Raw genomic sequence first — 63840 nt, forward strand, 5'->3', positions numbered from 1 at the left:
TATGACACAACTGCACTCTTAAGCTGACAAAGGCATTACATGTCTATCCACATGTAATAAATGCAGCACTGTAAACCATATGAGAGGTAACAAATTATTTTTATCAACTTGAGGTGAAATTTATTTAGGTGCTGTAACTATAAAGAATTTGTCCAGTCACCCATGAGCCAGACACAGCTTGAACATGGTTCTCAACAAACCTTACCTTTTGAGCTCAACAACTCCTAAGAGAAGTATGATTTCCATTTTAGGATCCATTTAACCATATGCTTGAATATGGCTGTTACAAACTATATTATTTTCTAAAACTGATTATGAAAACTAAACAAACAAACAAACAAACAAACAAACAGATAAATAAGGGGAGGGAATTCAGCACTTAACCTAATGTCACCCAATTATTCACTAACAATGTCAGTATGGCTCCAGCACCTGATTATTTTAAAGTGTGGCTATGATGCTAAAAATAAACTCACAATATATGGGACGGACAGAGTAAGACTTAAAAATAAACAAGAAACATTTAACTGCTACCAGTTTTATACATATTCTCCATGAAGCTAGACCAAAAATGCAAATTAGTGACATTTTATGGTGGAGGACATTGTTCTGCCATGTTGTGCTCCAAGATCAAGCACCTGCTTTGAAAAATTTCCAAGTACCTGGGGAAATCGGTGTTAATATTCAAACAATCTAAATAGCTTACATGTACTCCTGGCCAAGAACAAACACTGCCTTCTCTTGGGGCAGAACATGATTTGCTACATTCAGTGGCACTTGTATACAGTATTATGCAGTAAATACTGAAAATAAAAGAGTTCTATATTATCACCAAACTTACTGACAGCATCCTGCATACCATCAATTTAATTAACCTGTTTCAACATATATCAGTGCCTACACAACATGAACAATTTCCTTAAGAAATTAATAGAATGCTTTGGTTCTCCAGTTTTCAGTCTGACCAGTCATTTTCATCACATTCCGAATCATCTTCTGAATCGCTGTACTCCACAGCAATGCGTCTGGAAAGAATTGTGGCCACATCATTTCCAACAGGTTCACGCTTAGCTTCTTGTTCACGCTGCTCTTGTACTTTTTTCAACTGGATTCCTGAAGAAAGCAATGAGACAAATTATCACACTGTTATTTTCATGGGTAAAGTTTTTCTTTTTCTTTTTAAAGCAAGAGTAAGCTTACAAGTACAGTACACAGGACTTAAAAATTAACGAAAATAGGGTTTAAAACACAATGAGAATTCACAGAAATAAGGAATTCCAAGAGTTCATATGCTCTTGGTGATTGTTTTGGCTTTTCCACAGGCCTCTGTACTTTTCAATAGAAATGACAACTTCATCTATCATGTAAAACAGTCATTCTTCCCCAAGAGAAAAGGAGGCAATTCAAATACCTCTCATGTTACCAGAGGCTATTAATTTACTTTGATCTGCTGTTTTTTTATTTAGTTTTCAGGTTTTAAAATTTTACAATCAATTATCCAGCCACCAACATAAAAAGAGAATTCCAAAGAATCTCCTGAATTTCCCTCCTCCCCTTTGTGAGTCCTTTTATTAACCTTTTCCTCCTGCATCTTTTTCATTAATCCAAATCTTTTCCATCTCTATTTTATCCAAAGTTCAACATTGAATTACAAGTGTTATTCCAATCCTACTAATGATTTTAGTTGTTTACAACAGTTTTTAAGGTAAATTATGTATTTCCCCATTCCTTATTGAAATTTTGGTCTTCCTGGTTTCTGATTCTTCCAGTCACTTTTGCCAATTCGACATAGTTTATCAACTTAATCTGCCATTCTTCTCTGCTAGGGAGCCAACTAGTTTTTTTCTCTATAGGTATGTATATACACATGAACACACACATAAATTGTATAGATGTATGTAAGTGTGTGTATCCACCTGTTTGCCCAAGAACAAAATTAAATCTTTGTGGCAGATTACTGTATATCAGGAGAATAGAAAGCACTGGACCCAACAGCAAGAATTTGAATGCTATTACTTAGCTTTCAAGATGCAACACTGTACACTGGTACCTCTGGATGCGAACGGGATCCGTTCCGGAGCCCCGTTCGCATCCTGAAGCGAACGTAACACGCGACTACACAACTGTGGGTCACATTTCGCCACTTCCGCGCATGTGCGTGACATAATTTTGAGCATCTGCGCATGCAGCGAAACACGTTCCGTTATTTCCGGGTTGCCGCAGAGCGCAACCTGAAAATATTCATCCTGAAGCTGCTTCAACCCGAGGTATGACTGTACTTATAAATTAAAAGCACGGCTTATGCAAAGTTATGGAAAACCCAAACACTGGTCTGTTTAAGCCTGACCATTCTTAATGTACCCTTACCCATCCGAATAGCAGCCAGAAGATCACTTCGAGCATCACTGATGGGTGATTGTGTGGGCTCATGCCGCTTTGCTTCAGCCAGTGCAGGCGCATGCATCGGAGAGGATGAGAGAGAGGATCCTGCAGCAGGAGGGCCTGGAGGGGGAGGAGGCGGGCCTGGAGGAGGGGGAGCTGTAACAACAAGCCCAGTAGAAGGAGGATGAAGAGCAGCAGAATATATAGATCCAGTCACTAGTCCAGGATGGGAAGGTAGCACAGGGATTTGGAGAGGACTAACAAAAGCGGTCTGTGCAGAAGGAATCATGGGTGGAGGGGGAGGCGGCGGGGGTCCTGAAGGATTGTAATAATCCACCATCTGAGCTGCAAGCATCCTATATATAAAATAGAACACAATATTTATTAACTGGCATATGAGCTAGCAGATTTGCAGTGTGCACCCAGTAGCATATGCTTCATTTGGTAATGAATATGATTGCATAATAAATACTGGGTTACATTGCATTGATTTTCTTCACTTTTTCTGGCAACTCAAACTTTTCCAGTTGCCTCTTACTAAACACACAACACGCATAGCACACATCTCTCTGTTTCAATATCAACATCAAGTTTTCCCACATCCATTTTTACCTTGGTTTAAATATAGCACTGGGAAGCGGTAAAGGGTCCTTACCTAGTTTGCTGGAGTATTTTCTCTAAGCATGTGAGCCTCAAGTACTGTAGCAACCTAGTCATACAACAATACAGCTCAAGTATATCCCCCACTGAACAGTAACCATAGTTAAGACCTCTTATTTCCACTCTTTTTGTCTATGTGTCCCATCCCTCCCCCCGCCCCCGTCGTTGCTGATCGTAAGCCTGAGGACAGGGACAGTCTTGTTAACTGATCTCATGTAAGCTGCTTTGGAGCCTTTCAGCTGAAAAGCAAGGTAAACACATTTTAAATAAATAACAAAAGGAATTTTTTACCCATAATCAGCTGGTACCAATGACACAGTCCCTAGGGATCCATCTACGGCTTGGGGTGGGGGTGGAGGTGGTTGTTGAGGTCTGTTTAAGGTAGCATGCCGCACTGTTGTAGAAGGTGGCCTAAATTCATGCTCAAGGCCCTGGTTTGCAAGCATGTACTGAGCTCCATCTCCTGCTCCATATGAAGGCATCATTGGCTGTTGATGGAGGGAATGATTTGGAGTAGCAGGATATGAATAGCTGGTAACATCTGAGGCATGAGATCTAAAATACAAGTGGAAAAAATACAGAAATTAGGAGGAAATGTATTAGTTTCACTGTCTTTGCAAAGAACTTTCTACAGCCACAAAGTGCAGCTTATATTTACAAAATCTGAATTTTCAAATTCATCAATTTTCCTAATACACAGAAACCGTAAACTTGCAGGGTATGCATTCTCTCACATACAAGGCGATATTAGTTCTATGAGAGAAGTGATAGAGAAGTACTATTACCAAGAAAAGCAAAATATGAAAGCAAAACTAGAAGCTGAGACCAAGAGAATATTTTGATTTATCAAAAACAACCCAACTCCAAGACCTTAATATTTTATGTTACCTTTTTTTTTTTTGCACAAATAATTACAACTGGATTAAAGAGGCAGAGAAAAAAGCATTATTAGTGGAACACACAATTTATAAAGATACTAACTCTGCAGAGCTTATCAGTTAGGGCCAACAGACAATTTATTTGCATGCCAGAGCTGCAAAAAGCTGCATTAGTAAAGACAAATTGTGTCATATAGTAATTTGGTTTAAAATGGTATCAGTAAAATAGATGCTCATCATCTTTTTCAGACAGGAAGCTAGGCAAGCAACAAAGCACCAGAGGTTTGAGTAAAACAAAAAGACAAACCCTTTGGGCATCTTGGCCTCTTTTGTGCTTCCTGTCTGCTCCTGTCTCTTTGTATCACTTATGAACTCAATGCCCATTTTCCTTCTCTCCCACTCTTCTCTTCTTGTCCTTACTTTCCTCACATTAATTTGCTGGTGCCGGCTTGGATTCAGCTTGTGTCTCTCTTTCTGAATCACAATGGGCATAGCATAAATGCATTGTAAATAGGACTCGCCAATTCGGAAACATCAGAATTTCAAATTCCAATAGTTACATAAAATTGCTATGTTTGCTTATCATTTTTATGCATATATAAGCAGTGCATCAAAATTATAACAAGAAGCGCATTTGTGTAGGCTTGTTTTGAATGTAACACTTGCGTTTACAATACTATTACAATTCATTCACAAGGCAATTTTTCATGCTACAAAAAAGGAGTAAAAAAAAAGTACATGTCAGTCAAGGAAACAAAATGACTGGAGTAAGTGAATTAATCCAGTTAACGGAGTTGACAAGAATATGATTCCCATGGTTCAAGAGGAGTAGAATTTCAACAAGTGACTGGGAATCACAGAAATGCTTTCCTCTCTATTAAGTTGGAGAACAGTTTTGCTCAGGAAAGAAGTTAAGTAGCATGAAAGAAGAATATTTTCCTAGTGCAGACAAAACATCCTAAATAACATCATAGAAATATTATACAGAAGTAATTCTCTTTAAAACATGGCTTTCTATGGAAGTCAGCTTCTGGGCTCTTCTTGCAATCCTCTTATGCTTTAACAGCCTGGACTTTAAAAATAACTACAAGATGACATAAACAAGCCATAATAGATGTTAGTGGAATTGTGAAATGTTGTTAGGCAGTCTGGATTATTTGCTGTGGGTTGTTCCTTCCTTCCAATTAAATTAATTTGGAGAACAAATATGAAAACAAAAATGTCTCTAGAGACCGCTTGGCCAATCAACTTGAATGTTCCACTTTGCTTGAACACAGACCTCCCACTTAGCACAAAGAAGTACAACACAGAGAGAATACCGGTGGTAAATACCGTTGTACACACTAGGGATATGTTTCTGTTCTAAACCATTTTAAAAAATATTGCTTCTGGTTCTGCAGCTCCTCTCTGAATATCAACTGTATGAACAGTGAACTTTATTCAATTAGCAAAATCTACTAATATGAAGCTGGTATATTGCCTTGCATGTGAAGAACCATTGCTTTCTAAGTACTACACAAAAGTTTAGAATATGTTTTTCTTAAAATCAGTAAAATCATTAAATTGAAAAAAAATCCATGTACTAAGTTGCCTATAGCAGTACAATATGGCAATCTAGAACAGAAATACAAACATACGTGTAATGTGGTTGTATAGTAACAAGTATCAGATTTAAGTCACACTGGCCTTTCAAATAATTTTGAAAATGCCTGTTGTAACATTAATTGAATGTTTCATTGCAATTCTACAGTTAAGCTTATTAAGAATATAAGGATACTAAGCATATCTGAATGTATAATACAACAAAAAGGGTTGTTGTAAACAGACCTAGTATCAGGGGACAGAGATCCCTCGGATGATGCTCCATGGTATATATTTTGAGACAACCTGTTGTCTGGTCTAAGCTCTTTGTCATATGCCATCATATTCCATTCCTGGCGCCTGTTCCTTGCTTTTCTAACCTTTTTCACCTCACGAGTTGTGCCATCTATACGCTTTTGCTCCTAATGTTACAGAACAAGAAAGCAAGGCATGCGAAAGGAAAAGACAAGGAAGGAAAGAGCAAGTTAAATGCTGTTAAGAGAATGAAAATAAGTAGATATATAGGTGAGGCAAGCAAATTATAGTGAAGCCATATTCTAAAGAGCTCATAGGTTATCCATCTGACAAGGTATCAGCTGTGCAGTAATATATATAGCAAACACACACATTAAGTTTACATATTAGTGTTTTTTCACAATTGTAAAATTGTATGGTTTGCAAAGCCTGCTTTAAACAATACCATGCTAAATTGTAGTTCTACAGAGCTACTGTAATCTTAGTGTTCAGACAAGCAAATAAAAAGGTTCACAGTGCATCACAGCAAGTGGCATGGAAATATTTTCCCATCAGGGCCCAGGGGTATGTGAAGATACACCTACAAACAAGAGTTGGTGTGTTTTTTCTGGCACTGGAATAAACTTGGCTTCCCTTCAACACCACATGTACCTTTTCTGAAATCAACTGATTTCCTCTTTTAAGCAGTTACCTTACAGCAGAGAGCTGCATGGTATTCATCCTTGTAAATGGAAAAAGCTCAGTACTTATACTGTCCTGCCAAACAAATACCAAATCAGGTTTCATGCACATGGAAGGATAATGGATCACAACACAAATGTCTCATTAGAGTATATTAAAATCACTGATAAAAATACAGTCGTACCTTGGATTTCAAACACCTTGGCTCCCAAACAAATCGGCTCCCGAATGATCAAACCCAGAAGTGAGTGTTCTGGTTTTTGAATGTTCTTTTGGAAGCCGAATGTCTGACGGGGCTTCTACGGTTTCCGATTGGCTGCAGGAGCTTCCTGCAGCCAATCAGAAGCCGTGCTTTCGTTTCCAAATGTTTTGGAAGTCAACCGGACTTCCAGAATGGATACCGTTCGACTACCAAGGTGCGACTGTAAATGCATTTGGGGAGAATGGTTAGATTAATTGATTTTCAATTATGAAAGAAAAATTGCAATGAAATCATAAAAACATATTCTTTAGTCACACAGTTACTAAGAAGCATAAAGCATGTCTCTTCACCTTTTCTTTTCCTGTATAGTTGTAGGCACCTAGGACAGCAAAGGCTATCTATTCCTGATATACCCATTTTCTAGGCTGATTTCAGATCCAAAACTGCCTTGGTCACCTTGTCAATGACCTAAGCTAGATGAAGACTGAGGAAGGATGATTTATTTGCCCTGGGTCTCCTAGCAATCTTTGATACCAGTGACCAATACATTCTGCCTGGGGTTTTTTTGGAGGGAGCTTTTTGCAGTGCTTTTGCTTATAACTCAAACATTTATTCTGTTGCAAACTCTTAAATTACAGTCATCATATTTTATGCAGATGGGAAGACAGCCAAGGTTAGTGATAACAGCAACAGGCAAGCCCATTTAAGACCATCTGTTCACAGAGAAAGGATAAAGTATGCTACAGTAACCATTTCATTGGAATTAAAACCTCAACATTCTTAGGCAAAGTCAAACTAAAAACGGGCATTTTACATACAGAAAAACTCAACCTTGTTAGCACACATGTTATATTGCCCTCCCATCCCCACTTCACAAGCAAGCTTTCCCTCACCAAGCAAATAATCATCCAGGTCTTCTGGTCACAGAATGTGGTGCTTTGCTTTATTTCAGAAGTAGTAGTAAACAAAAAAGCCTTCTTCTCTTAGTGATGTTCTTATTTACTTTTGTACATTGCCTAGGTCAGACAGGTGGTCTGGGAGTTCCAGTATGACCATAGCCACACAGAAATGCCAGTACATTTTCTATTTAAAAATAGATGATTTATTGCTTAGTGACATTCTTCAGGGATTTAATTTGTATGTACTCACACTGACAGCAATGAACATCATTCCTAAAACTGCTCCATTATATACTCTTCCATGACATACCTTAGGTGATTCTTTATTCAGACTCACCCATAAAAAGCAGATGGACATATTCTCAGAAGAAGAAGAATAAAGTCAATTTGCATTTTAGAGTGGAAACAATCTAATGAAAACCATCAAAAGCTCAAAGAACTTTATGAAATAAGTTTATAATCATATAATCTATTTTTCAAAAATATGTTTTCTGAAACTAGTGGGCTATTTTTGCTAGAATTCTTTAAAAGAAGAAATTAAGACACACATTTAAGATTGAAATATAAAAGTATGAAATAATCTTGCTAGTTTTCCAGTCATATGTATGTCAAGAAAAACATTTAAACAATGAACCATTTTTATTCCAAAATATGGCTGGTAAACCACGTGCATACATTTTTAAATGTGCCTTTTTACCTTTTGGCGTCTCTTCTCTTTTCGTTTGTCTTCTGTATCTTGTAACATTTTTTCTTTCCATAGGTCAAAGAAATAAGAGGGATCAGTATAGAACTTCAGCCCATCCTTTTTATCATCTCTGTGAACAAAATTAGCAGATATTGAGAAAACAGGAGGATTATTGTTTAAAGCATACTTAGAGACCCAAGCAAGTATTCTAGCGTAATCATGACTCTGCAGATAACCTAGTGGGAAAGGCTCCAGTGGTGCCAATGTACTGCATAGGATGCCATTTCCAGACAGAAGACCTACCTCCCAAAGAAATGGAACAGTTCTGTCTGTTTCAAGTAGCAAGCCAGCTACTTTGCCAACTGAACTGTCATGAATAAGCACCCAGGTTCTGCTGACTCAAATGATACAATGAGGTGCTTACTTAAGAATAGGCCCAATACTTATTACATTTGTTTGGATAAAACAGTTTAGGAAGTAAACCTACACAGGATAAAACATAGGAAGTAGACCTACACTTTAATGAGAAGCTGGCTTTCCTGCAACCAAACCCATAAGTGCAGCACCTATTGGCCACTTCACTCAGGGCCTAGTGCAAACTGCATCTGGTTGTGCCAAGGTATCAATTGGGAAAACCCAGCATGAATGGGTGTTTGAGGTAAGTTGAAAATGACAAGAAGCAATGTTCAAACAATTATTTAAAACTTAGAAGTATATTGTGTTCAAATCAGCAAGCTAAACCACCCCCCACGTAGATAGATTTTGAGATTCTAGCATATTTACTCTGAGAGGTGCCTTAGCTCAGCATCTTTGCACGTAAAAATATTTTTTATTTTTTAAAAAAACTCTCAAGCACTAGAGAGATACTTTAACTTGAAGATATGCTGCCTGTCAGCATACTGTGGGCTAAATTGACTCTTTCTGACTTTCTTAGGCAGCCTTATAGAAGTCAACTGAACTATCTTTGGGTTACTGATATGGAGCCTTAGAATCATAGAAGAGTTGAAAGGGACCACAAGGATCATCTAGTCCAAGCCTCTGCAATGCAGGAATCTATTGCCCAATGTGGGGCTGAACCCAGAACCCTGAGATTAAGCACCTCATGCTCTTCCAACTGAGCTATGCCTCAGGGCTGTTGTCTGTATCAGACTCCAAAGAAAAGCTAACTGGGCAATATTCAGTAGCTTGAATCTAGTATTGATTACATCATTACTTGTGCAGACCTATTTATTCATTTGTAATTACTGTACCTATATGAAGTAAGGATATTCAACGGAGGCGGTTTGTCACTCCGATTATAAATATCAGCTACAGGATTGGGGATGCTGTTCTTCGAAACCACCTGTTGGTCCTGTACTGTAGAACTTTTGAATGCTTTTTTCATGTTGATATCCTGTAATGATACTGTTGATAAAAAGAACAAAATTAGTAGACAGAACTAAATTGAGAAAAAGCAAACCACAATATTCAGGAGTAAAGCAAATCAAAATATTGAACACATTTGATAAGAGGAAGAAGTGAGGAGCAAAACTGATTAAATTATTGTTCCTATATAGAATACAAAACATGCTCTTCACACAATTTGTGGGTGCAAGATTCTTAACAAGTCAGAGATGGTAATATTTCCCCAACAAGATTGTGTAAGTAAAAATATTTGGGGCCCAAATCCACAAGATTATGTATGACATAACAAGTTATATAGAGAGTAACTTAGTATGCACATTATGTGCTATGTTAAACAGCATAAACATGTGCACTGCATATCATGAAGAAAAACTGATCTGTCCAGTGACAACCTGCTCTTGTTTTCGAACTAAGTTCTGAAAAATTAGTCTTCAGGTAAGTGACCTTTGCCTAGCATCCATACAAGTGAGGAGAAAGCCAAGCAGAAACCCTTAATTTCACAGTTGCTTCCCTAACGGATATAAATACATACTGCAAAATGCATTTGAGCTGCACAACTAGTGTTTTGGATTATTTGGTTGCAAACAGATGTATTTTATTTATCATAGAAACCAATTAAAATTGTGTATCCATAGGACATAAGTACCGTTGACCTCAACTGTAAGTTGTTGTTATAACACCAACCTGACGTCAAACTTTTGGAGCAGATTTGGAAATATAAAAACTGTTTTGGGCCACAAAATACCCTTTTCACAGAAAAACTGGTCTTGTTCAGAACAGCTCCTAACCCGGCTGAAAATAAAGCAGGCAACATACGTATGCCACTCCAAAAAAGAGACAAAAAAGCAATGCAACACTGTCCACAAAATAGGCAACCTCTCCCCAAAAAAACCCTCAATTCTTTTACAAATTTGGGAGGGGCAGAAACCCTGGAAGGTGTCACATTAGGGACCCCATGGACACCACATTTGGGGACCCATATTGTAACATAATATGCTACCTGGCTTAAAATGCAAGACACACCTGCTTTTAATTACAAAATATATCAATGAAAGCAGCTTTAAATAAATGCATTATACTTCTGCATATTTGATTAGAATATGTATTCAACACTAGATTTACAAATTATGCAATCTATTATTTAAGCTTTTTAAAGGGTTATATCGACTATGAATCAATTTTCAGAAGCAGAATGTGAAAGTGAGAAATTTCATTTCTATGCAGCTTCTGCCAACAATCCAAAGAAAATATGGAGCTTCTGTAACTGCCATCCTAGACAAATGACAAAACTTCTGCTCCTGTAAGTGTCTTCAGTTGCCTAGAATGGCATCCTCAATGAACACAACTAGGCATTCCTTTTGTAAGTATACACAAGCAAGCAAAGATATAAGCAGTCATTCTGTATTCAGTGAAGTATTAGAACTTCAGATGTTGCATTAAGACTGAAGACCGTGATGCAAACAGGAACATAGGAAGTTGCCTTATACAGTGGTGCCCCGTAAGACGAATGCCTCGCAAGACGGAAAACCCGCTAGACGAAAGGGTTTTCTGTTTTTGAGCTGCTTCGCAAGACAAATTTCCCTATGGGCTTGCTTCGCAAGATGAAAACGTCTTGCGAGTGTTCCAATTTTTTCCGCTCCCCCCCTTTTCTAAGCCGCTAAGCCGCTAATAGCTTTTCAGCCGCTAAGCCGCTAAGCCTTTAATAGCCGCTAATCCGCTAATAGTGCTAATCCGCTAATAGGGTTGCTTTGCAAGACGAAAAACCCGCTAGACGAAGAGACTCGTGGAACGGATTATTTTCGTCTTGCGAGGCACCACTGTACCAAGTCAGACCATTGGTCCTCAAGCTTAGTATTTTCTATACTGACTGGCAGCGGTTCTCTGGGAATTTAGCCAGGTGTCACTTTCAGACCTACCTAGACATGCTGAGGATTGAACTTGAGACCTGCATGCAAAGCTGATGCTCTACCACTGAGCTACAGTCCTTCTCAAAATATAATGTAGGCATAAACTAGCTACAATTATGGTCATAAATTAGTGCTCTGTTACATAGGTAGTAGTGCTGCTACTCTAACCCCTTTCATATCTCATCCTCAGCACATTCATTTTATGCGAGAAGGGAATAGTATTATGCTGGTGGCCCCACACTCAACAATCACTACCATGCCCCATTGACCTTGGCTCCAACCTCCATGTGTAAGCGCTCCTTGAGCATTTTGTGTGGAAGTTGTAGGCACTGTTAGTGGTGGAATCCCATTCCCTCCAACATACAAAGAGCCAACACATAGAAATAAGTTATGAAAGGGGTTACCAAAGGTACCTGAAATTACAATTATGGGGCAGTGGCTCTACATGACAAGTTTAAGAAGAGTCTGCTGGATCATGCCAATGGCCCATCTTGTCCAGCATCCTGTTCTCACAGCAGCCAACCAAATGCTTGTATGAAACCCACAAGCAGGACCTGAGCATGAGAGTACTCTCCCCTTCTGTGGTCTCCAGCAACTGGTATTCAGAGGCATGCTGACTCTGACCATGGAGACTCTAGCAATTGATACTGATACACAATTTATCTCCATGACGCAGCCACTGAATCCTGAGAAGTAACCTAGGCCCAATAAAATCAATGGGCTGTATCAGCACACAGCAGTGTAGACTGCATCCAGTGTTCTAACAATCTGGTTATAAAATACCAAAAGATCAGTTTTCTTGGACAACAGTTTGTCCTACAGTGGTGATATGTATCTATTACTCTTCTGGAATAAGAGGTTTGATATGGGCATTGCTCATGTTCATCTATCTACTGCAAATTAATAATACATGAAATATACCCAAGCAATAGATCCAATTAAAAGTAGGACTCCTGCAAAGAGAGATAAGGGCATGGACTTCTAGTGGCAAATATTAAGTGGTTCTAAAATATTTTCCTCTTCCTCCCCTTTTTTCCTGCAAACCGCCACAGATTGCCCCCTCCCAAAGCTGCTACCTTAAAAAAAAACAAAAAACCAAGATGAAATATCACTCAGTACCGACTCCAAAGGAAAAAGTAGTGGTTGCTGAGCAATTAATTACTGTGCTCTTGTCAATATCACTTCTGGCTCAATGCTCAAATACAATTACCTACCTTCTTCCACAGTTGAATCCAGCTGGGTGACTTTGACAGCAAGGCGGTCAATTCTGTCTTGAAGGGAATTTGCCCTGATGTAGAAGTTGTTGGCCTCATTAAACAACTCACCAAATATGTCTTCAGCATGTTTGCCTATAGAGAAAGAAGACAACATCTCCCCAGGTGTTTTAATCACCATGACACACACTATGCACATGTATTTGCACACAGAAACAGTACAAAGTTTCTTCAGAGAGTTTTCACTATGCTTCTGGTGCTTTATGCAAGTTGACAAGCACAGAATTCCCACATTTATCCAATGTGACTGAAAACTGCTCTTTTCAGACACAATCCTACACACAGGAATGCCACACACTGTCAGAGCACGTATAAGCAGGGCCAGCCCAACGACTTTTGCTGCCTATGGTAAAGGACAAGTTAGCATTTCCCCATTGAATTTTACTTCAGCACTGGCAACAGGATAGTGTCTTCCCCTTGCAGTGCACCTGAAAGCAGCAGACTAGTTTGGGGGTATATTACAGGTCTGTGATATCCCAAAGAGAGAAATGGCCCAGGAGGAATAGGCGGCTGCTACCCTCAGTAAATGAATATTATAAACGTAATTCCATATACTACATATGGCATTTGTGATGAATTAAAGGCTTCTCTTTGCCTAGTGGTTGGGCCAGTGCTGGTTCCAAATCTTTAGATACCCAAAGGGAAACAAGCATTTGGGAAGAGAGGCTGGATCCACACGGCCAAAGCTTAAAAAATCCATAAAAGACTGCTCTACACACCCTAGCCTTAGAAGAGTTTGGATCTGATATCCCGCTTTATCACTACCTGAAGGAGTCTCAAAGTGGCCAACATTCTCCTTTCCCTTCCTCCCCCACAACAAACACTCTGTGAGGTGAGTGGGGCTGAGAGACTTCAGAGAAGTGTGACTGGCCCAAGGTCACCCAGCAGCTGCATGTGGAGGAGCGGAGACTAGAACCCAGTTCATCAGATTACGAGTCTACCGCTCTTAACCACTACACCACACTGGCACAAAGGAAGGTAAAAGAAAGAGGGAAACACTGGACCCAAGGCCATACAGGATATGAAGTCAAGGTGGCAAGGCATTGATTTTACTTATTTTGATTATTCACATGCAAAGGTGCTGAGACTGCTAAACCCAAAGCTATCATGCCACTTAAGCCAGCTTCGAAACTGTGTATACTCTTCAAGTTTCCCTTAAAAAGGAAAAAACCACATTTTAAAAGCCATCCAGTTACTTACTTAGGCTGCTTAGCTGGCGTATGATAGCAGCAAGAGTACTATTGGTTACACATTCTAATTCACTAGTAATTCCCTCAGGCAGAGCTCCTCTGCAGAGGTGTCGAGGTTCAATGTTCCTTTTGACTAACGGCATGATTCAGTGTCTGCCAAAACAAAAGAATAAAACATTAGTCTCACCCCACCACAATACTCCCCAAAACTTTTTTTATAAAGGGCAGCAGCTGTCGTTGCAGTATGAGAATAATACAGCATGGCTTGAATACTCATGGTGTTTGAATACTATTACTAGGCAGGGAAGAAAAAGGGCTGGCTCAGTCCTGCCCCACAAGGCCTTGTTTTGGGGTCTTTCACTGAGTTCTGCTGGTGTCCAGCCCATTTGACAGGCGGAATGGATGCTTCTGCTCAATCTAACATAACCACCACCTAGGTGTTTGGGATTGCTGCGTATCACTAAATTCTCAGGAGAAATCCCAAGAAAAATATAAATCACTATCATTCCTCTGAAGACAAATATTAGACTAGAAATGAAGATTCTCATAGCAAATAAGTCCCTAAATATTTTTAAATATGTTTTGTAAATTAAGTATTGGATAGGACATAGGAGTTGTCCTACTTCCTTCTAAAGGTATTATTTACCTTTCATTTATTAAGAAAGCAACAGCAGAAAGTGTTAGAACAAAAGCCAATGGATTTTGTCATACCTAAACAGGACATGCAGATTTAGAGTCAGTTGCTGGGAGGTAGTAACAAGGCAGAACTATTGCTTTTATAAGCCCTCCTAGTGGGCTTCCCAGAAGCATCTGGCTGGTAACTGTGGAAAACAGATGTGGGACTAGATTGAATGCTTTTGAAGTTCTCTTCTGTTAGATATTAGACAGCTTTTGTATATTGTCTTTTTGGTGCCTACAGAAGACCTTCCTTTTCCAACAAGACTTTTAAGGAAAGATCTCTTAAGTCTGCATCTGTATTGGAATTGTTTAAGATTTATTAATTGTTTTATCTCCTTAGGTAGGAAAGTTGGGATATGAATAAATAGTGAACCTTTGGTCGGATCCAGTAGTGCTGTTCTTAAATGAATTCCTTAGGTAGACTATAATCTACACATTATCCAGATATAATGTACCCACATTCCCAGCATGTTTGCCCTCCTGTCCCAGCAACGTCTACGCTGGCTTGGTCATGTCCACAGAATGGAAGATGGCAGAATCACCAAGGATATACTCTACAGGGAGCTCGCTGCAGGTACTAGGCCAGTTGGCAGACCAACTCTGCATTATAATGGCATCTGCAAACATGACATGAAGGCTGACAACATTAACCCTGCCATGTAGAAATCCCTTGCAAGACCACCACAACATCTGGAGATAATCAGTCAGGTCAAGTACCCACAACAGTGACCAGAGAAGGAATGACCGCTGGAAGGAGTACAGAAAGAAGAAACACTATGGTACACCTGCATCAGCACCACCAGACACCTTCATCTGCTCCAGCTGCAACAAATCATGTCTTTACAGTCACAGCAGGCACTGTAACTCTCCAGTGGTTTGAATTTACCCCTGAAGGCAAATACTTCCATTATCTCCTGAAACTGTCAGATGCCAACCAGATATAATGTAAACACATTACAAAGTTCCTTTCATTTCAAGTGGAATTTATCTTTGTAACAAGCATAGGATCAAGATGAGCATCTGCTAGTGTCAGATTCAGCCAGGATTTGAACAACGGTTCTTAAATACCTACTCCAGGGACGCGGACTTAGAAAAAATATTGGGGGGGCCCGGGAAAGCTCATGAATAATAAATAAGCTCATGAATATGCAAATAAAGTGGCTCCGGCCCTAAATAGGGCAAGCCACGCCCCCCAGCCAGCCGATTGGCTGGCTGGGAGGTGTGGCCAGTCGGGATTCCCCTGTTCTCGCGGGATTTCCAGCCGGGGCTCTCCGATTACGGCGCGCGGCTGGCTGGCTGGCGAAGGAGGAGGCGGGGGACGGCGGCGGCGCTCTGCTGGAAGGGCGCCCGCCTGAGATTATTGGGGGGGCTGAGCCCCCCCAAAAATTTTTTTGAGGGGGCTCGAGCCCCCTCAAGCCCCATGGAGTCGGCGCCTATGACCTACTCCCTATATAATGAAACAATTTTACCAGTCAGCTTTGCATATAAAGCTAGTTCACAGTCACTGGGGCAGATCCTCTCTACAGCCTGTGTACATTAGAAAAGGTTACTGTGCCTCCAGCATGCCTGCAACATAATGTGCAACAAATGTGCACACAACCTTTCTGTGCTATCCTCTCTCCTTCGAAGGAAGAATGTACAAATAATTCACATATATAGTTCATCTCAGCTTTCAGCTGTAGAGCTAAACACTGAATAACGAGGGCATGTGTGTTTATTTTCACAGAGAACCAGTAGTATTATCTATCCTACTTTTCCCCAACCTAATGCCCTCCATATGTTTTGAACTACAACTCCCATTATCCCCAACTGGCATGGCTACCTGGATGAAATAAAATAATACCAAAGTAGCTTTAAACTAGCTATAAATTGAGGAGGGAAATCCCCTCTATTGAATCATCTGGACAAAGCCTGACTGCAAAGGAAAGCTAGTAGAGAAAATAAACAGTATTTTATCATTTTACAATTTCCCTCCCCTCCTATGTGGAATCTTGAATATGCAGGTAGCTAACTATTCAACTGCCCAGCCTCAATATACAAACATAGTTTTGTATTGTTGTTCTCTTACATGATCAGATTACAGAATTAACAAAAGGTGCTAACAAGTTAATCCAGTTCTTAACTGTAAGAGCTGCTCATCTGCATGTATTTATCTTCCAGATGGCTCTCAATGCATATGAGGGAAACGGCAGACAGGCAGAATATATCCTATGCCACTTGAAACTCTTAAATGATCTTTGGAATAAATGTTAGTTACCCAGATTGAATAAATAACACCTTCACAAGTTGTTGTGAATTCTATATAAAATAAATTGGGACAATCCTGTCAGTCACTTATGTACCATTGGTTTCAACAAGAAACACAGGTGAAACTCGAAAAATTAGAATATCATGGGAAAGTTCATTTATTTCAGTAATTCAACTTAAAAGGTGAAACTAATATATGAGATAGACTCATGACATGCAAAGCGAGATATGTCAAGCCTTTATTTGTTATAATTGTGATGATTATGGCGTACAGCTGATGAAAACCCCAAGGAAGGTTGAGACCCACTGGTCTAACCCAAAGCAGTGCATTTCTGATAGAGATGCCAAGCTAAGTGTACCAATCTTACTCATTTCAAGGTCATCAGTATGAAATACTGGGATGTAACCAAAATAATAATTTGTTCTATTCATGGATTAGGGCTTTCCTATCCCCATCCCACTACAACCCCACCAACCCAAAATCCATCTGTGGAATGAGGGAGCCTTGGAAACATTATGAGATGTGGCACAAGTGGCTGCTGATGGAAATTACTAGGGTCTTGTTCAATACAGTCTATGTGTAGTCAGTTTTGTTGCTCCTGGTTTGCTTAGGTTCCTTTATAATGGAGTGTGTGTGTGTTTCCTTTCTTGCACAGAATCTATGGCAGTGTATGTGGGGCTTCCAAACAAGCTCTCAGCCAGCACAAAGCTTAGTGTGTCACGTGCTTTCGGACCATGAGTGAGGACCAGGTATACAGATCTTCAGACTGCAACAAAATGTTGTATAGACTTCTTTTTCACAAATGATGGTACCAAAGTCAAACTTTCAAATCAAACTGTAGTTCACTCTGCTAATTTGGCAGGAGTGGGATGGAAAAGAGATACTGGGGTGACAGAGAAGTTGCACTTTTCAAGTCAAACACGCTCAGAATAGTTTGTCATCCTGACAAAACCATAAATCTTGTTGATATTCAGCATTTGGTAAGGTTCACTTACTGTTCTAGAAAATAATAGACCTCTTAATGCTATTTTCTCTTCAGTTCTGAAAGACTACTACACCATTTTTTCCATTATGTGCAACAAATCTAAATAATAAGATACGAAAACTGTAATTGGCCTAACTGTAAAAGAATGAGTACCCCCTCTTCCCAGAAAAACCACTTGGAATAGCAAATAATCACTGCTCTTGCCCAAGCTTGACAGGCAACAGAGGAAATAAGTAACAGACCCTTAAAAACATGGAGGAGGAATGGGGAACAAAACATTCATTTCGCTTTTTCCCCTGATGAAAATAATGACAAACTGTAAACAAGAGCTGTACAACTGTAATCAGTGTTTCATTATGGTACTCATGTTGCTTAATAGAAATGAGAATTTGTGTGTGCCCACATCAGCAACAAAGCAAATGAAACAAATGCACTATCCTCCTGCACCTACCCCATTCCTTAGAACTTGAATACAACAGCTTTTCTAGCAACGTTGAACAGAAATAATAAAACTAAAGATAACTAAGACAATACCTGAGAAAAAACTATAGAAGTAAAAGCGACCAAAGGGACTGTGACCTCCATTTTTATCTCCGTAAAATCGTCCAGGAGGACCTCCAGGAACCCACACATTCATGTACTGTCATCAAGCCGAGGTTTGGCTTAGCAAGTCATGTGAACTGAATCATTATTAAAGAACTTCAGACTGAGTACATAAATCTAGAACTTTCCTCACACATTCTGTATCATGAAGAGTTGCCTGTAGGTATGAAACTCAGATACTATACCATCCATGAACTCTGTCCAAAGACAGAATGGACTACCAACCAGAACTCCTGAATATTTTAAGCTGTTGAATTGAAACATACCTCAACTTGCATTAAATCATAAAAGTAATATAGAATACTCATATTTTACCTTCTGAGTCACTTATGCAAACTGCAGAGTACTGCAAATCATATTTATAATGTTAAACAGGTTTTTCCCGAACATTCGAACTTTATGCCACTATTAAAAGCCCTGAAAAACAAAACAGATAGTTATGACTCCTGCAGTGCACTTACTACATTTGGTGCCTGAAGGGAGTTTGAAAATGTTGTTCAAATAGTCATGTTAAACCTAATAACCTTTTAAGACAAAGTTCTATTAACAGTAGGATACTGCTGCTGACAATGCAAGTAAGCAGACATATGCCGTCCCATATGAAGAACAACTCATCACCAGTGGAATTCTGTCACCCACTAACTTACCATTCAACTCAATCCTAGCCCTGACACATTTTGACAGTGGCAGTGTGCAGGTGCTGCCTTTGAATGGGAGTGAAGCCTTTTTTTAAAAAAACAACAACCAAAAATAATAAACAATAACCTTCTAAAATGTTTTAAACCTTGGGTTAAGGAGAATCAAAAGATAACTGCAGTTAAAGTCACAAACGTTTCCCTTGATCACAAGTTAAGACACAAGTGGGAGCCTACAGCATTGAGATCTTAGGCTGGTTCCTATATTCCTAACACGATGGAGTAATGCTCTATCTCCAGTGGCTGCACACAGGGATGGGAGAAGAATTCTATTCAGTTCATATTTAAAGGCAAACTACAGCCATCCTTCAAATTTTGCAATGCTGGTCTCCAACCAAGTAATGTATGCAAAAATGCATATACTAGGGTAAAGTATGGATAGAAATGCATATATTGGTGAAAAGAACACAAAAATGCATATCATGGCAAACTGCTCCACAAAAATGTGTTTACTCTGCAAAAATACATAAAAAATTGAGTATATTAGGCATATTTTGCCCTAAAATGCTAATGAATTTTCATGAAAACTTTCCCTCCCAAAATTCAATGGACAATGTGGGAAACAGGATGTTTCACAAGATGGATGTTCAGTCTGATCCAGAACTGTTCTTCATATATATATGAAATGTTCAGAAAGATCATCAACTTAGAGGCCAAGTGGATAAAAATGCCAGAGATTAAGAAGAAAGCAACAAAAGCAAAAATGTAGTTGCTTAATCATCAAGGAATGTGGTTCTCAACTGGCATGAAACAATAAATATTGTAGCAGGTGCAGAGACAAGGGGGAAAAACACAGGGCAACAAAAACTGGACTGAAAGGACAGCTTGGTAGTGACTGTGGTGAGAGGCTACAAAAAGTTGGTGTGGAGAGGTCATTACATAAGCATAGCATGTCCTCTGGAGGTTTTTGTTATTAACAAAAAATGCCTTAAAATAATCAATATTATAACTGATTATTAACAACAGGCAATACCTGTCTGGAAGCATTTGCTTACAACTATAAAGAACAGAGGGCACAATACATTCCATCCTTCTATATACGGAAGGAAGACAGATAACACATCCCAGTCTCTGCATCCATCACCGCCAGTGGCAGAGAAATGTCGGAGTAGGGAGTTCTTAACTGCAATCCTTATGACATGGTCTGAGCAAGAAGGTGCTGGCTTAAGTCACGAAATTAGCAACAAAGTTCACCAACAAGGAGAGGAAATCAGCTAAGTTCTAGAACTATTCAGAAAGGCTAGCCTTTGGTCAACAAAGGCTCAAATCCATACGTGCAACTGCAAAGACCCCCAAAGAACAGTGTGTTACTGGTCCACTGGCAAAGTATGGACAGAAGTTTAGTCTTCTGGTATTTATATTCTATGTGGATATAAGCCTTTTATTGCTTTCCAGTCAAAGATGCTGACAATGGGAATTCTGAGCATCTACAGCTCCAAATACAAAGGTCACTGTTCCTGGATCCCCTGACACAGCAACAAAATGTTTCATGGTTTGATATATTCTCTCTAGAAGATAGACAAGGGGTATATTCTGTTTCTAAATTCAAGTTGTGCTTGCAAAACACTTAACACTTGGCTGCAACATGTTTTGAAGAGAAAATTTCTCACATGACAAAAATGCAATGGTTTTGGCAGACAATATTGATGCTCCCAACAACCACTGTTTTTAAAAGAAAATGCACACTGAACTTTGCTCCAAGAACAATAATTTGCAATTGCATGAAGTATGTATATTGCTGGCTGATGTCAAATGGAATGTATACATGTAACAGTAATGTTTTGAATTCTTTTCAGTTCAAGACCACATAAATTCATACAAAGAAGAAACAATTCTTTTTTAAAAAAATGCAACTTAAGAAACTAAAGATCTTTCAAACAGTCCATAACGAAAGGGAGGTCCTGTTGGTGCATAACTGCTTTTTGTATGGGAGAAGGTGGCTTGAAAGGGCAAAATAAATGGGGTGGGGGAGAAAACCACAATCAAAAAGAGAACAGACAACAGACAACTCAGCCACTAATGCATTGAAACTACACATCCTGATGCAGAATCAATACAATCTACTCTCAGAGGAGAGAGAAGGTACATTTTGGTTCCTGAAAGAAAGTAACAGGACTGCATAGTAAACATGCTCAGATTTCCCTCTTCCCCCACTACTAAGGAACAATTGGAAACAAAGCTCTTTTTTAACAGAGGTGCCTCTCTTTGTTACTTACATATTACCATAAACTACTGTAAAACTGAAGAGTAGAAACTAGGAAATTGAACATTATTGAACATATTATTTGTATTCTGTGTCCTCCTTACTCAACTGCCTGCAAAGAAACTGGATAGATCATTTTTTAATATTTTGAACATCAAATATTAAATCTACTTTGCAACTTAAAACTTTTTAAAAGAGCTTTTTTTAAAAAACAACAACCACAGAATCATTCATTTGTTTGGTCTTCACTGCTAGTATTCGTATTAGCCTAACTCCTAAGATCACGTTTCAAAGCTAATGCATAAGCATTTTTCAGGGCCAAATGTTTTGCAACTCAGTCTTTTCAAAGATTTCCAATATGGATGAAGGTGCACAAGTGTTAACTCAATTAAGAGCAATATAAGGATGCAAGATTAATCAATATTATCAAGGTTACAGAGAAATGTTAGCCATGATTGCCACCAACGCTCAAGACACAAATCAGTGGGGAGAGAGTTACAAAAGTGACTAAAGTACTTTTACATACACATTTTTCACTTTTGTTGCTATAGCACAGTATTTAATATTTGATGTTAATCAACAATATAGAACTAAATGATTGTCAGTTCTAGATTGATAAGAAGCCACAACCATGCACATATCATAAGCCATTATTAATGAGGTATCAGGCCACTGTGTAGATATTTACAGGTTTTATCCATCAGTTATAAAGAAAAACTGCCAGTTTAAGGGAAGCAACACTATGAGCACTGTAGCATAAGGTTACCAGACGTCCCCGTTTCCCGGGGACAGTCCCTGGATTTACAGATCAGCCCCCATGAAAAATCTATTGAAGTTGAAAGTATCCCCGGATTCAATGAAAAAAATCTGGTAACTGTACTGCAACACTATATTTTTATATTAGAGTACATTTGTTAAGTCTGTGGGTTCCTAAAGTCAGTGATATTTTCTACTGTTATTGGTAGAGTATTTCAAAAGTGTAGTGTCACTTCACACTTCCACAAAGCAGAACTTCCCAATCAATACAGAAGGCAGTATTCAAAAGGATCTATTTGTATGCAGGCCATGCTTAAGACAAATTGTGAAGCTAGCATGTAGCCAAATATGCACAAAGGCTATTCAGTAGTATGGGCATTTTGTCCAAGTTCTTTCAGTTAATTATGGAAAAGAACCAAGCACGAGAACCATAAGGACTTTGAATAGAGACTGTCCCACAAATGAATAGAAGCTGTATGTTTAATTATTATGATTATTTATCTACTGTACTACCAACAATGCACACAGAACTTTAGGGTCGCAATACTGAAAAAGAAAAAAAAAGACACAAAGAATACTCTGCCTCACATTCCCATCATACTTCATGAATATAGAAACAATATGAGGTTATACTGGATATATTTTAAAGGGCGAGAAGAGAATGAATGAGAACTGTGCATCTCTTTCCACAAAAATAAATGGGGACAAATCAATTTAACATAACAAATAATTTATTATTATGAATAGCTCCATTATTTTAATTCATATCCACTGAGATATGAAATCTATAAAGGCTTCAAAAAGTATTCCAACACCTCTGGAAAGTTGAAAGAGATGTCCTTGTATACAAAAGAGGGGAATTCAATAAAGGTATTATTATACTAGGACCTGAGAGACCAGGGTTTAAATCCCCACTAAGCCATGAAGCTCACTGGGTGACCTCAGGCCAGCCACTGCCTCTCAGCAAAACCTACCTCACAGGGTTGTTGTGGGGGATTAGATGAGAAAGGGGAGATTAGATTAGCTCATTGCAGAAAAAGGTGGGAAGGAGGTATAAAAATATAAATAAATAAATATTTTTTTAAAAATTCAGCATCATAAAAAAGTATTCCAACACCTGTTTAATTACCACTCACTGAAACAGATGTTACCAAATTCTAAAAACATAAGCCAAGAGAGGTAAGGCAAATCAATTTTCAGTGGAGTACCTATGTATGCTTGCTTTTGCTGCAACAAAGCACCATAAGACTTAAAAAAATTCTTATGGCACAATATTTTGTGGACTATAAGGCAGAGAAACAGTGTAATCTATTCAGAAGTAATTTCACTAAATTCAGTGGGACTTAATCCCAGGCAAGCATGTACAGAAGTGGTGGGAACCTCAGGCCTGGGGGCCAAATGTGATGATACTAGGCTCACCATACGTCAGAAAAATTCCTGACATGTCATGGTTTTCAGATATAAAAATGTATGAAAATGTGATGGGAAAAGCAACTGAAACAGCTCAAAAAATCTCAACCATTTTGATGGTTTCCTTAAAAAAACTCAACAATTTTTGGAGTCTTCCTAAAAAAAAGCAACCTTAGGTGATAGAGTCCTCATTATCTGGCCCACTGGATTCTCCTCAGGTCCCACCCTCTCCTCAGCCACATCCTCTTTCAAGGCCCCACCCCTGCTTCATTAAGTATTTTTGCCTGGCTGGAATGTGCACTTAACAAAGCACTGATAAGGACCAAAACTGTTTTGCTCCAGTACTGTTATTGCTTTGCATGCATTCTGACCATGCCCTGAAACATATTCCTTTTGCTATTTCATATTCCACTTTGTGTTCACGCTATCAGTGCTGCTGAACCTGCCATCCAAATCTGTTCTCGAGCAGGTTTGGGTATCTAAGCAGACAAAAGTTAAAACAATTACCCTTGCCACTGATGACTGCTCACATTCTTTCAAAGATGTCGTATTAGGTTGCCTTAGGAAAAGCTTTGTGATTCTTCTAACAACTTAACTACACATTAATGGTTTTTTAAAAAAAAACAACAACATCAGGCATGGGGGAGAGATAATTATCTGAACTTGAACAAATTGATGTTACTACTGTGGCTTACTAAAACAAACCAAGTTCAAATCATAGTTCCTGAACTTGCTTCCATAGTTAAAATTAATCACAGTTTGTCCACGTTTATAACTAATACTAAAATGTTGTTAACTGAGAACAGAAGGAAAAACTTCTGATCTCCTTCGCACAGCTGCATCTAAGGAAGGGGGGGGCACAAGTCAAAGACACATTCACATAACAATAAACCATTAATGCAGTTAAAACAGGAACACAATGCAAGTTGAACTGAACAACAGGAATAGATAAAATGCCAGACAGATCTAAAGCCAAACTCTTTTTGTTCAGGTGACTATTCCTAGGAAGCACATATATTTATGCATAAAGCTCTTTAGGCATGCTAAAATTAGTATGCTAAAAGTGTTGACCACTTTCTGAGGCTGAAGAATTAAGCACACTTACTAGGAACCAAATTCCACTGAGCTTGGAGGAGTGATGTAGGAGTGTACTGTATGGATATGTATATGTATATGTATATGTATATGTATATGTATATGTATGTGTGTGTGTGTGTGTATAATGTAAAGCAGAGGGAGCCAACATAGAGCCTTCCAAATGTTTTGGACTACAACTCCCAGCATCCCTGACAATTGGTATAACTGGCTGGGGCTGAAGGGAGTTGTAGCTCAAAACACCTTGAGGGCACAACATCAGTGACCCCAACGTAAAAAGTACATTCTATTCAGTTGGCATATAAATATATTTACTAGTATTCTAATAACACTTTGAATATTACATTTCATCCACACTCTTTCCCCTAACTTTCCCCCTAATGATATTTCAGTTGTTGTTTTTTGCAGTAACAAAAACTTTTCAGATAAACACAAGATTAACAAAACATCCTTTTTTAGTTTTGTTGACTACATACAGTGGACGCTTGGGTTGCGAACGTGATCCATGTGGGATGCATGTTCGCAACCCGCAATGGCGTGTCTGTGCATGCGCAGGTTGTGATTTGGCACTTCTGCGCATGCGCAAAGCACGATTTAGTGCTTCTGCACATGTGCGACCGCCAAAACCCGGAAGTAACCCGTTCCGGTAATTCCGGGTTTTGGCGGTCCGTAACCCGAAAAAACGCAACCTGAAGCATCTGTAACCTGAGGTATGACTGTATTCCAATTCAAAACTTTCCAGATAGCTTGTGTCACTGACCTTAAGACAAGTGGTGCACATTTATTATACTGCATGCCTATATATATCTACTCAGAAGTAAAACCCATTCAGTTCAATGGGAATTACTCCCTGGTAAATGGGTTTAGAACTGCAGCCTTAGACATTAGCTGGTTTACTTAGCATACGGCAACAGTCTAACAAATCTGACATCACAGTATAGAAACTAGTTTCTATGATATTCTGCATATTTTACCTTCTTACTACCACAGCCAAAGAATTAAGATCTCTTGAATCAGGGTTTGTTAAACAAACCAAGAACATATAACACTGATAACAGCCTTTATGATTCCCTACCTTTGTTCAAATAATTTGTACAGTACATGCGATTCTCAACTTAGGAAGTGGTTACGTTCCAGGATACAGCGTAAAGCCAAAATTGTGTATAGTCAAAACACATTGCATTCAGTGGCAGGTGGAATTGCCAAAGTATTTTTTCTGAGGCAGGAGACAACCAAGAATGCATAATGATTAACAAAGGATTATTCCTAATCATAGCAAGTAAAAAATAACTTTTACTATTTGCTCCCCAATTTTACTACTGTATTTAGAATTAATGCTCCAGGTTCTATCTGAGAGTAGGTCACATTGTTCCCCAAAACAAGGACTCCACCTAATAGCCAAGGCATCTATTCACACAGATCTATTAATCAAATCAAGGCAGCATCTCTATGACATTTTCCTGATTGGGGGGGGGGGGAATCAGAAGTATCAATACCTTCCTTACTTCATAGCTTTGTGTGTGGTTTTCCTCAAGCTTCCTAAAATGCTGACTAACCAACTTCAAACTACTTTTCTTTGAGCACACATGAGGAGAACAGTAAAATCTGCTGAAAGGAAATGTCTCACTATGTCAAAGCAGCCACAGATCATGTTGGCATATCTGTTACAGTGCCTTGGGAGATGCACTCATCCATCTACAGTGCTCATGCATTAGCTCTACCATCAATCTGTGCGGTCTGCTATTGATGTCACCAACAGCTACAACATACTGTTTTTTATACTAATGGGCAAGCACATACACTTAGCATTTATTTTTCTTATGTTTCTGAGTACTTCAGCATCAAATGTACACATCCCATGGGAGTCTAACTGCAACAGATGAGCACAAGAGAGAGCATACAAGGTATTAATATGTTAACTATTAAAAGTGTTAAAAGTTGTTTGCCACTTTTTAAATCGTTGAAGGGTGCATCTACTTTTGGTAGATTTGCACATACCCCATAGTAAACCATTCCCTTGGCTTCGGGTGTTTGAAATGATTGTAGAGAAGGCAATACAGATGTTGAGTGTTAAAGTCCCAGCGATCCAACACTGCCAAAAAAAAAAAAAAAATCCACTGGCTCAGTTCAAACATGATGACCAAACATGTTTTGCACTACCCAGTTTAGAAAGCAAACCATGGCTGAAAGCTACTGTCTTACTTTCACTGTCCATCTACCCAGCACTCACCATCATAGCTTCATAAACTCACTACCATCTCTATGGTTCAGCAGCCTTAGGAAATAGAGCAATCGTCATAATGGTTTTTGAATTCAGACATTGCATCAAACATCCATTAGCACAGATCTTGGATGGTGAACCACTCCAAACCATAGTTTCTGAAGGTGGCTGGCAAACAGCTGGCAAACCATGATTGTATTCAGACATGCTTAACCAATTAAGTTTACCTAACCATAGTTTGGCATCATGTCTGAATTGACCCAGAATGCTTTGTGCCTGCTAAATAGGTCTGTTTTTAATAGTACCTCCAAAAAAAGTGAACTACGGTTGTCCAGTCACACACTCAGATAACTGGGTATCTTAAACAAATTTGTTCTCTAGTGAATCAGGATTTTATCCTGATATAGCAAGTTATCTTAACATTCTGCATACTTTGACAGTTTTAGAGAACACTTTTCTTCACTTTTTGCTTCACCACTAGCTAGCCTTCACTTGCTCCATTTTCTCAGCACAAAGGCAGAATAGGCAACTAAAACCACCAACCCCTCACTTACCGAACAAAAGGAAGAACAGAGTAGTTTTAAAAACATAATTATGTGTAGTCTTCTTAGGGAGCTAAAGGGGGACCTAGATTTCAAAGCTTAGGGGATCTCTCTCTCTCTCTCTCTCTCTCTCTCTCTCTCTCTCACACACACACACACACACCCCGAAACTATTTCTTAAAAAATTAAAAACGTTATCTAGGATCCTAATCTCACACAAACCAAAACCCTAAGTAAATTTCTTTAGAGGTTGGTTGTATTAAAAGAAGAAAAGACAAACCCACAGAAAGCAACACTAAATATCTTAACGATTGTGGGTTTACCTGCTTTCAGGGCTAGAGATTTGCACACTTAAGCCAGATGGAGCGGTCGAGCCCTTTGCCCGGTTTAAAGCAAAATAAAGGAACTTCGATCTGGAGTGGGAGGAAGACAGCCTGAAGAATGATGCAAATCTCTCCCTTTAAACAACCGCCTGTTCCAGAATGGAGAAAGCAGCCAGCAAAGCGGGTCACGAATTCCCCGGGGGCGACTTAATGTATGTGTATATGGGGTGAGGGGAGGGGGGTGGGGCGCAGCCTCTCCCTCTCTCCCCTCCCAGCACTTTGTCTGGGAAGGAGGGGAGCGGGAGAAGGAGAGTCTCAACTCTTTCTGAGAGTTACGCCGTATATATCAAGCGGGCAGCCGTCCCGAAAGACAAGGCGACACAACTCGCTGGCCCCAAGAAACAGATACCGCTCATGTCAGTCTGACCCGGGTCGGCCAGCCTCGTCCCCCTCACACCGCATGAAGGGGCTCCGAGTGGCGCTAAACCCACGCGAGGCGGGGCGTGTGTGTGTGAAGGGGGCCTCGGGGGATTATGAAGGCGCTCTCTCGCTCACTCTCCGGGCGGGAAGCATCGAGTGACCATTTCGCTTTAAATCTCCCCAGTCGCAAAACTCTTCGGGATTATGAGATAGATAAGGAAGGTGGGCGGGGGAAGACGCCGGGCCGCCTCCGCTTCCAAGCCATGGAGCAACACGCTTCGAATTAAAACCACTTCTCCCGCCCCCCCACCCCCACCCCGCCGCCTTTCCTCTCTTCCCTACGATTTCCCTCAACCGCATCGCCAACGGGCGCTTCTTCTCAAAATAAGGGCTTTTGGGTGGGCGCGCGCTTCCCCTCTCGCGTTCTAATCCTCGCCCCCGCCCCCGCGGCATACCTCGCGCGCGCGCCACATTCCATCTGGCTCGACTACAGCAAGCGGGCGCGGGGCTCCCAGTCTACTCCCCACAGGCGGCAACGGCGGCCAGGCAGCGGGCTCAGCTCGGGAGCCATTCAATCCCCTCCCCCTCGGCGCCCTCGAGCGTGTCGAGGAGTAGTCCCCGCCCAACTCGGTCCTATCTAGGCTAAGGATGGAGGCGGGCAGAAAGCGAGCGCGGGATGGAGGGAGGATTTGTATCCGAGCAACAGAACTGATCGGCATTCTCAGTAGCCAGTGAGCGGGGCAGAAAAGAGAAGGGCTGCTTTCTGCCTCAGGGATTACTTTAAAACACACACACACACACAAACGGCGTTTGCGTTATCCCTTTTCCTCTTCGCTTTACGGTTCTGGCAGCTGAACCGATTTGGCTTCCCCTGGGCTCTCGCCCATCCCGACTTCTCACAAGCTTCGCTTCCTTTCCTTCCGCACATTATCGCTTCCCCACGGCCTCTAAAGTTTTGTCTTCCTCACACACACAACCTGTAGGACTCTTTCTCCTCACGACTCCCACCAGCCTCCGTTATTCACTCAGGACCGTCAGGAGCGCCCTCAGGGCAGGACCTCGGGGGAGAGAAGTCAGTCGAACAAGCCACGAAGGCCTCAAACGCAGCAGCCCTTTAGAATTAGGTGAAGTCAAATACAGTACCTGTGTCTAAAAGGGGTCAGGGGATTAGACCATGAAAGCCAGCATCTCAGATAGGGCTAGCAGAGGCGTAGGGTGGGTTGTCAGCACCCGGGGCAAGGCAAATAATTTGCGCCCCCTAGAGTAGGGGCAGAGAGCTGCCAGTGCGAGCGCGCCCCCCCCCCCAGATGTTGCGCCCGGTGCGGCCGGCCCCCCCTGCACCTCCCACCCTACGCCACTGGGGCTAGGGGATTCTCCTGCTGGGTGGGGAGCCACTGTAGTAGCCTCCCTGCTGGGGTGTGGTTTATATGTCACCTAATATTTCAAAAATCACTTCAGTAACCGTAGAATTGTAGTAGTAGTAGTAGTAGTAGTAGTAGTAGTAGTAGTAGTAATAATAATAATAATAATAATAATAATAATAATAAATTTTATTTATATCCCGCCCTCCCCAGCCAAAGCCAGGCTCAGGCTTAATAATAATAATAAATTAATAATTTATTATTTATTCCCCAGCCACTCTGGGCAGCTCCCAACAGAATATTAATAATTAAAACACGATAAAACATCAAACATTAAAAACTTTTGAAAGGGACATCGGTATTCAGACCAGGAATGTAAAAATCAGGCAGCAAAGTTTCTTAAAGAAAAAGTTTTTATTTGGATTTTTGTCAGACAAAAAGCAAATAGGGTGCATTCAGGAAAATGAAGAATGCCCACCCCCCCTTTGGGGCAGTCAACTTATATATCTTTCTGCAAAGCACAGTTCGGCCCCTTGGCATCCCTTTAGCCAATGATTGACAATTTCCTATGGTCATTGATACATATTCATTAAAGCTCAACCAATGAATAAATTTGGTGTGTCCTTTCGGTTCCAAGTTGCCTATTCCACTAGGTGGCGCTACTGGCTTATAATCTACTTAACCTCTGTACTAGTTCCAGGAAGTGCCCCTGAACCCCCCGCTTCCAAGAAATGTCCTTGTGGTTTAGCAACTTCACACCTAAGCGTTATATCTGGAGCCTGGCGGTCAGCAAACATCCTGCTACTTGCCTTTGTCAGGGGTCGTTTCTCAGAAATGGCTTAACCTCAACTAGCAAACTTCCTGCAGAGGCAAGCTAGCTGCACCCACAAGCTTGCATGCTTGCTGCCTCTGCAAAAGGTGGCAAAGTGACAAACATGAGAAAGAGAAATAGTCTTTAGCTTTCTAAAATGGCTTTGTGCTTTTAGCTTTTAGATGGCCCTATAATATGGCTTCAGAGATTCTTAGCCTGGCTCTCCATTGGTCATCCTGACCTTCACCCCTCCATTCCCCCCTTTCCATCACGAAAATGCTGACCGGTCACGGTTCTCCATTTTCGCTTGATGGACCTATAGGTACAATATCATAGAGAGCCAGGAAATGTACACTCCTGTGGATACACGTGCCTCCCTCTATGACCCTGTCAAGTCTTCAAATATGGTGCTCGGGAACCACATAGGTGGTGTTCAGAATCTTGACCTCGCACGCATACCCAGCACTCAGACCTGTTCAGACTCTTGGCCACAGCCGTGGTCATGTTCAGGAAGGTGTTCTCCCCCCACCCGGTGGCCATCTGAGAGGTGAGAACCATCAGGAGGCAGGGTATGATCCACATCCTGATTCGAGGGATGTTCGGTGGCCCAGAACAAAGAACTGTACCACCAACACAGAAATACCACAAAAAGGGTAATACCGCAGGCCAAAGGGATGGTGGCCCACGAAGGCCAGGTCATGTGGGCCTCTAACTCCTGGCCCTACTGAGGCGTGAACAGCGTCTACACACAAAACGTTCCCACTCTACACAGGGAAAAGTGGCCGCCTGGCACTGATGCACTGTTAGGCCTCGGGAGCTATAGGGATGGCAATAGACACTGTAAAGTTCAAAGGCTGGTCCTACTGGGTGGAGGTCACCTATGTGGTCTCTGACCAGGGCCTATGGAGGCTGAAGCCTGGGGTGGCAACCCTTATGCAGCCACAAGAATACCCTACCACATTCAAGGGCATTAGATGTGGAGTTACCAGGCCCAGTAGTTCAGGCAGTATTCTGGGATTTTTTGGGAGGCTCGAGCCACCACGACAACCACAGGTGGGGCTGCAGGATTTACTGGCACTTGTTCAGCAATTTCAATGTGCACCTGGTTCAGGCTCCCTCCCCTGCAATATTTGCATTAAGATAGGCTCCGTCCCATGCAACACCTGGATTAAGATTAGGACCTGGTCTACCAGATGGGGTTGGTACAGTGCTCTACCCCCCCCGAGTGACAGTTGGTTACCCCCCCCCCACAACAGCAAGAGCGGTCCAGAACTCGATAGATTTCGACCGTCTCTGCAACTTCCCGTAGGAGCAGTACCCATGTGCGCTGGACAGTGGTGTGGAAGAGAAGCCACAGTGGGGTAGTGGGATGTTTCAATACGGCAACCTCATTAAACCCCTGTTCCCAATAGCCAATGAGCACGCCATTTCTTACCACTGGCAAGACGAACCAGTCATAGCAGAGGTCCGCAGGCCAATAGGGTTGGTATGGCTCAGTGGGGTCAGGACAATAGGACATAGAGCAAAAAGGGCAGTAGGACATAGAGCAAATCAATACAGAACATAATAGAGAAAAGGGGAAAGTCCTTGTGAAAGTCCTTGTGATGATCAGTCGCAGGATCTCGTTGCCCGTGGCCTAACGCGTTTCCGGTAGCGTCAGACACAAGGTGATGATCAGACGCGTGTGATACACCCAGGGAATCACGTCGGCTACTCTCACCGCAGTTGGGATGGAGAGGAGGACGGTATACGGGCCTCGCCACTTAGGGATGAGGGGGTTGCGCTTCCACACTGTCACCCGGCTGGAACTGGTGGACCGGCTCAGCGAGACTGCATGGTGTAGGCTCGAGGTAGTACCTGGAAAGGGAAGCAAACACACACGGGGACAGGAATTGCACTTGTTCCTGAGTGATGTGATCTCCCACCCGCCCCAAACTGGCGGGGATGTCTCGGACGAAAGGGGTGGCCTGCCATACAAAAGTTCAAAGGGTGATAGTCTCAGTCTCTTGGTTGGAGCGCTCCAAATCCGAAACAAGGCAATGGGCAGGACATCTATCCAGTGTAGTCCCGACTCCTGGGTCAACTTGGCCAAGTGGGTCTTCAAGGTGCGATTCATACGCTCAGGTTTCCCCAAACTCTGGGGTCTGTAGGCTGTGTGTAGCCTTCAGTTTATCTGCAGCGCCTTGCACACTTCTTGCACAACTTTATCAATGAAGGCAGGGCCATTGTCACTGCCAATACTTCTGGGGAGGCCAAATCGGGGTATGAGTTCATGTAACAGTTTCTTGGACACTTCACAAGGTATCTCTGTTCTAGTGGGGTATGCCTCTGTCAGGGTGCAGACAAGCACAAGCAGGTATTTGATGCCCCTAGCTGGTGGTAGTTCAGTGAAGTCCACAATCAGGCTTTCCATAGGGGTAAAGCCCACGTGTTGTACACCCGGTGGGGGGAGGTGGCCTTGTCTGGGGGTGTTCTTGGCGCACAGGACACACCTCTGGGTTATAGCAGCAACTAGTTGAGAAAGGTTAGTGATATAGAAAAGTCTCCCAAGGTGTGCTCTGGCAGCTGGACCCCCTAGATGAGTGGACTCGTGGTAATTCTTCACAATCACGGTAGCCAGATGTTGGGGCACAAAAACACGGTTTCCTGGTAGACGGAACCATCCCTCCTGGAGTGTTGCTCCTTCCTGGCGTGCCCACTGTTGTTCCTCCGGTGTGTAGCGTGGTTCCACATCGTCTGGAGTGAGTTGTGGGATGAGGGCTGCGTTGAGTGCTGGTGGAGGTTTCAAAGCTGCTTCACGAGCTGCGTTGTCTGCCTTCCGGTTGCCCCTAGTGACCATGTCCCGGCCTCTCCCATGGCCTTTGCAGTGCATCACGGCAATCTCTTCGGGACCCCATACTGCTTCCAGTAACGTCTCAACTTCTGGACATGCAGGGCAATGCCTTTTGCTGTTGGACTTCGCCTCAAAACACAAACAACTCTTGGAGACTTTGGCTTTCTTAGAGCTCTTGGAACGGCTTGCCTGGATTGCACCCCCACTTCTGGGTGCTCTGCTGCCTGAGGAACAACTTGTAACTGCCTTCCTCTTCCCAGCTCTCAGCCTCTCTCCAGCCCACAGTCCATCACACAGATTTATTGAAGCGTAGAAACAGCTTCCCAAAACAGCCTCAGCCCCCTCTGGGCTTGGTACTTTTTCTGGGCATCCTCTAGCCCCCTCTGGGCTGGCTGCCACTGTGGCCTGACATGCTGTCTTCAGTGGCTGCCACGTTACCCAGGGCTTCCTCCCTTGGAGTATTGGCAACAGCCAAGAATCAAGGCTGGCCCTTAAAATGGCTAGGACCCTTTGGTCTCTCTAGAGCATCAGGCACGTCTGCTTCACAAGCTTCCACTGCGCCTGCAGACTTCTCAATGGGTTGGGCAAAGCCTGTTTCAGCTTGTGTACCCCTTATATTCCATAAGGGTGAGAACCGAATGGGGCACATTCACATGCATCTCCTGGCCAAACGTGAACTTGCCTGCTTCTTCCACTAGTGTGGCGGTGGCAGCGACAGGCCACAGACAGGGTGGCCAGCCTTTCACTGTGGAATCTAATTGCTTGATAGTCTCAAAGGCTTCTTGTTGGGCTGGTCCCCACTCAAAGGGGTCTCTTCCTCTTCCTCTGGTATTCTCATTTAGAGGTTTTGCTAAAATACTGAAGCCTTGGATCAGGATTCTGCAAAAGCCTACTGCTCCACAACTTTAAGCTTGTCTTTTAGGGATATCACAATCTCTGCCTCTTTTTTTTTTGCAGTGACCTTTTGACAATTTCTAGATGGTCAGTATGTTCAGCAAGTTGTCTGGATAAATTAGCTAAATCTTCATCCCTTTCTTTTTGCATTTTGTAAAGTGAGCTGGTTGTGTGAATCTTTCACTGATTTCAGCTCATTCACAAAACTTTGTTCTTTGTTTTTCTTTTAATTTTAGTAACTTGTTCAATTTATCCTTTACAGAGATATGTTCATCGACCTGGGATTTAAGATGGTCTGTTCCTCCTTACATTCTATTTCTGTTTCTTGCAATTTTTAGCTGATTTACTTATTTGTTATTTAAGCAATTTAATTTGTGAGTCACACTCCATGAGTTTGTTGTTGTAAGTAACATCACAAGTATTGATTGTAGAATGAAGATCTTTAACTGTTTGGCTAGTCTCTTTGTTTTGCCTAACAAATTCTTCATTCTCTTTTGTTTTACTAGCGTTTTCAATTTTTTTTTCCCTCAGCCAGTTCTGATTTTATTACACTTAACTGTTCAGAAAGTTCTGAAAGCTTTCTGCCTCCACTGTTCACACCTTTGGTTTGTAGATCTTTCAGTAACTGGACTTCCCTTTCAGCCTTAGACAACACTATTTCCCTGTCTTGCATTTCATCCTCTTTGCACTTATCTGACATTTCAGAATATTAATCTGCTCAGAATACACATTTGTATTTGAAATAATAGCAGAAATTTCTTTGTCTTTCTCAGCTAAAACCTCTCTGAGGTTGTCAAATTCTCTTCCATGCCTCTGGAGGTCTTGAATTAGTTGAGACCTCTCTTCTAAATGACTTGTGTTTAATCTATTAAGTCCTTCATTTGTCTGTTCAAGATCCTGTTACATTAATTCTATAGCAGCATCCTGTTTCATGCTCTTTTTTTTTTTATTTCCCTCTGTTAATGCAGTAATAACTGCTTACTGTTCTGTACACTCTTCTCCATAAACACTGTACTTCTTCTGGACATCTTCCCTCTCCAAAACCTGACATGAGGGAGTGACTTTGCAATGTTCAGTCCTGCATTTCTTCAACCAGGGGGGGGGGGGTTGTCATCTACCACCTTCAGCCAGTTGTCTATATAGGGAATCTGGTCAGGATGTCCCCCCTGGTCTATGCCATAGTCTCCTCTAAATCTTTTCTTGAAGTTGTTTAACATGCATTGAAGGGGGATTACTGGACCTTTCAAGGCTTTCGAGCCTCCCCCTCCCATTTTCAGTATGGCCCTGTACAGCGTCCCCACACCAAACACTCACACATTCATTTCGCAACTTTTCTCACCCAGGTGCGGTCGCCCGACTGGGAAATGGAGTACTTGTTGCTACGACCCCAGGGGAATGCCCCGGGGTAACACACATACATGCACAAAATGCCTCTCTCGTTGGACGCTTGCACGACACACTATCCACCCTGTGCCCCCCCTTTTTCTCCTTCCTAATACCAAAGCGTGGGTGGTTGTCAGGAATCAACCCTTCTCCTTAATGCCACTATCCACGCTGGAGATTTGATCAGGATCTCCCTTCTCCTTAATTAAAAGGAGGATTTCCTATTCCCTCAGGGCTTGTTGCCATGTACTCACCCCAGCCGGCTCTTCTCTGCCCTGTCCTCCCAACCTCGGCTCTTCAAATCCGTTGTCCTCTGTCCCAGGATACAGCAAGAGGGTCAAGTTGCCTTCTGCCCCCCTCCGAAGAAAAGGTTCGGTGTGCACGTGGAAGCCAGGAGGTCCGTTGACCCTCCGCCGTCTCTGCCCAGAGGGCAAGGGAGCTGCCTCCTGGTCTCTGAGGACACTTAAAGTCCTTCTGATCCGAGTCACTTTTGGCACCAGAAATGAAAGGGACATCGGTATTCAGACCAGGAATGTAAAAATCAGGCAGCAAAGTTTCTTAAAGAAAAAGTTTTTATTTGGATTTTTGTCAGACAAAAAGCAAATAGGGTGCATTCAGGAAAATGAAGAATGCCCACCCCCCCTTTGGGGCAGTCAACTTATATATCTTTCTGCAAAGCACAGTTCGGCCCCTTGGCATCCCTTTAGCCAATGATTGACAATTTCCTATGGTCATTGATACATATTCATTAAAGCTCAACCAATGAATAAATTTGGTGTGTCCTTTCGGTTCCAAGTTGCCTATTCCACTAGGTGGCGCTACTGGCTTATAATCTACTTAACCTCTGTACTAGTTCCAGGAAGTGCCCCTGAACCCCCCGCTTCCAAGAAATGTCCTTGTGGTTTAGCAACTTCACACCTAAGCGTTATATCTGGAGCCTGGCGGTCAGCAAACATCCTGCTACTTGCCTTTGTCAGGGGTCGTTTCTCAGAAATGGCTTAACCTCAACTAGCAAACTTCCTGCAGAGGCAAGCTAGCTGCACCCACAAGCTTGCATGCTTGCTGCCTCTGCAAAAGGTGGCAAAGTGACAAACATGAGAAAGAGAAATAGTCTTTAGCTTTCTAAAATGGCTTTGTGCTTTTAGCTTTTAGATGGCCCTATAATATGGCTTCAGAGATTCTTAGCCTGGCTCTCCATTGGTCATCCTGACCTTCACCCCTCCACTTTCCTAAACAGGGCTGCCTTCAGACGTCTTCTAAAAGTCAGGTAGTTGTTTATTTCCTTGTCATCTGATGGGAGGGCGTTCCAAAGGCGGGCGCCACTACCAAGAAGGTCCTCTGCCTGGTTCCCTGTAGCTTCACTTCATTGCTGCAATGAACAGACTAAAAATCCCCAGTATATTATCAAAACAAAAACATAACCTAAGAACTATAAAACAACAGCTTACCATGCACATAGCTGGCAAAATCAATTTTAAAAATCCAAAGAATATGCAATACCATTTATAGAACCTTAGACAGAATGAAGCACCTCACTTCAGGAAACACATTTTTTTTCTGGATACAGGGCAAGGCAAATATAGAATCGGTTTGTTTTTATTGCTATGGGGGGCACCAGTTGAAATATCTGCCTCCAGCATTATGAATGCCTTAGACTGCCTCCTCAAAGTTTAAGGCATCTTCTCTGCTCATCTACATTACATTGCAGTCAACAGAGAATCCAACCCTCTAGTTCATCCTGTTCTTACAGTGGCCAAACAGATGCCTCTGGGAGGCCCACAAGCAGGACTGGAGCACAAAAGCACCCTCCCCTTCTACAGTTTCCGACAACTGGTATTCAGAAGCATACAGCCTCTGATAGCCATCATGGCTAGTAACCACTGATAGACTTTACCTCATAATTTGTCTAATCCTCTTTTAAAGCCATCCAAGGTAGTAACCAACACTGCTTCCTGTGGGACCAAATTCCACAGTTTAACTACCCACTGTGTGAATAAGCATTTTCTTTCATCTGTCCTGAATCCTTCAACATTCAGTTTCATTATATGTTCACGAGTTCTAGTGTTATGAGAGAGGGAGAAAAACTTTTCTCTATCCACTTTCTCCATGTCATGCATGATTGCATACATTTCTACCATGTCACCTCTTACCTATCATTCCTAAGCTAAACGCCCCAACTCCTCATAGGGGAGTTGCTCCATCCCTATGATCATTCTGGTTGCCCTTTTTTGAACCTTTTCCAACTCCATACTATCCTCACTGAGGTAAGGCGACCTGAAGCGATTCCCCTTCAAATCATTTGTATTTGTTTCCCAGTAAACCATGTTCAGGATCAGAATGTTCCTGTTTCTCCACATCTATATAACGTAAAAGCACCATACTGGAGCACCAAAGGGTTTAATGAGGGTTTTCATTTTGCACTGCTGTCATGGGTGCTTGCATTGTTGCAACTAGCAGGACCCCAGGCTTTGAGTATCTGAGGGGCTGATATCTTGGTTAGAGAAGGAGAGAATAGTCGAGGGAGGCCCCTATCGTGCATGCATTGTGAAAGCTAACAGTGCCTGAATAATGTGGTCAAAGCTCTCTTTCCTTGTTGCTTTCTTCTTGTTTTGTCCTTTGCAGCCAGGCCTGTTAACAGAGGCTTTTGTTTAGTACTTTTCAGGCTCCTTTACAAAGAAAGGAAGTCAGACATCTTGTGAGTAAGATTTGGGCAGGTGTGGAAATCAGCAGCCAGTTGAACTTGTAACAGTTTAGAATGTTTAAATAAATATATCAAATAATAATAGTAATAGTAATGGTGATTTAAGTTCTCTTAAAATCAAATGATAGCCCACAAACGGCCACAAATGGATAAATGTTGTGGATGGCAGTACGCACGGCCCATCAGTTAATCACTGTAAACCTTAGTAAAAGGGCAAAGGACTGGGGATTTGTGAAAGAGAAGGCAGGTGGGAAGGGTATAGAGATGGAGATGGATAGGTAGCAGAATGACTACAATAAAAGGTATTAAGGCCTCTGTCATGCCTGATTAAAAGTAAGCAGCTTGGCAGATTTGTTGGCTATCGAAGCCTGAAGTCTATACTTATTTGTGCCCCAGTTCTTTATATGCTTACTAATGCATACGCCTCTGACTTAAGCAGAGCTTGGTTACTTTATCTCTCATTCATATATATATATGCTGACAGTATCATAGAAATGTATAGTTGGAAGGGACCAATAGTGTCATGTAGTCCAACTCCCTACAATTTGATGCTGGGATTTTTTCACCCAACGTGGGGCTCGAACTCATGACCCTGAGATTAAGAGACATGCTCTACAACTGAGCTATCCATAGGTTATAACCAACTACCGTATTTTTTGCACCATAACACTCACTTTTTTCCTCCTAGAAAGTAAGTTATGGAGGACATGCCTACGAGTGGCATGCCTACGGATTTTCCTCCTCTAAAAACTACGTGCGTGTTATGGTCGGGTGCGTGTTATAGAGCGAAAAATACGGTAATTTATAATCAGAATTTGGGGGTGGGGTGGGGGGTATGAGCCCTGAGAATACCTACTAATAGAAAATGTGAAGTTAATTTACCCAAAGAGCTAACTGATTTGGTATGACCTTGGTATTTGTATGATGCTCTCCTTAAAGCAGGGGTAAATAAAAAAATATGCTGCTCTACTATTTCGAACACTTGTGAGCACAGTGTCACACAACACTACATTTCAGTAGCATTGCATGGTCATTAAGAGCTAATGCATTCCCTAGAATCAAGATAGGTATTCCCCAGACTGCACTGCTTTAGGCTGCAGATAAAGATCACAGGCCTTTGCACATATCAGAGAGGAGACAAAAGTTATTTATATATTGCAATTATTTATATTCTGCCTTTCTGAATACAAAATCCCTCCAAAGTAGCTTATAAGTAGCATCTATGTACATTCAGAGAGAGCGAGAGCAAGTCATAATACTTCCCACAGATCAGCTGGTGGTAGATGGCTGGGGGTGGGGTGAAAGACAGCTGAAACAGGAGCAGGGTCCCAATATCTTATTCAGGATTAATTTGACTTGTTTTGGTTTTACATGCAGGCAGTTTGGGAAAGCAGAATCATTCAAAATGGAACCAGCAGCAGGATATTCCAGTAAAGGCCATTCTGCCAGATACCTACCGTATTTTTCGCCCCATAAGACGCACTTTTTCCCCTCCAAAAATGAAGGGGAAATCGGGGTGCGTCTTATGGGGCGAATGCCTGCAAGCCTCGCGCGCCCGGCAGGAGGTCCCATCGGGTGCGCGAGGCTTGGGGCGGCAGCCTGTCGCCCGAAGCACGGGGAGCCCTCTGGAGGGCTCCCCCTGCTTCCGGCGAGTGTCTGCAAGCCTCGCGCACCCGGCAGGAGGTCCCACCGGGTGCGCGAGGCTTGGGGCGGCAGCGGACTGCTTGCCCGCACCTAGAAGCTTGGGGCGCGCTGAGCTCAGCACGCCCCAAGCTTCTAGGTGCGCGCAAGCAGTCCGCTGCCGCCCCAAGCCTCGCGCACCCAGCGGGACCTCCTGCCGGGTGCGGGAGGCTTGGGGCGGCAGCGGACTGCTTGCCGGGATGCAGAAGCTTGGCGCGCGCTGAGCTCAGCACGCCCCAAGCTTCTAGGTGCGCGCAAGCAGTCCGCTGCCGCCCCAAGCCTCGCGCACCCAGCGGGACCTCCTGCCGGGTGCGGGAGGCTTGGGGCGGCAGCGGACTGCTTGCCGGGATGCAGAAGCTTGGCGCGCGCTGGGCTCCCCCTGCTTCCGGCGAGTGTCTGCAAGCCTCGCGCACCCGGCAGGAGGTCCCACCGGGTGCGCGAGGCTTGGGGCGGCAGCGGACTGCTTGCCCGCACCTAGAAGCTTGGGGCGCGCTGAGCTCAGCACGCCCCAAGCTTCTAGGTGCGCGCAAGCAGTCCGCTGCCGCCCCAAGCCTCGCGCACCCAGCGGGACCTCCTGCCGGGTGCGGGAGGCTTGGGGCGGCAGCGGACTGCTTGCCGGGATGCAGAAGCTTGGCGCGCGCTGAGCTCAGCACGCCCCAAGCTTCTAGGTGCGCGCAAGCAGTCCGCTGCCGCCCCAAGCCTCGCGCACCCAGCGGGACCTCCTGCCGGGTGCGGGAGGCTTGGGGCGGCAGCGGACTGCTTGCCGGGATGCAGAAGCTTGGCGCGCGCTGAGCTCAGCACGCCCCAAGCTTCTAGGGGCGCGCAAGCAGTCCGCTGCCGCCCCAAGCCTTGCGCACCCGGCGGGACCTCCTGCCGGGTGCGGGAGGCTTGGGGCGGCAGCGGACTGCTTGCCGGGATGCAGAAGCTTGGCGCGCGCTGAGCTCAGCACGCCCCAAGCTTCTAGGTGCGCGCAAGCAGTCCGCTGCCGCCCCAAGCCTCGCGCACCCAGCGGGACCTCCTGCCGGGTGCGGGAGACTTGGGGCGGCAGCGGACTGCTTGCCGGCACGCAGAAGCTTGGGGCGCGCTGACCTCAGCTTGCCCCAAGCTTCTGGATTAGCGCAGGGGTCCGCTAGCCCTGGGAGAGGCGCCCGGCTCTCCCACGCTAGCGGAGACCTTGCCGGCACGCAGAAGCTTGGGGCGCGCTGAGCTCCGCACGCCCCAAGCTCCTGGTGTAGCGCAGCGCACCTGGGGGGGGGGAATAAAATTTTTTTCCTTTATTTCCCCCCCTAAAATCTAGGTGCGTCTTATGGGCCGGTGCGTCTTATGGGGCGAAAAATACGGTATATGAACTGGCCATGTGTTGATACAAATATTAGGATATGTTCCCTTTATTAAAATACATATCCTTAGGTTCATATATTCAATACTCAGGGGCAATCATGTCTGCATGAAGATGAATAATTATTTTTGTAACATTTCAGTATACAAAAAACATACATTTATTTAAGGTCAAACTCTTCAATCACCTAAGGGAAATGCTGTAATAGTTCCAGTGATACAGATGTTGGTTTCTGTTTTCCTTCACTGTGCAGCGAAAGGGCTTGTCACGAGACAGGTGTTTACATTCCACAGTCTGTACTGTTGGAGTTTCTCACGGGAAAGGGAAGCTGGATGTGACGTACACTGGTTTCCTGTTTTTCACTGTGTGATTCTCTCCGAGCTGTTGAGGAGAGAGGATGCATTTTCTGCTCCTGCAGAGGCAAGATGTTTTTCTGTAATATACCAGCTTTGAACTGTAAATAAAAGCAATATAGAGTATGCAGCACGTACTACTCATCCTTCCGCTGGCCAAGGGACTCTGCTTTAAACTAACACGTGGTTATGGGCTCCAGAAGTCGAATCGGAGTGCCGGCAAAGGATCGGTATGCAGAGGGACAGATCGGAACGGCATCTGCTCTGCGCGTAAAAGTGATTGATGAGGTATGTGCTACTGCTCCGGGCAGCCTGCCAGCTTCTAGTTAATGACTTTATGGCTGGGCTTTGAACTTTTAAAGCCGTTTTGCCGGGAACAGGCAAAAGGCTCCCAGGCTCAAGTTACTATGCTGGGGAAATCGAAAGTAACTTTTAAGTGCGCTTTTGGAATAAAGCAGCTGCAGCAGTGACGCAGCAAGATTTAAAGCAGCATATATGACGCTGAAGGCTAATGCCAGAGTCATGATGGCCCTTCAGGATGCTTGTGGGATTCCTAAGCTCAACAAGAAGAATTACGCCGACTGGGTTTTATATGCAGAGGCTATTCTGCGGAAAGAGGGTTTGTTTGAGGTGATTACAGAAACCCCCCCAGTTCCAGTTACAGATGCATGGGAAGCTAAGGATTCGAAAGCTAGGGGAACGCTTACATTGATAGTATCCCCAGAAGAGCTCTGTCTATTGCGTGATAAGACCTCAGCCAGAGAAATTTGGGACGCTTTGAGAGAGGCTCACTTAAGGACAGAAGCTGGATCTACCATGTTTTACTTTAACAAGCTGCATAATATGGCTCTTGCTGAAGGTGGAGATGTGCGTTTACATCTGATGGAGATGCAAAATCTGAGACATGAGCTGCAACAGAGAGGACTCAACTTTCCAGAGGCTGTGTATTCTTTCATGATACTACAATCTTTGGGTTCAGGTTGGGAGTCTGTTGCAACCCAGATAGCTGTGCAGCCAACCGCTCAGCTGACAGTGGACTATGTAACTGCCGTGATATTGAATGAAGCGGATCGCCGGGGTGCTAGCTGCATGGGCAAGGGGGAGTCTTCACAGACGTCATCCCTTAGTGCAGTGGAACCACCAGATGGCGCCAAAGCTTTGAAGGCAGTGAAATGCTACTCTTGTGGACGTCTAGGCCATATGAAGAGGGAATGCAGATATCCCAGGGCCAAGACAGAGCAGCGCAGCGAAAGCTCATCGCGTGGAAAAGGCCGAGGCAAAGGCAAAGGTCCGGTGTCTAGGACAACGCAACACAAGGCTATGGTTTCACGCTTCACTCCAAAGGTTGCAGAGGTCCAGAAGACGTCTAGATCTTTCTTCGTTGTTGATTCAGCGGCAACTCACCACATGTGCAACGATAAGAGACTGTTTGTGTCTTTTACACCGCAGGAAGGTGCGATTCACCAGGCGGATGACCACACTATTCCCAGTAAAGGCTACGGAACTGTTGTTCTTCACAGTTTGGACTTATCGATACAGAATGTGCTATACGTGCCAGACGCCAAACATAATCTGCTCAGCGTTGGACAGCTGAATGAGCGGAACATTGACGTGTCCTTCAAGAACAAGAAGTGCATCATCACAAAGAAAAATGATTATGTATTGCATGCTGAATATGTTGATCGTTTGTTTGTTTTGTATTATGATGATGTTGAAAAGGATGACACTTGTTGCATTGCAGGTTCTAACAAAAGTTTGCATGCAGAATGTATTCATGATTTTCATAGGAAATTTGGTCATTTGCATTTTGAGGCAGTATCTAAAATGCCTGCCTTGGTTGAAGGTATGACTATTAAACCCTGCAGGTACCACATGAAGTGCAAAGCATGCGCAGCAAACAAGGTGAAAATGGCTGTGAAAGGTAAGGTGTCTAGTAGGCAAGCTACAGAACCATACCAGATTGTTCATGCTGATTTGGTTGGACCACTAGCGCCCTCTTTGGGTGGAAATAGGTACTTCATGGTTCTCATTGATGCATTTTCTAGATATATTTTTGTGTACAATCTCAAGCAGAAATCAGAGGCTTTTCCTAGGTTCAAGGAATTCTGTGCTTGGTTGGAAAATGTGCATGGTAAGAAGATAAAGACTCTTTTCAGTGATCGCGGGGGAGAATTCACTTCTCAGCAGTTTGAAGCTTTTCTGACTGAGAAAGGAATTCAACACGATTTGTCTAGTCCTCGCTCGCCATGGCAGAATGGACTTGCGGAACGGGCAAATCAGACATTGCTTCAAGGGTTAAAAACCTTGCTGCATGATGCCAATCTTCCAGAGAGTTATTGGGCCGAAGCTCTCTCGTGTTTTGTTTACAGTTACAATCGCAGATTATCTTCAGCGATTGGTTGTACCCCCTATGAGAAGATGTTTGGCAAGAAGCCATACATCAAACACATGAAAATTTTTGGTTCTGACATGTGGGTTCACTCACCACAAAACTCCAAGTTAGACAAGCGTGGATTGCATGGTATCTTTCTAGGTTATCAGAAAGGGTCTTACAGAATAATGATGACTGACTCTAAGACAATTAAGCTCACGAGAAGTGTTGAGTACAATGCAAAGTGGGGGGAGAATGTGGGAATTTTCCAATGTTATCCTGATGACAGTGATGAGACTGAGGATAGTCAAAAGCAACCACAACAACCCACTGATGAAGGTTCTGAGTCCGAATCTGAAACTGAATCGGGTGATTCAGAGGATTTCAAGAGTGCGAAAGCCTCTATGCGACCCTCTGAAAGCTCTGATCAAGAATTGGAGGAACCATTGTTCACAATAGGTCGTTTTTCTCCTAAGAAGGAAGAGGAGAGTGTTGAAGACTTAAGGCTAATTCGTAGGTCACAGAGAGCCACAAAAGGCAAACCTCCAAAGAGATTTGCTGATGAGTTTGCTACGATAGCAGTAACAGCTGTTAAAAGCTCCAAGAAGGTATTTGAACCTTCAAGTTTCCAAGAAATCCAGGGTTTGGATTCAAAGGAAGCTGAGCCATGGTTAAATGCCATGAAGGCTGAGCTTGATTCCTTAGAAAGGAACAAAACATGGGAACTAGTTCCAGTAGTTCCAGGAATGAAACTGCTTGGAAGCAAATGGGTCTTCAAAGCGAAGACAGATCAAAATGGCAAGATAGTCAGACACAAAGCCAGATTGGTAGCCAGAGGTTTTGCACAGGTACCAAGTGAAGACTATCACGAGACCTACTCACCCACAGTGAGATATGAGAGCATTAGGCTTATGCTCAAGCTAGCTGCAGAGGAAAATCTACACATTAGTCACCATGATATTAATACAGCTTTTCTGTACGGATCTCTGGATGAATCACTTTATATGCTTCCACCTGATGGCGTACAGGTAAAACAGGGATTTGTTTGTGCTCTGAAGAAATCCCTTTATGGTCTCAAACAAAGTGCACGGTGTTGGCACACAAAACTCACTGAAGTATTGTTTTCTCTAGGTTTTCAGCAAGGGAAAGCTGATCCATGTGTATTTGTCAAAGAGGAGGGGCAAAAGAAACTGTACTGTTTGTTTTATGTTGATGATTTATTATTCTTTTGGAAAGATGTCGCAATGTACAATAACGCCCTAGCTCAACTAAAAGAACACTTTGACATGAAAGATCTTGGTGAGGTAAACAACTACCTATCTCTGGAAATAGAGAAAGATCAAGATGGTAACATTCTAGTACACCAGTCACGGAAAATTGCTGATGTGTTAAGCAAACTAAACCTGATGGATGCTAACCCTGTAGACACACCGATGACAACAGGTTATCAGGTAGATGACACTGAAGAAGCATTTTCTGACACTACACTGTACAGAAGTGTGCTAGGCAAGCTAAACTTCATTGCCAGATGTTCAAGACCAGACATTGCTGTTAGCTGTAATTTGCTAAGCAGACAAGTCAACAATCCTAGTGTCAAGGATTGGAAAGCTCTGAAACGTATTTGAAAGGCACTATGCATTACAGACTGAGACTTAACAATCAGAAGTCTGGTGGTCTTGAGATATTTGCAGATGCAAGTTTTGGAAGTGACACTACAGACAGGAAAAGTACGTCTGGAGTTTGCTACATGTACAATCAGGGTCTGTTTGATTGGTCATGCAAAAAGCAAACAACAGTTAGCTTAAGTACTTGTGAAGCTGAACTGAATGCACTGTCTTATTCACTTAAGGATTGTGAATGGTTACTACAATTGTGCAAAGATATGAAAATTCCTGTCAAATGTCCAATCCAGGTTTACCAGGACAACAAAGCATGTTTGGCTTTGCTGAAGTCTGAAGGTTGTAAGCAAAGCACAAAGCACTTGCAATTAAAGTTGCAGCATGCTAGGGAATGTATTCAGAAGGGACTCGTAATGGTGTCCTATATGCCAGGTAATGAAATTCCTGCTGATGTATTGTCCAAGATTATATCAAGGGATCAACACTGTACCTATGTACAGAAGTTGGGTTTGTACTGATATTGTACGAACACGCTGCCCAGTGATGTTCACAGAAAGGGGGAGGATGTTGGTTTCTGTTTTCCTTCACTGTGCAGCGAAAGGGCTTGTCACGAGACAGGTGTTTACATTCCACAGTCTGTACTGTTGGAGTTTCTCACGGGAAAGGGAAGCTGGATGTGACGTACACTGGTTTCCTGTTTTTCACTGTGTGATTCTCTCCGAGCTGTTGAGGAGAGAGGATGCATTTTCTGCTCCTGCAGAGGCAAGATGTTTTTCTGTAATATACCAGCTTTGAACTGTAAATAAAAGCAATATAGAGTATGCAGCACGTACTACTCATCCTTCCGCTGGCCAAGGGACTCTGCTTTAAACTAACAACATATTCTCTGGCCTGGGCAGAGCTTGTCCAAGGCATGGAGTAGGAGTCTTGTTCTTGGCATGACAGTGTAAGTCCAGTAGGCCCCTGGCCAGCTTAACTCTCTGAGGCCCACAGCAAGTGTACCCGGCTGCTCCCTTCTGCATGGGCCTGCATATTATTCATTTTTTTCTGTTCAGCAATTTGAAAGGCAATATCTAAGATGAAGCAAATCAATATACAATGCAATTCAAACCAATTACTCAAATATGACTATATCTATTCAAGTTATGTCACATATGCAGCCAGACATGAATCCAGAGCGTGCAAGAATTCTAATGAAAATGTGAACATAATTTGTGCTGATGGTCTACGTAACAACCTGTCATGTTTGTTTTTTCTAGAGCGCTCCAGAAACACAACACAGTCAAAGAAAGTTGTGACCTGCTGGCACATATAGATAAACCTCTCTACACGGCTTCCTTGTTTGCAGAATAGAAAACGGAATAACTGTGAAAAATAAGCTATAGAAATGTAAGTCAAGTCTTGGGTAGCAGATCTTTTCTTTAGGTGATAAAATAATTGCAATTGTGCTAAACTGGTAGAGGTAGACATTTTTGGCAAAGAAAGCCCCTTATTTGAGAAAAAAAATAAGACAATGTAGCTGTTAAAACTGAAAAGGAAAGTAACTGCAACACAAATAGCTGGCAGAGAGCAAAGCTTTGAAGGGGTAAAGGCACATTGTTTAATTTTAACTTTTAAACCGGATTATCATTATTATCATCATCAACATCATCTGTACATCAGGCAATTTCCTATAAAACAAAGTAATTCTGTTTCAATTTACTTTATGCTATATAGTTTTGGAGCATATATTTGATGTCCCATGAGGTGAATAAAAACATTCTAGAAGGGCTGGGTCTGCTTAGAACTTGGAGGAGACAAGTGACAGAAAAATACCTGGCTTACAAAAAACATTTTCTTCCCTTTTAGTAATTTCAGAAGTTTATCTTTAGCCATCAAATGTGTCTACATGCTACTCATTTATTCTTACCTTACAATGTTTACATTGTCTATTGTGATGGGAACTTACACTCTGGCATGTTGTATAGTTCTTAGAGGGATGAATAAAAGCATTTCATCATTATTTATTTATATACTCTGCACTAGGCTCCCAAAGCTGCGAACAATAATAAAATACAGTATACAGTTTGTGTGTGTGTGTAACTATCAATGTGGGTTTTTCCCCATAGTGTACTGAATTTTTATATACCTAATGTCTCACTCTTAAACAAATTTAATGGGCATCATGCCCCACTTATGTAAATAGAAATACAGGGGTGGAATTCAGTGTCACACTACAACGAAAGTCCTGTCAGCACAAACATTGAAGCTCGTCAGACAGAATGACCCCCCCCAGCACAGTGTTCTGGGGGTTCCCCCAATGCATCCAAAACAAATTTTAGGGGGCCCCAGGGGTGGGGTGAGAAAAACCCATTGCACAAGTGAAAGCTCTCATACAGGACTTGTGTTGACAGGACTCATTAGGTGAATTCCTCTTGTGTGTTTAGGTTCATAGTCTAATGTCCTGACAACACACATCTAGAAAATAGTAGTTAGAATAGGGCAAAACAATAACTGTTGTATCAAGAACTAGATATCTGGTGCACTGTCATTGGTTGGTACTATTAGGCTGACAAAGACTCTCCTCCTGGAAGAGAGGGGAGTGGTTGTGGGCGGGAGCCCGAGCTCCACCTCTAGCAGGGGGCATTAGCCCCCTGCCTTCCACTCACCTGGTTGGCGCCCATGCCCATCGGCAGGCACCCAACCAGGTGCCTCCAAGGGGGCGTGTTCAGCAGCCTAAATGCTGCGGCGCCAGCCCCTCCTCAGCCTCACTCTTCGTCGTCCCGTCGCGAATCACCCACCCTCCACTCCCTTTGAGCTCAGGGTCTTAGTTTTCCTTGGCCTTGCTATGGACCTTAGGTTGGTCGCCCTGGTTGTCCGGGGGGCCTGGTAGGAATTTTTCCATTTGGCATTAGGCTTTTGGGTTTTTTCGCCTACCTCGTAGCAATCGTCACAACTTTCGTGGTATTGGTGGGTAGGTTAGGCATTGGAATAATGTGTTGTGGTGTCGAAGGGCTAGGTGTGGCCATCGCCTATGCCTTCAGTTTTTGGGTATTCCGTTAAAGGAATCTGGCAGTCGTGTATTCTGTCCGATGCCTGCTTGGCGGGAGGCCATGGCACGACCCTCGGTGACATCAGGGGAGAGCCTATAGTTGGATTAGCATCAACAGGCTCCACCTACTGGTGAATAAACCCCCCTTGTTTCAGACTCACCCCTCTTTGAGGGGGTGGAGTCAGCTGACGTAATCCAGTGCCTAAGCCAATACCTTTTCACTTGCTGTAATCAATAAAGTTGTGGCCTTTTCTTGCCCATTAACCTTATATCACATGTCCATGTGTATTCATTCCACTTTGGGGGGATCGGGTCCTCGAACCACAACAATCAACATTACTGGATGTGGCATGGCACAAAGGCATTTCATAGTACAGGGATGTGGTAGAAGCAAGACTAGGGACCAATCATGTACAGGACAGCAACAGGCAACATGTTAGGATGGAATCACACCATTTGCTGAATACTTACACACATAGCACTTTGCATAATGTAGCTATAAGTATTCAAGACTTTGGTGGAATTTGTTTTTTTAAAAAATAATTTTTTATTAAGTTTTACACAAATATCTCCAATTAACAATTCCCAATTAACATATTTTTCTCTTTTGGACTTCCCTCAGCTTCTCTGACAATCATCCGTATTTGAATTTATTATCTACGCATTCCCAAAATTAATATCGCCTTTTAAGTTACCTTTACAAACATATTTGCATTCTTGCAATATTCCTTATTCTTTCACAAAGCTTCTTTAAAACCCACTAGCGTTGTTTGCTCCTCACATACACTTTTCAAATACTCAGAAAATTTTCCCCAATCCTCAATGAACTTGTGATCTCGTTGGTATCTTATTTTTCCAGTTAGTTTATCCAGTTCTGCATAGTCCGTTAACTTCATTCTCCATTCTTCAAGAGTCGGTAGTTCTTCCTGCTTCCATTTTTGGGCCATTAATATTCTTGCTGCAGTTGTTGCATACTGAAAGAGTTTATGATCCTTTCTATTTATTTCATTTCTTGTTATTCCTAAAAGAAGGGCTTCTGGTTTCTTTACAAAATTATATTTCAACATCTTCTTTAACTCATTATGTATCATCTCCCCAAACCCCCTCACTTTCTTACATTCCCTCCCACCACATGTGAAAAAATGTTCCTTCTTTCTCTTTACATTTCCAACATTTATTACAAGTTTTAAACATTTTTGCTAATTTAGCAGGTGGAATTTAGACTTTGGTGGAATTTGTTGTTGTGCATTGATGAGTTTACACAGTATTGTGTGAAGAGATATTCCCTAGGCACTCTTGGAATCTTATTAAATAAATATGAATCAATGGCCAATGTTAACTGAAGGCAAACTGTGTTGGTATAGCTCTGCATGATATGCAGGGGCACCCTTCTAGTTCACACCAGAGACCCATTTAATTTTCCAGGAATTTCTTGTGTTCAGTTAGAAACGACCCAAACCATATAAGTAGCTAACAATTCAGAGCATGCACGTGCAGTTTGCCTTGTCAGAGGCAGCCATGCTGTTGGAATACGGTTTGAATTCAGACCAAATTAAAACTGTTGGCATTGCAAGTACACAATGTAGCAGGTGTTTGCAAGAGAACATATAACATGTTTTGCCATTGTGGATACATTGTGTTACCATCTACATTCTCTTAGTGACTAATGTACACACATTTAACAGATTAATGGAACAAAAACCAATTTATTAGGTCAAACCCACTCTCCATCCAGACTGGTACTTTATTTTACAAAAGCCCTGGCTGACTGAGTTGCTGAAAGAGCACTAAAGCAATAGCAACATCCAGTTCCTTGTCATTCGCATTCAGTTTTCCTACACTCAGAGATTGAGAAAATATGCAGTAAATCAGAGCTTTCCAAACTCTGTGTGTTGTGACATGTTAGTGTGTCGACTGCTGTAGGTGTGTTGCATGAATGCTCCCTGTGTTCCTCCCAGGGCTGGAAAGGGGTTAGTTTAACCTCCAGTTTGCTAGTAAAACTGAATTACGGTGTCGTCAAACGCTGCATGTCTAAAAAATGTCACCCACGTTAAAAGTTTGGAAAGCTTTGCAGTAAATGATCATTAAAATACAAACAAGCTTAAAGTATTGTGTGATATGACTTCATCCACCATGTAAATCTCAGATTTATTTTTTTCTGTTTAGTGGAAATATGCAAATTGCTTCAGCATTTTTACGGGCGTGTGATAAAAGATTATTGGAGTAGCATCAGGAATACTGATAATGGTCACTGTGGAGCATTACTAAATCAAGGCATTTCTTGTACCATCTTTTCTGGATCAGATAAATTACTTGAAATTACTGCTCTCCAGTCAATTTATTTCAACAAGGCTTCAGAGGCTAGCCATTAGTATGAAATATCCCCATTGAAGTCAGCAGCAGAATTACCATTGGTAATTAATGGTTTTAATGATGATCACCCCCAAATTGTGTTTTGTTACTGTGGTGAACACCTATGGTCAATAGAATATATCATTTTGTCTAAGCTTTGTTGCAAATTCTGTGTGATTAACCCATTAAGATATCCTTATTTACATATAACCAAGAGAGAACAACAATATTATATGTATCCCTTTAATTTGTGGTGACCTTTGAGAAATCAATACTTCAATGGCAGTAAGGCTAATTACTTATGGGGCTTGAAAACAGCACCAAGGCTTTACTATGTAATTGTGTGTTTGATTAAAGTGCATTCCATTCATTTATCAAGCAAGTGATCATTCAATAGTAGTACAAGCATCTATTCAGCACCATGGAGAGTTCCACCTCCCATTACCTAGGTGGCATAGAACAGACAGCAGAAATAGTGGCATTGTTTCTTTGCCGTCTTCTAAAATTTGGAGGAACAATTGTTCTCTTGTGAATGGCTCACCTAATGCAAATGCAGCAAACTAATCACAAGCTTTCCTGCTTAAGCATAAGCCCTAAAATCAGACATGCTCATTCTCTATCCCTGGGTTAAAAGAAATGCTTTTTCAACACCACTTGGATCTATTATAAATGAACAATGCTCCAGAAAAATAGCTATTGAATGTATATCATTCTTCCACAAATTCTGTAACAAAAACTGTAAATAGAAATGCATCCCCATTGTTGTGTTATTGAATGCAGACAGGCACCTCAAATCCTTATATTTTATCATCAAGCAAATTTTTAAAGAATTACTTTGATTCAGTTTTGGCCATTTGTTCTCTATTCTATTTTTAAGATTTTAAAGTTTGATGATGCTGTAATTATTTTACCCTGATACTTTTTTATGAATTGATGGTTTATAAAGATTCTAGTAAATCAATCAATCAATCAATCACGCTATTATAGCAGTTGCAGGTAGGTAGCCGTGTTGGTCTGCCATAGTCAAAATAAAAAAATTCCTTCCAGTAGCACCAGAATTTCAGAAATAGACTGGAAAGAGAAGCTGCTGAATTGCAACTCATTACCAAACTCAAAACCATGGAGAGACCTGGTTTGAACAAAGACATTGGATTCTTATCTCATTATACATGACTAAGCCATTTTTCACCTTCTCACCCCTTGCCTTTTCCTGGAAGACCTATTGCAGTCGTTAAGAGTCGTCAACAGGCTCATCTCAGCTATCTGCCAATCTCCCATTCCCACCACCCTTCTGAGTAATACCCCTCCCCACCTTCTCACTATATAGAAGGATCTGGCAACTTCTGTTTCAGTGTATCTGAAGAAGTGTGCATGCACACGAAAGCTCATACCAAGAACTAACTTAGTTGGTCTTTAAGGTGCTATTATAGCAGAGGGAGTTAAGGAGAAATGGTAGATTCCTCACATTTTGCCACTCTTCAGAGTTTCTTAGGTGCTGCTTGCTACGTAACATACGGATTGGTTTAGTCATTATTCAATAAGCTCCTTAAGCCAGGCAGGAACCTGCTATAAAACACCATGTAAATGACAATACTTGACTAATAATTATTTCCTCTAATAGTAAACTCAGCTGGTGGGTGCTGATAGAATTGTAGCCCAAATAGAACCACTGAAAAACAAGATACATCAGCATGCTTGGGGAGAACCCTAAAGTTTGCAGAAGTAGATGTATATTTAGGAAAAAATATTAAAGGACCCCATCCCCAACCAACCCATGGGTGACTTAGCATGCTCTGTGGCCCCAGAATGTTGAGTGTCTGTTGGGCAGGGACAGAGTATGGCGGTTGTGGATGGACTGTATACTGGAAGAAGACTGGCTGGTTCAAATACTGACTGGCATTTATCAGTTCCAAATGAAGGTACAGTGAAGGCAAGAAAAAGTTTTGAAAAATAAACTAACTGAATTATTTTTTCAAACCATTCCACATTCAGCTGACCATCTGCATTTGTAATAAACATTGCTTTATCAGCCACATAATTTCCTAACCCAGCCCTTGGAAACACATGCCCTCTTGCATGACATGAGGGTCAGATTTTATAGCGTGCATCATTATTTACGGCGGAGGTTTAGCAGCCAAAGCTCATTATATTGTACATAGTTGTCATGCCCTTTGAAAAGGCTATTGTGAAAAGATGTAGTTAAAAGGAGCTTATCTTGCAGCTTGTGGGGGGGGGGACCTTGAGAGTGATATATGAGCACTGAATGAATGAAACTAAATATTTTGCACAGAGCTCAGCCTTTTCGAAAGCAAAATCTTCCTGTCATGGATTGAGGCTTTGATGTAACTTGAAGTATGTGAATAAGCATTTTTCACTCTGTAAAGACTGAACTGTGCAGGCCTGTGCTCTTCTATTCAAAAGTAAGTCCCTCTGAGCTCAGTGGGGCTTGCTTGCTTGCAGATAAGTGGGTACAGGATTGCAACCACCCCACCCTGCAGTTGGTGCTCTGACAACACAAAGGAGGAAAAGGGAGCATGCCAGGGAAAGATCAAGGGAAGACTTGGATGAATCCACAGTATCCAAAGCTCCTTCTTCCCCCAGCATGCTCCTAGAATGGAAATGGAAAAAGAAAGAAACATGAGGACACTAGAATTATCAAAGTAGATTCTGTCTTCCTCCAGCTTCTGGCTGGCCAGTACAAGCCAAGCAGAGCTTGGATATGACAGTTCTTTCACTATGGATATGCCCCTCCTCACTACAATTGGATTGATCTGTAGCTTGATAACTAATACATTATCAAGACAATCAGTCTTTGTTGTCACTATACAAAGGAACATACACACAAAACCCCCAAAACACCACACTTTGCCTATTACCGTCAATTCAGATTTTCTCCGTGGAAATGATTGCTATGCCTTAAGATAATAATAATAATAATGTTTAAAGCATCAATGAAAGGAGCATAATCAGGAATCACTTATGTCTGAAGAGTATTCCTATTATGGGAGTTGGACTTGATTATATTTTAAGTACCTTCTTCCTTTGATTATCCTAAGACCTATTATAATTCTAAGTGCCATTATTACTTTGTAATATATAGTCTATTAATTATGAAGTATCTCTCTAGCTGAAGAGCCACACAAGTAGTTCTGTACATGTCAGTGATATTTCTCAAACGTGAGCCTCTCATGCAAAGTTCCCTAAGCATTTTTTGATGTGTTTATGGATCTATCATTCAAAGAGGAAATGTCAAAAATCCCACCGCACTTATAGCCACTTGCTGGATCTTGTTCACCATCTGCCATTGCATAGGTACAATTTGTATTATATGAAGAAAGACAAGCGGTACAGCATACACACAGCCCAACCTTTGTACCTTCTTGCAATTACCTGCTTGTATTTCTCAACCTTTCTCTAGCCGTGTACATTTAAATAGTGAATGGCTCACAGCTGCAGAAGGGAAGTGGTAGATAATCTGCAATTTTACTGTCAAGCATAGTCTTTTAGAACTCTGCAATTTGTGCAAATGGCATTGTAGCTCCACTTGTTTCCTGGCAGCTCATCCTTTAGAGAGCTTTCCAAGATTAAAAGTATTAATGCTTTAGACAAGAAGGTTAAGGGAGGAATTTTATGAATTGTTCTGTCAGCCACTTTGTCTTAAATTGCAAGCCACAGTTGCCTCAGAATGGTCAAATAAGTGGTGTCAAGCAAAATAAACTTTGTGCATTTGAGGTCATCACCTGCTACAAAATTTGAAGGAAGTCGGAGTGATGCTCATCCAGTAGAGTGCTGCAGAACTACAACTGGCTGCATGCAACCTTTTATTTGACCATTCATTGAACTGTGTGGCTGTACACAAAAGCCAGTAAGAGCAATTGCATGCTGGACCTAAGGGTGGTGAGTGGGTTCTAGACCAGATATGGCAAAGCCAAAGACCCCAGAAAAAGACATCAGTCCAAAGGTGTGCCTAGATGTTGTTCACCTCTACATAGTCATTAATGCCTGAGGCACCTGACTTTGGGTGTCATGAAAATGGCAGGAAATTGTCAATTTTTTAATTTATTGCCGGGGAAGGGGAGTAGTGCTTATGGGATTGTCTGTCTCAGGTGCTAAATAACCCAATTGGCTCTACTGTGTTCTCTGCACCTTGATTTGGAGGAGAGCCAGGGGGGCCTTTGCTGCTCTGCCTGAAGCAGCCAGATATAGGAACATTAGAGGAAAGCTGCCTTACACTGAGTTGGACACTTGGTCAATCTAGCTCAGTATTGGCTACACTAACTGTCATAGTCTTTGCAGGATTTCAGACAGGACTGTCTCCCAGCCTTACCTGGATATGCTCCAATTGGCTTTAATAAGGTGCTACCTGAGCCACTTTCGGGTGCACACAGAAAGACATAACTCCTAAGGATGCAGAATGCTTGATATACTTCAATCCTACACCTAGGGGACTTATGCGTAAGAAGTAGGCTTTTGTTGACTGGACAGTATACAAATGAATGCATAACACTTAATAAATTGCGGGGGGGGGGATTTGTGAATTGATTACTGCTGAAATTGAGGGCCAAAGGTTCCGCACACCACATGATACACCTGTGTCTCTGTGGTCATCTCATGTATGTGCTTTGCCTTTCATGGAAGAGATACTTGTGTGGGGAAATTGTTGAGAATGACGTAGCCTTAGTTGTTGTTTTTTTCTTCTTGTTTTGCATTATCTTATATTGCAACCCTAGAGGCAACAGTAATCAGAGACTTTTGGCTTAACTAGATGGATATTCTGTTTTCTTCTTTTGGAAGCAGCTGCCCCTTTAAAGAAAGGGCTGCCAGTTTGGGCTGGGGGGTGCAGCAATGGAGGATAGTCGAACCCTTTCGCCAGTGATCCATATATACCATGAACTTCTTGTTAGTTATGAATTTATGTACAGGCACAATATGGCCTCAGATTAACTGCTTTCTTTGTGAAGTATTTCCTGGCACTAAGCAAGCAATGATTGGGTCCTGAAGTCTAAATTTCTCCCACTTTCTCACAAAGAGAGAAAGAGTGTGTGTATGTGTATGTACAGCCAGAGCTCTTGGATTCAGTGAAGGATCAGCTGTTAATTCCCTGAAGCCAAATCAGGACACACACAGACCGCTTTTGTTTCCATCTCTTCAGCTTCTTAGCAGTTTCCTCACTCCTCAGATCTCTTTACTCTTTCGACAGTCTCCATCTGTCAGTGTTTATGTAGTGCTCAAAATGAAGCAAGAAGGGAACAGAAAGTTCACTGAAACATCAAGTAGGATAAGACCAAAATTTCAGTTTAAAAATCTATCTTAATAACAACTGCACACTGCAGCTTCCTGCCTGGCTTATTTTCTTCCCTCAAAGGGGCCATTGACATTTCAGTGTACTTTAGTTCTTAAATCCATTGATTTCCTTTCCATTCTTCTCCATGAATGTTGTGAGAAAATTGGTAATGCAGTTGTGTTTTATGTAGGCAGAACATTGGGGAAATAATGTGGAAAGTCATCATATGGTAGGTATAAAGCAAAACTGATGGCTTTCCTGCTCCAGGAAAATTGCAGAATGCACAAAAAAGTATACATTTCCTACAAAAGAGACACAAAACTTTTGATTCCTGAGTATGCTAAAGCTATCCAATATTAGAAGCGCTGGGGAAGGCAGCTGTCTTTTTTTCAGTTCTTCAGCATTGGTTGGGGCAAGTCCACGCAACAAGGTCAACTGCAGGTCAACTCCAAAAAGCAATAACACAAATCAGGAACAAGGCAGAATCTAGGTGACACTATGGTCAAAATTGAGCATAGTCCAAAGGGAAAGTTGTGGAGAAGAGATCTAGAGGTCAGCAGCACAGGCCAGTCAAGAGATAGATGGATACAGCAAAGCCACTAAGTCAGGTTGCCATGGTCTGGGAGGTGAAAGCCCAGTGTTGTTCCAGCACCTACCAGACCTCAGTGAGGGGTTGTATGGTCTGGTGTCTCAGGCTCCACCCAAGACCAGCAGTAAGCACTCAGTGCTGCTATTGAAGGATCCCGTACTCCCAAGGAGCCATTTACTTGTAAGCCTCTTGATCCCTTTGACTTTCAGGTACTCACTCCTTTGCCAAGTGGTCACCCAGCCTGCGCTAAGGCAACATAGAATTGTAGAGTTGACAGGGATCCTGAGGATCATCTAGTGTAACCCCTTGCAATTCAGGAATATGCAGCTGTCCCATATGGGGATTGAACCTGCAAACTAGGCATTCTAAACACCACGCTCTAACCAACTAATCTATGTACTAGACTTGGCCAGTAACTGAGCTGCAGTTTCTATGCCATCAATGTACACAGTGCTTTAAAGAAGCAGCCCCTAAAATCTGTTTGCTTAGCAAGGTTTGTTTCAAATGATTATTTATTTAGCAACATTTATATACCACTCAATCAATTAAACAAACAAACAAACAAACAAACAAACCTCTAAGCGGTGGTCATAAAATGGTATAAAATGTTCACTTTAAAGTAGTAATAGAAACAGCAGTTCTTAATATAAAACAGTTGATTATATTAGGTCCCTAACCTAAGGAGCTTACAACCTAAGGGCCAATCTAGACAGGAGTAGCAGCTGTTGGGTGTTTGTAATCATAATCAGGATCGCAGCAGGCCTCGAGGGGGGATTTAATGCCTTCCCTGCCCTGCTGCAGTCCTAACCAAAAAATGTTCCTTTGAAGCTATTATTCACATTTGGGAGGAAATCTCCTATTATCCCCCTTCCCCAGTGACTGCTATTTCCATTTTTAAAGCCCTAAAGGTTAAGTACGAAGATGCACTCCTGTCTAGTTTGGCCCTCCTTTTTCAGCAGCAGGAGAGACAAAAATAATGGGGGAAAGGGTAATAATAATAATAATTTTATTTATATCCCGCCCTCCCTAGCCAAAGCCGGGCTAACAACAGTAAAAATAGCACAGTTTACATAAAATTAATGTTTACAGTCAATTAATTGAAATACATTCTAAAATCAATTCATTCTAAAATCAATTCAGAATCAAATTAATGGCAACCATTGGGCTAGAGTTCTATGAGGTTTACAAAAGTAGGGGGTCAGACTGTGCCTTGGCCAAAGGCCTGGTGGAACAGCTGTGTTGCAGGCCCTGCGGAAAGATGTCAAGTCCCACAGGGCCCTAGCCTCTTGTGACAGAGAGTTCTACCAGATCGGGGTCACGGCTGAAAAAGCCCTGGCTCTGGTTGAGGCCAGCCTAAACTCCCTGTGGCCCAGGATCTCCTAGATGTTTTTATTTGAAGACCATAAGGTCCTCTGTGGGACATACCAGGAGAGGCGGTCCCGTAGGTACAAGGGTCCTAGGTCGTATAGGGCTTTAAAGGTTAAAACCAGCACCTTAAACCTGATACCAGAGAGAGAGGAAAGTGCATTACCTTCGTCCAATAAAAATGTAAAGGAGAGTGCAGATTTTCACGAACTTTGCATAAGCTTATTTGTATGCATGCATGCAAGTTTAGAAACATGGAGGAATTCAGTGTTGAATTAAAACAGGCTTTCATTCAGTGCAAGCATTTCTCCTTGCCCAATGAAGCAACCTCTCTCCCCCCACCCCTTGTGCTGTTCTGGAGATTCTCCCTGACACCCAAAGAGCCAATATGGGGCATGTACACGGGGAGAAGGTGGTGAAGTCCTGTTGCACTAGCAGAAGCCCTTTTATAGGGTCCGGTTAGTAGAACAACTTAGTTGAATCCATCCCAATTGTTACAATTTCAACAGAAATGCAGTCTCACCATAGTGGGGGAGACTGACAAGGTGATGTTTGTGCTGCTCAGTCAGCTTTCCAGATGCTCACTGCTGATGAGCAACTCCAAGGCCCCTCCTGTTGTCTCCCTTCTTAGTTCTTTGTCTTTAAACTGGGCTTGGATAAGACTTCTGTTCAAGTAGAGGACTATGCTCTGTAAAGTAGGATGCATGGCCACCCTAGAAAGGTTGCAATGGAAGAGGTGATAATAATAATAATAATAATAATAATAATAATAATAATAATAATAATAAGAAGAAGAAGAAGAAGAAGAAGAAGAAGAAGAAGAAGATACATATGGCAAATAGAATTGTATTGGCTTAGGGTGTATTCTGAAGGATGTGGGAACGAAGGGCTTTGCTTTAAAAAGTGGGGCCTGGCTGGAGAGGTTGAACTTCCACAGGCACATACCTCCACATGTTGTGGGAATGTCCCCAAATCCAACTCTTCCGGACAGCAATCATATAAGAAATATTCAAAATAACTAAGCAAGTATTAGAAGTCACCCCAGAACTGGCCCTACTAAACATCTTCCAAAATAATAATGCCCACTCACATCATAAAGAGCTCATAACCCACCTACTCTCAACAGCCAGAAACATCATAGCCAGGAGAGACCTGTCAAGAGTAAGCATGGACCAATGGTATCAAATAGTATGGGAAACAGCCTTATTAGAAAAACTTTCCAATAAACTGAAGGAAGAAAGGCAGGGGTGGTGATCCAGAGTATACATATAGGGATTTATACATGTTGGCTCCAGACCTGATGCTGGGCAACTCATCTTCTGATGAAGACTTAGGTCTCCCAGAACCTACATATGGCGCTGCCCTGCCCCTCAAAAAAATTCTGACAGTGTTTTAGAAGAGCACAGCATCCAGGGAGAGACCTCACCAGGTTTGCCTCCAGAGGTAGGGAAGGGGTTTCAGATTGTAGGGGAATGGAACGATTTAAAAGCTTGCTCTTTAATCAATTCTTTATTAACATACCCTCACAAAAGTAGTAATATTTAATATAGAGCAGCTGATAAAATAGTTATTGCTTTCATAGAGAAAAAACTGAAATCTGTAAGTTGTATCCAATTATCTTCCTTAGGAGTATCCAATGTCTTCATCAGAGTAGACCCATTGAACTTAATCGAGCTAATTTAATCATAGCCATTATTTTTAATGGGTCTACTACCCTGACCTTAGAGACCATCCCATATACATACTATTTGGCTTAACTGATATTTCTGCAGAAAAACACTGTGTATATAATGTAGTTTAAAAGCCTGCTGTTCTTAAAGTACTGTACAATACCATTGACATTTGCCCTCTAGTGGATTTAGGAAAGAAATGCACCTTGTGAATTTGAATTTGAAACGAGAGGCAATGTACAGTATTCAAATGTTTTGCACTCCTGGTTCAGAGTTGTAAGGCTACTCTGGAAATGTGAGAGGAGGACCTGGACTGAGCGATTCTTTCGCTCTAATTTCCTCCCTACACATGGCTGAGGATTATGCCTTTGCACCCCACCTACTGGATGCACCTGCCCTGCCAGATACCTTTGTTGGGTGTAATGTTTGCATTTGCTGTACTGTATATGTATGAAATCCAATGAGAAGCATGACTGTGTTCCCACCTACAATCTTTTATTTATTTAAAGAATTTTCACACCTTCACTCAAAGAGAGTTCTCAGAGTGACTTGTAGTTCACTAAAACAAGATAGTCCCTGCCCTCCAGCTTATGATATAAAAAGACACAACACAAAAGGAAAATGGACTGGGGGAGCTGAGGAAATAAGCAGACTCAGGAACAAGTTCTTCATTATCAGCTCTTCTGCTGGCCAGTTGGGGTGGACCCTCCGATGAACTGGCCCTGCATCCTGTCTTTCCCCTCATTTGCTATAGCTTGATGTGATGCAGGGTGGGGAACGTCTGGTCTATGAGCAAAACCTGGCTCACTAGGCCATTTTGGGGGAGCCACACCCACCTGTCCTACACCTGTTGGCATGCATGATGTTAGTGTGAGGCAGGTTAAAGACGGGATCCTAAAGTGGGCTTCCATTTGCTACTTTGCTTGAGCAAGGCGTCTTTGTAACCCCGCCCCCCATGTCAATGGGCAGTAGGAGCACACCTTGCGCAAGAAGGGAACGGCAAGGCAAAGTGTGAGGAGGCTTGCAGAATGGTGTGATAAATTCCCTCTCCTCCCCTTTTGACATCTGATATTGTGGAGAGAAAGGAGATGGTGGGGAGGCTTGCAATGCCCTTTGCACTGTGGTTCGCAAGCTTGGGAGCCCCATGCAAGGGATTGTGACTGGTGGGGCAATCTACCTGTAAATTATGTAACATCAAAGTTAGTGCTGGGTAAAGATCTATTATTATTATTATTATTATTATTATTATTATTATTATTATTATTATCATCATCATCATCATCATCATCATCATCATTATCATTATTATTATTTATACTGCCCTTCATCCATAGATCTTAGGGCAGTTCACAACATAAAATTGCAATAGAAAAAAACACTGAATACATAATAAAAATAAGAATAAAAACAAACCAGTTATCCCTCCTCCTGTGGACCCAAAAAGGTCCCCCCTCCCCGATGTAATGGTTAAGAGTACGCATCGGTTCTGGATGTGCTGTGTGGATTACAAGGTGAATCAAGGTGATTCAGAGATCTTCACATTTCCAAGTAGAATCTGGGACTCCTGAAGATCCCAAGTTGCCCTGTGGTCTCACTTGTCCAAAAACGGCACAACCATTTCTCTCCCACCCTGCAAAATAAAACCAAGCAGACTGGAGAAACGCCCAGAGCTGGAGAGAAAAGAGGCTGGAGAAGTGGGGAATCTTTTGTTTCAACAGAGAGGTCTAGCTTTTAATCACAGTGAATTATTTTCATGAGCACTTCAATCACATTTATTTGGGAGAGGAATTTTAAAATATATGTGGATGTATGCCTTTTCTAGTGACTGGAATTAAAGTGATTATTAAGTACTGGCATCCTACCCAATCTTCCATGAGGAATTATGCTATTTCTCTTTACCCCAGCCCCAGTTTTCCCAAAGCAGGTCTATTTAGAGATCTCTGAGGGCAGAGAGGGCACATCCCCAAAAGTCCATGGCACAGCACAGGGCACAATGTCAGCCCCCCCCCCTGCTTTGGGAAACATAATTGCTGTAGGAGGGAGGGATATTCTGCCATTTTTGAACAAAAGGTGGTTTATAATTTTAAAAATAAATTCTTAGTTTGCAGCATACCCAAAGTTCCAATTTAAGTATTTTACCCAAAATATTTCATGTAAAGCAATGGAGCAGGGTGAGAGGAATTACTGTACATAATCTAAATCACTAGTTTATTTTTGTCATTCTTCTTCTTCTTCTTCTTCTTCTTCACATTTTTCAGCTTTTTAAACTGTCTCCAGCTTTTGTTGTTAGTTTTGCCTTGATTGAGTTTTAATCACCATCAGGGATGCACTAGACATCTATGTAAGTTAAATAAACAATTCCAAAAGCTTTCTTAATATTGGAAGATGCAGATTACAGATTCTTCATTACTTCTCAAAGTGAAGTGGGTACTTTTATTTCTATTTACCTTACCACCCTCTCCACTTTTGATTTACCCTTTTAAAAGAAGCTAAGTCCTAATCACTCTTATCCAAAAAATGGGACTTTGCCTAGTGATATATAATCCTTCTCTCAAGTATTTTATCATCTCATCTTTAAACATGAAGAGGCAAGAGATGTAAATCCCATATTAAATGAAGCCCTGTAGGAATATTTTGTATGATTTATTCAGAAAGCTCAGGTGTCTTAATGCATTTTGATGTGATCAGGGGAAGTTTTGCGCCACAAAAGCTAAGCCTAAGGAGGCTCAGAATTCTCTTGTTGGATCAGATGAGGGTCCATTTAACCCAATATTACATTTTCAACAGCAGCCAAACCACATGCCTCCTGGAAGTTCACAAGCAGGTTGTGTGGTGGCTTTCCTAGTTGTGTCTAGCATTTGGCATCCCAAGAAATACAGCCTCTGAACAGGGATGTTTCTAGGTCAGCTTTAGCCATTGGCTTTAAAAGCCAGTGTAAGTAACTCATAACCTATTGATATTCTGTCTTAACAGCTGCCCTACTAAAACTGTAGAGGCCAATAGGCTTTCCATAGGAAAAGACTCCTGACTCTTTTATTGGCCTATCGTTTCCTTTTATATAAAGATTGCTGCCTCTAAAATCCTTGAACCCTTCACTAGTGCTAGCAGCTCTATTAAATCTTCTTTATTGAATGCTTTTAAATGTAGCTCCTGGGATTACCGACTTCCAAGCATGATCTTACCACAATGAGATAAATCACCAACATATTAACCTCTCTCTATTAAATGCACATCACCCAAAGGCATTTTGCTTATGACAGAAACCATACATCAGGAGCCTGGATTTCTAAAGCAGCAATTTACCCATTTCTGTTAGAGGGGAACACAATGGCCCACCCTCAGCAGCAACCATCTCTGGAGTGCAGTTATGTCAAATATTTATTAGCGGCAGAAATATTCGACATGATATTTCAGAGTTAAAAGCCCAAGCTGAGTTTTATAGCATCCCTTCATATGCAAGTAAAAAGAGTATTAGAGTAAATGCACGGCCTTTTAAAGACTGAGAAGCCCAAGGGCAGAGTCTCCTTCTTCCTCATTGCATTTCTTCCTACAGCTGGTGGGGAGAAAATACCTAAATATGCACATATATTTTCAAAAGCATCGTTTTTAAAATATCTTTTTTTACATCAGAAGCATTACGTTCCAATTTTTGTCTCTTCAAATCCAAAGGGAAAAATTAGACTGACTTGTAATGTATCCAGGATTCTTTTCTTGGTGGGGCCCAATGCCACGGACCACTGTATTCATGGGCATGGTGTCCACTCCACACAATATAAGCACCTTGTGGCAACATGCTTCTACATTTTCTCTCCTGCTGTGTAACTGCGTGTCTGTCTTACCAATCTGTGTGTGTGTGGCAATCTAGCTGTGTGAGAATCTTTGTGTATATCTATATATATAATCTGCACACATTCCATCACACTTACAAGCTTAGAGTGGCAGGAAATCTTCACAACTGTGAATCTGACAGCACTAATGCAGGTGGGTGTTATATTCAAGCTTCAAACAAGAGATATCATGAACTCCA

At 42.1% G+C, this 63840-nt stretch overlaps 1 protein-coding gene and 1 long non-coding RNA gene across 4 annotated transcripts; one reads left to right on the forward strand and one right to left on the reverse strand.

Moving 5' to 3' along the window:
- Positions 1-522: 522 nt before the first annotated feature.
- Positions 523-28773, reverse strand: WASF3 (WASP family member 3). 3 transcript variants are annotated; one of them, XM_081197963.1, is made up of 9 exons: positions 28633-28773; positions 14009-14151; positions 12749-12883; positions 9474-9627; positions 8236-8353; positions 5748-5923; positions 3334-3597; positions 2368-2738; positions 523-1113 (listed from the first exon to the last, which is right to left on the reverse strand). In XM_081197963.1, exons 2-9 carry the CDS (start codon positions 14139-14141, stop codon positions 956-958), a joined length of 1509 nt encoding a protein of 502 aa, XP_081054089.1. In that variant the 5' UTR covers positions 14142-14151; positions 28633-28773; the 3' UTR covers positions 523-955. The 3 variants fall into 3 exon arrangements, with proteins under 3 accessions (XP_081054089.1, XP_081054090.1, XP_081054088.1); XM_081197964.1 differs by lacking the exons at positions 5748-5923; positions 28633-28773 and adding exons at positions 4228-4394; positions 27758-28537; XM_081197962.1 differs by lacking the exon at positions 28633-28773 and adding an exon at positions 27758-28522.
- Positions 16123-19726, forward strand: LOC308589164. Its single transcript, XR_014009118.1, has 3 exons — positions 16123-17218; positions 17249-18401; positions 18581-19726. It is a non-coding gene; the product is annotated as an uncharacterized lncRNA (long non-coding RNA).
- Positions 28774-63840: the final 35067 nt, after the last annotated feature.

This window comes from Podarcis bocagei (assembly GCF_964188305.1).
Source record: "Podarcis bocagei genome assembly, chromosome: 6".
Lineage (NCBI taxonomy): Eukaryota > Metazoa > Chordata > Lepidosauria > Squamata > Lacertidae > Podarcis > Podarcis bocagei.

Coding starts and splice junctions, on each gene's coding strand:
- WASF3 (XM_081197963.1), bottom strand. CDS start 14,141: ATGCCGTTAGTCAAAAGGAACATTGAACCTCGACACCTCTGCAGAGGA. Junction 2,739..3,333: donor TTGGTACCAGCTGATTATGG/GTAAAAAATTCC, acceptor TTTTATATATAG/GATGCTTGCAGCTCAGATGG. Junction 1,114..2,367: donor TCTGGCTGCTATTCGGATGG/GTAAGGGTACAT, acceptor TGCTTTCTTCAG/GAATCCAGTTGAAAAAAGTA.